Source organism: Salvia miltiorrhiza, chromosome 6 (assembly GCF_028751815.1).
Source record: "Salvia miltiorrhiza cultivar Shanhuang (shh) chromosome 6, IMPLAD_Smil_shh, whole genome shotgun sequence".
NCBI classification, from domain to species: domain Eukaryota; kingdom Viridiplantae; phylum Streptophyta; class Magnoliopsida; order Lamiales; family Lamiaceae; genus Salvia; species Salvia miltiorrhiza.
Genome location: NC_080392.1, coordinates 39426755 through 39498843, shown reverse-complemented (window position 1 = coordinate 39498843; position 72089 = coordinate 39426755). Strand labels below are relative to the sequence as shown.

At 38.0% G+C, this 72089-nt stretch overlaps 1 protein-coding gene and 2 long non-coding RNA genes across 3 annotated transcripts; 2 read left to right on the top strand and 1 right to left on the bottom strand.

Annotated features, from left to right (window-relative positions):
- The first annotated feature begins 17704 nt into the window (after positions 1 to 17704).
- Positions 17705 to 25910, top strand: LOC130989376 (CRM-domain containing factor CFM2, chloroplastic). Its single transcript, XM_057913337.1, has 14 exons — positions 17705 to 18455; positions 19850 to 20375; positions 21001 to 21131; positions 21324 to 21635; positions 21722 to 21878; positions 21985 to 22277; positions 23206 to 23265; positions 23348 to 23404; positions 23495 to 23596; positions 23906 to 24142; positions 24247 to 24478; positions 24967 to 25097; positions 25187 to 25438; positions 25691 to 25910. Exons 1-13 carry the CDS (start codon positions 17748 to 17750, stop codon positions 25406 to 25408), a joined length of 3168 nt encoding a protein of 1055 aa, XP_057769320.1. The 5' UTR covers positions 17705 to 17747; the 3' UTR covers positions 25409 to 25438; positions 25691 to 25910.
- Positions 25911 to 39367: 13457 nt separating this feature from the next.
- LOC130989458 (uncharacterized) lies at positions 39368 to 42522 on the bottom strand. Its single transcript, XR_009090603.1, has 3 exons — positions 42249 to 42522; positions 40409 to 40540; positions 39368 to 39623 (listed from the first exon to the last, which is right to left on the bottom strand). It is a non-coding gene; the product is annotated as an uncharacterized LOC130989458 (long non-coding RNA).
- Positions 42523 to 43623: 1101 nt separating this feature from the next.
- Positions 43624 to 56198, top strand: LOC130989472 (uncharacterized). The gene is made up of 2 exons (XR_009090622.1): positions 43624 to 44590; positions 55842 to 56198. It is a non-coding gene; the product is annotated as an uncharacterized LOC130989472 (long non-coding RNA).
- Positions 56199 to 72089: the final 15891 nt, after the last annotated feature.

Sequence of the window (72089 nt, the reverse complement as noted above, 5' to 3'; positions counted from 1 at the left end):
TTAATCACATGCTTTGGATCAAACACACGCTTTCTTAATTGCGAGACGCAATACGTATTGTACACATCCACAATGTTTGGTGGCAGAGCCAACTTATAGGCTACAAAGGCCTAACTTAACTAGGATCTCAAAGGTCCTATATAGCGGGGATGTTACTTACCCCTATTTCTAAAACGCATACTCCTGAGGGAAAACTTGAGGAAAACTCGATCCCCAACATTAAATTCTGACTTTGATCGGCGTAAGACTTTATACATCTTGCTTCCTTAATTCTTTGCTTGATATGGTCGACTTTCTCGACCAGCCTTGATACTAGTTTCGGATCTAACACTGGTGCAGTAGTCAGCCTAGTCTTGAGTTCCTTAAAACTTGGTTTACAAGCTTCGGACCAACATGCTTAGTCCCTTTTCTCAAAAGCTGAGTCATTGGCCTAGCCAATTTCGAGAATCCTTCGATGAAACTTCTGTAATAACCTGCTAAACTGAGGAAACTTCTGATCTCATTGACGTTTGATGGTGCCTTCCATTCCTTGACTGCTTCGATCTTGGCGGGGTCTACTTTGATTCATTTAGTCAACACTATGTGACCGAGAAACATAACTTCCTTTAACCCAAATTCACACTTGTTGAATTTGGTAAACCATCTCTCATTGGGTAGGGTTTTGGGTACGTTGCGTAAGTGCTCTTCATGTTGTTCTTTGGTCTTAGAGTGTATGAGGATGTCGTCAATGCACACTAAGACGAACTATCAAGATACTAGTGGAAAACTTTGTTCATTAGGTCCATGAAAACGGCTGGGGCATTCGTTAATCCAAAAGGCATCACGGTGAACTCGTAAAATCCGTAACGCGTTCGAAACGCTGTCTTTGGGATGTCTTATTTTTTCATCCTGAGTTGGTGGTAACCAGATCTTAGGGAAATCCTGGAAAACACACCGGCTCCTCTCAACTGATCAAACAGGTCGTCTATCCTCAGAAGAGGATATATATTCTTATGAGCTTGCTTCAACTTCTTATAATCAATACACATCCTTAGTGTATCATCTTTTTTTTTTTGACATCTTGAATTAGTGCTTCCCATAGTGACATACTATGTTGCATGAAACTAGGTCTGGTGAAAATTTGGTAATTCCTTGGGAAAAATATCTTTGTACTCTCAAATCAGTTGAACTTCTTTAATTGTTTCCTTCGTCCTAAGTCTCCTTCTTAGATTGACTAAGGAATTCTAACATCAAACTTTTCTCATCATCTTGGTAACTTTCACTTCAAAGCTTAATGACATTCCTTCTGCCATGTAAACTCATTTTCTCATTATTGTCCACCATGTGGACCACATATTGACAGCTGGTTGAAAAACTTCATCATACTTACTATCTGCTCCAGTTCTTCGCTTGGGATTCCAAAAAATCGCTTTGATTAACAAATCTATTGTAACAACTATATAGTGCGAGTCTATATATTGGGATGATGCTCTTCCTCGAGATCAAAAATCTTAATTGACAATCACCGAGATCTTAGTCATGTGGGCTGGCCAGACCCAACAAAACGAATCACTCAGTCAAATGGGATCTTCGCCCCCAATCATGTCAACTTCTTATTCATGTAAGGCTCTAGTCAAACTTCTAACTTAACATACTTACTAATAAGTACTTCATCATTAGTCACTGATACCATGAAGGTCCATTCTATGCCGTTCTAGCAAAGCTATCACGACTAACATCATAATCATAAGCAACATAAGTTCTTATGTGAAAAACTTAATCTCACCGCTATTGAAATAGCTCAAGTGAATCCTTAGTCTTAAGGCATTGCCTCTATGTTGTAACATATCTATGTTAAACATTTCTATTTTACCATTCCTTACTTAAATCGATCAAGTGGTGCTATCACGACTAACATTCTCAAGGCATTCTTTGGTGGTACTCAAACGGTTTGTAAGAGGACTCATCATTCTAATCGTATAGGCAGCTAGCCTAAAACGACAACATAAAGCTTTCTCATTCATACATACATACATACATACATACATACATACTTCTGTTTCTTTTAAAACCTTAACATATATGGACATTTAAAGTCCCTTTCTTGAAAACTTTGCTTGTGCCGGAAAGATTCAAGGAATCTAACTCGACCATACATACATTGATTCGTTAAGGGCTCGGGTAGTCCCAAACACGAAACTATCGTTAAGGGTTCGGGTAGTCCCAAACACGACATACATACATACATTGGTTATATGAGTCAAAGGCTCAAAATAACAATATGAAAGCGATAAGCAATTCATATAACATCATTCATTAAAAGCGCACACTTTTTCTTGGAAACATTCATAACATCTGAAATATATATATATGTATATTTTTGAAACTATTATCGTACCTTGGTTGCGGCAGTGTGACGGCGAGCTGAGGGCTACTGACATTATTAGAAGTCTAGAGATACTATTATAGACTCGACATCAAAAAAAAACTTTATGGTTATCAGAGACATGGAAGAAAACTTATGCTCTGATACCACTCTGTCACACCCCAATTCTTGAATGAATAAATATAATCGAGGTACAACTAATTCATAGAAATAAACAAGGAACAACCTTGTAAAACCCGAATAAGACAAGTCGGGCTAGTCCCCTTTGGATCACAAGCTTTGTTTCATGCTTCTGACAACCAACATTCATTAGCATAAATCTAGGAGTTTAGAGTCTAAACTTAATCAGGGATATCATTTGAAATTTAATATGAAAGCCTTAAGTTAGGGAAAACAAAAGACTAGATATTATTGAGTGCTACAACGGAAGTCTTAATAGGAAGTTGAACCCTAGCCTCAGCTCCGCCCCGTCAGCACCAGCCAGCCAACCTGAAAACATTTGAAAGTATTTTTGGGCTAAGTACTAAAGTACTCAGTGGGCATGCATTTTCATAAACATTTCATATTTTCGTAAAGACAGTTTATCCAATCATACTTGACATGACTTAGAAGGTTTTAAATAACTTCTAAACATGTTAAAATAATTTTCATTTGTGCGCACATGTCACACTCCCTTTCTGTTACTCGCTGTGATCCCGGACCTCTAGCCACCGACGGATCCGTTTCTCCCATTTACTTGAACTGAGGGCGTAACCCAGACAAGTTTACTTTTGACCTCGGGACGCTACCCAGGCAGGCCCTTACATTACATGCTTCGGAACACATCCAGCAAGCACCCTTATAACGCCTCTTAGTTAGTGCCCGAATGGAGATCAACCCACCGAGTCAGCTAACGGTGTACACAATTCTCAAATAACGTGTTAGGCTATAAGAGAACCTCAATTAATTCGTTGTGGCGAGCCTTAAACAGAGCAGAGTGCACATAAATATTTTATTGGATAAACAGTTTGCATTTCATTAAATAAACAATTTGCATTTCATTGAAACATTTAGAGCTTAATAACTCAATCATACTTTATACATTTGGAAAGTAAGCCCACCTGCTTAGGCAAAGCCTGTCGTTTAACTTAACTCTGAATCGGAATAGCAGTGCTAATCCTCCTGACGTTCAAAGCCTACAAGAAATCTATTCTTAATAGGTCTCATAATCTAAACTCAAGTCATGGTGTAGTGCTCATCATCCTATGATTCACTTAGCCGGGTTTTCAAAATTTAAAGAATAAATACTTGAAAACAATTCTCTTGAGTTAAGAAGACCAATAATATTCTTACTCGTCTTTCTTTTGAAATCGGAGTTTTAAATAACCAATTAAAACATGATGCAATGCATGACTCCAGAAACTGAACACGAACAGCAGCCTTAAGTTCATGCAACTCTAACATTTACACTTCAAAACTTCATCATGCTCACCAACCATCCTAGAACACAAACACATCAAAACCCTTAACATGCATCATCTTCAACCTCAAACTTTGGCAGCCAAGATCTTCATAAAAACATGCTATTTTCATGCTTGGAAGACTATGAATTTAAAGCACAACAATCCTAGCATGCTCCTAAGCACAAACAACAAGTTACAACAATCAAATGGAAATCGAAGGATGAAGAACAAAGAAGAACAAAAGCAGGCTGCCCAACTGGGTTCCCTAGCTACGGTTCGAACCGATCTTAACTATTTCATTAAACATGCTCGACATATACCCAAGAACAACAAACTGAAAATTCACGACGATCCGACGTCGTTTCAAAATAAAGTCGAGAATCGACGTTTTTCGACGTCGACGAAAATCGAAAAGAAAACCATGGAATTGTAGGTAGAGATGTTACCTACGTGAATCTATGATCGAAAAGGTGCTTGGCGCTCTCCTCGTTGCTCAAATCGGAGCTCAAAAGTTTGACCAAAGCTTTAATGGTGGTGTGTGTTCTTGGTGTTTGTGTGTGAGAGAGAAAAGGTGATTGGAGTGAATGGGGTGGCTGCCAACAGCCGTGAGTTGTAGATATAGGGAGTGTTAGGCGGTTGGGGGGGTGGTTTTGGTGGGGTAGGGTTAGATCTTTTAAGATATTATCCCACTTAGTCGTTAAATATCCCGTTTCGTCTCGTTTTAACGACTAATTACCCACATTCTTCGTTACTCGCCCTCTCGACCTCTACTCAATTTCATTAAACTCGTAATTCTATATAAATATAGAAAACGTAAGCTCGTTCTCGAAATTCTGATAAACGAGATCTACACGTTTATCGAGAAATTCCGGTTTTACTATTCACTCGTCGTCCAAAAATAAAAACTTTCATTTTTGGACTCATATCGAAAAACTAAGAATATTTCTCGACGACGTGCACGTAAGATTTTTGAAAGTCGACAAAAAGACGAAATAGCAGTATTTTACTATTCATCATCAAAAAGTCTAAAATTTCAAAAACGATTAAACGGACTCAGATTTAAATTCCGAGTTCATCGTTCTCATTCAAATAATTATTTCTAATTATTCAAATACTCAAACTCAAGCAATTAAAAGCTTAGGGCCCAAATAAAATTAAAGCTCACTCATAAAAATGCTTGAATGCTTAATTAAATAAATATGCAAAGCATATAAATCATTTCTGGCGTGAATCATCTTAAACCTAAGTTCAAAATTATTCTAAACTTAGCTCGAGGAAACGGGGTATTACAGATACGACGTAGAGACTTCCTTGCCTGATTCCTCTCAGCGCCACCTTCTTCTGGTTGTTTCTCACAGTGAATTCATCTTTCTTGATCTTCACTGCGAATCCGCTATCACAAAATTGACTTACAGATAACAAATTATGTTTTAGTTCAGAAACATAGCTAACATTACTGATACTGGCGTTATCCATGTCGAGTACACCATAGCCTTTAGTTTCTCCTATTGAGTTATCTCTGAATGCAACTTTTAATACAGTTTTCTCAACGTATTGAGTGAGATATTCTTTGTAGCCTGTCATGTGCTTCGAGCAGCCGTTGTCCAGGTACCATGTTCTGATTGAAGCTTTAACTTCTTCTTTTTTTCTTCCTATTTTTGCCCTACAAGGAAGAGTTAATTTAGGTACCCAATCAATGTTTGGGTCCTTCAATGTCAGTTCGAGTTCCTTTTGGAACCCATATCTGATTTAGAACTAGTTTTGGCGCTGATCTTTTGCGGTTGGCTGGTTGTCTGACTGAAGTGGCTGGTGCTTCAGTTGGCTCATGAGCTTTCTTCGATTGAGATTTCTTCTTTGGAGCCTTCTTTTTGTAGAAGCATTGTCTGGTGAAGTGTTGAGGTCTCCTTTGCTCCATTGTGTATCTCCTTTGAGACACAGGAGTTAACCTTGATTGATGGAGTCTTGACTGATGCTGTGGAGCATGAGATTGATGATGTCCAGTTGCACACTGTTGTGAATAAAATCGAGCTCGTCTGGACTGGTCATTGTTTTGTCTCCATGGTTGTTGCTCTCTTCGGAACTGAACTGGTTTCAGTTTCTAATTGTTCCTGTTGTTCTTCTCCCTGGGCTGATGAGGAAGACTCTGTTTCTTTGCTCCGCTGGCATGCTGTTGTTTTAGTCCGGATGTTCCTTCCCCATACTTTGACTGAAATCTGCTCTCCAGTCTTCTTAATAGGATGAACCGATTGGGGGCCTCATTGGCTCGTCTATAGCTTTGTGGAGGAGGAACATTTCTTCTTGCCATCAGTTTTCTCTTCCGAATTTCCTCTATGTCATGATCCCTAGATTCTTCCGAAGTGTTGTCTTCAGATGTATCAGTCACCTCCTGGATCATGATATTCTTTTCTTTATCGACAGGAACCACCTTTCCCCCGATACTTTTCACAAGAGCTTTTGATGGAAAGTTGGTCATCATAGGAGATTTCATCATACAGTCCTTGACTGTTTCTTATAGTTTGTGATTGAGCCTCTTGATTTCATGAGATGCTCTAGAGCATATTGACTGAAGAAGTCTTCTAGTTTGAGTTCCATTGGTTCCTTTGACTGCTTCTTGCTTTCCTTTGCTGAAACTTTCAGCGCTGCTCCTTTTGAGACTGATGGAGCAACTTCGTCTGATCCTCTAGCTTTCTTTGTTTCCGGATTTATCTAGATGTCGAACTCATTTGCCACGAGATCCAAGAAAAGCTTGTTCGTTGGGAGTTGGTTGAATCACGGCTTGTTCTAATGAGCAACTGCATAGATCTGCCAATCTCCTCGCGGAAGTGCTCGTAGAATCTTCAGGTTGATCTCTCGTTGAGTGTATTTGTCCTTTGAGATGGATTGGGCTTCGTTCAGGATCTGATTGAATCTGAGTTCCATCTCGTCGACTGATTCATTTTTTAACATGAGGAAAGAGTCGAATTTTTGACAAGCTATTGACAACTTGTTCTCATTTATCTCCTCTGATCCGATGTACATTCCTTCTAGAATGTCCCACATCTTCTTTGCAATCCTGCATTTGATGATCTTGGTGACGTGCTTGTCTGGGACTGCGCCGGAGATGATGCTTTTGGCGAGGTTGTCGAGCTCATCTTGCTTCATTTCTTCTGTGGTGAAGTCAGCCTTTGATTTGATCTGGACTTCATCAAAAGGATCTCTGGTTAGGTCCAGAGGAACCCTTTTGATCACCTCCGTGATGATGATGGGTCCTTTGGTGATGACTTTCCACATTCGGCAATGTTGAGCGGTGAGGAAGCTCTCAAGTCGAAACTTCCATATGTCGTATTTTTCAATACTAAACATAGGTAGAGAGGATACTCTGCTGTGGTTAGTTTCCATAGTACAAGAAGACAGTAAACAACATATAAGAAAAACAGTAAGCACTTTTTGAAAATGAAAGAGTTTTTGAGACCTTTGGAGAATAGGATCTAGTTCAGTAGAACTTGGTCAAAGAAAAATTGTTCTTGCAAACAACCTGCTCTGATACAAATTGTTAGGTCCGGAGGGTCTTGAATAGGTGTATTGGGAGGGGGAGAAATTAGGGGTGAGCATTCGGGCGGGTTGGGTTGAAACCGAACCGAAATACCCAACCCGAAACCCAAACCGCCTAAAAAAATTCGAACCAAACCAAACCGTTTGACTGGTCAAAACCGAACCAAACCGAACCGTAAATTTTCGGTTCGGTTCGGTTCGGTTTAACCAAAACCGTTTTTTTTTTTTTAAGCTATAAGCAAAAATTAAAGTACTATGAATAAGCAAAAATTACCACACAGGGGCGTAGCCAGGGGGTAGCCCCCTCCCCCCCCCAAATTTTGAATTTTTTTTAATTTTTTTAATATGTCTAAAAATGTTGTTGTTATTATTATTATTATTATTATTATTATTATTTATTATTATATTTGTATTTTAGTAAAAAATGTCTAAAATGTATTGAATGCCCCCAAAAAAATTTTTAGTAAATGTTTTGAACTATATTATCTATGAAAATGTTGTTATTATTATTATTATTATATTTGTATTTTAGTAAAAAATGTCTAAAATGTATTGAATGCCCCCAAAAAAAATTTAGTAAATGTTTTGAACTATTATTAAATAGAGGTTTTTTATAAAAATAAAAAGAAAAAAGCCTTTGAAAGCACAGTAATGCAGACTAGAGGCACGAGACTCGGAAAGGAGCTCGTCAAACAGGAAACAAAGCAATAAGCGATTTAAAAACCATTCAAAAAATCGTCCACCTCCATTTCGTCCGACCAACGGCCTGTGGCGATATTATTCATAACACGCAAACTAGCACTTCCGCTATGATCAATGACGAAGTCCGTCGGCTTCTGACCCATTTCCTCCGCATTTCTGAGGCGACTTTTTTTGCTATCTTCCTGATTCTGTGGAACGCGCGGACGTTCCATACCTTTTGGAGGACCTCCCCGTCGCTTAGGCGGTGCTTGCTCAACAAGCATTTGCATTCCTTGGCTAACCTGCGCCTCTAACCGACTGATACGACTATCAATATCTTCTGGAGCAGTAGTGTGCGAGTCTTTGCTTTGGCCACCTAAATCACCATCCAGTTTTTTAGCCTGGTGACCAACCAACTCTCCAGCTTGCTCAGAATTGCGAGCTTCATCCAAATCAGCAGCAGCCGTAACAATCTCAGTCGGATCCCCAGCCGGCGTCTCCATCTCAATTTCCTCGTCCACCTCGTCCTCACTACCAGTCGTCTTATGAAGCTCCTGATCAACCGAAACCAACACCGCTGCCTCCGGCTCGTATAACGCTCTCTCCTCAGAGCCATGATCGTCAACCCTCTTGGAATCCAGAACTGGTTAATGCCAGCCATCTCATGGCCTTCATTCTGGAAATAATGCTGCTGCACCCCCGTCGCCAAATGGCCAAAACTAGAATTGTTCTGCTGTTCCCCCGTTGTTTGCACGATTGGGACAACAACCTTCTTGCCCTGCTCCACAATGTGCCATTGTTTATGAGTCACCACACCAGACTGATTGTTAGGAGCAGCCGTCAGATTTTCCTGAATAGCTACCGGCTCCACACGTCGCTTTTTTCGACATGTTTCTTGAGAATGCCCAGTTATTTTGCAACGACGACAGTAAAGAGGCAAATTTTCAAAGACAAATTCAACATGGAATGATGTATCCTCACCATCAATTAAAAGAGTAGAAGGTAGATTTTGCGACATATCGATTTCCACAAGGATTCTAGCGAATTGTCCGAAGTCACGTCGTGCCGACGCTCCATCGATCTTTAAGGGGTGACCCAAATATCTGCCAATTCCAGAAATAACCTGTGGGTTCCAGTATTCTATCGGCAGATAGTGTATGCGAACCCAAACGTCCGCCAAAGGGGAATTCTCTTTGAAAGGATCAAAATTTCGACTCCATTCTCGGAGTCAGAGGAGCCCTTTTGAGAGCTCCCAAATTGCCTTTCCCTTTGCTGTAGCCTTATCTTCAGCCGTAGTAAATCGGAGAGTGAAAAAACCTTTTCCCAAAGGAATTAGTTGCCAATCAGAGGCTAAACTCCATAATCTCTGAAGTTCCCACTTTAGTTCCATAGTTGATCTCGGTTTGTCTCCTTTTTGAAAAAACAAACGTCGTGTCAAAGCAAATTCAAAGGCCTTAATCTCCTTAAGATATAGATCCTTCGGTATTTTGAGGGAGAACTGATCGCCCTCCTTAGTAGGCCGTAGATCATGAAAAAAGTTAGCAGCCAAATCATGTATTTTCACCGGCTTCTTGCCAGTAGCCTCCGCATAAGAAACTCTATCGTCATTTTTAGGGGAGATGCTAACAATGTCGGAATAAGTGAGAATCTGGGTGGATTGCTTATCTGTCAGATTTGAAGAATTACCAGAAGATCGCATTCCGACGGCAACCGCGTCGAAATCAGTACCCGACCCCCTGGGAGGCAGACGCATACCATGGGAGAGATCAGGTTTAGTTCGAACAGCAAAGTTGGAAGAAACCGGGGGAAGGTTAAGACCCCCCTTGTCTCGACCGATGATCGGCGAACTGGTGGCCATCCGCCGGAAGGGTGAGCCGGAAGGGGCGGCGCGGTGCAGATGCAGGCGGCGATGCAGGCTCTGGGTGCGGTGGCCGTGAGATTGAGAGTCTTCCTTTGCGGTGGGCAGGTGACAGCTTCGCCGTTGCTGGGTGCGGTGGCCGTGAGATTGAGAGCTGGGAGCCGCGGTGCAGTCGCGCAGCTGAGGGTCGGCGAGAGACGGAAGTCGCGCAGCGAGATCCGAGATCTGGGGCTGGCGGCAGTGCGTCTCAACGGTTGTCGCTGCTCCTCCGGCGCGGTCGACCGGTGCAGATCTGGAATCGCCTCTCTCCTCTCTTCTGAGCACTTGGTAATGGTGATGGTGTCAGTAAATGTTTTGAACTATATTATCTATGAAAATGTTGTTGTTATTATTATTATTATTATATTTGTATTTTAGTAAAAAATGTCTAAAATGTATTGAATGCCCCCAAAAAAAAATTTAATTAGTAAATGTTTTGAACTATATTATCTATGAAAATGTTGTTATTATTATTATTATTATATTTGTATTTTAGTAAAAAATGTCTAAAATGTATTGAATGCCCCAAAAAAAAAAATTAGTAAATGTTTTGAACTATATTATCTATGAAAATGTTGTTATTATTATTATTATATTTGTATTTTAGTAAAAAATGTCTAAAATGTATTGAATGCCCCCAAAAAAAATTTTAATTAGTAAATGTTTTGAACTATATTATCTATGAAAATGTTGTTATTATTATTATTATTATTATATTTGTATTTTAGTAAAAAATGTCTAAAATGTATTGAATGCCCCCCAAAAAAATTTTAATTAGTAAATGTTTTGAACTATATTATCTATGAAAATGTTGTTATTATTATTATTATTATATTTGTATTTTAGTAAAAAATGTCTAAAATGTATTGAATGCCCCCCAAAAAAAATTTCCAGGGGCTACCGCCCCCGAACCCCTGTAACAGTTCAGCCCCTCCCCCCCCCCCAAAAAAAAAAATCTTGGCTCCGCCACTGTTACCACATCTAGATAAATCCATTTACTTCTACAATCAAGAGTTTGTAAAAATTAAAGAACAAGCGCATAATAAAAATCTTATGTACTTTTGAATTTAATGTAAAGTGTAAAATTATAAATTTAATTTTTAAATATTTATTAATTAATTATTTAAAAATAAATATTTATTAATTATATTTAAATCGGGCGGGTTCGGTTTATAAACCAAACCGTTTTTCTCAAACCGAACCTGAACCGTTTTCTGGCAGTTTAAAATATTTCAAACCAAACCGAACCGTTTTCTCTACATAAATCGAACCAAACCGCCCGGTTTGGTTCGGTTCGGTTCGGTTCGGCGGTTCCGGTTTGGTTTTGCTCAGCCCTAGGAGAAATGCACCTATAGGCTATTTTTGAAAATGAAACTTGAAACACAAACTGACACAACCTTTTTCAGTTAAAGGAGTTTTAGCAAAACAAGGTTGGCGACTGATACTGAATACTCTTCTGTAATGAGTTATCAGTTAAGTCAAAGACTTTAACTGATACACGTAAAACTTCAGTCAAGTTTGTTGAACAGAGAGATGTTATGAATCTTACTGACTATCCGAAGATTAATCAGTTAGACTAAAAACACACGCAACGGAAAACTTTTATTCCGAAATAGCCTGTGAGATTAATCACATTGTCAGAAATTAAGTTTCTCTTTGCAGTTAATCAGTTTTCAGTTGGAGAAGGTTAGTACATAAGTAAGAAGGTAAAAATTGAAAGCTGTAAACAACACAAAATTTTTTACGTGGTTCGAAAAACACTTCCTACATCCACGGTCAATTGATCAGACTAACAACTTCACTGGGCATGTGCTTACGGGCGCACAACAAACCTGGGCGTGTGCTTATGGGTGCACAACAAACTTGGACAACTGAAGATCCTATCTTCAGTACCAACACACCTGTTTGGATTTCTCACTCTTAGCGCACATTGGGCACTAAGATCTCTTCGGAGACAAAGCATTGGTCTGAACTCCTTACAACTTAAACTCTCGATTCGGTCGATTGAAAAGATATTCAAAAACTTGCCAACTAGATTAGAAAGAACAGGTTCTCTGTAATCAGTTATACCTAGGCTTTGGATATACAATATTTGCCTAAGTTCTAAGAGAATATATGTAATCAGCAATGACTGATTTTTGGCTTTGTGATTCTCTTCTTCGATTCAAACTTTGGAATGGCTTTGAATGCTGAGTAACAAATTCGGCAGCGTTTCAGCTTATGTAGTTGAATTGGTGAAGATTGAAGTGATCATCGAGCTCTATTTATAGGAGATGTCATGATAAGATCTGTTGGCTGAAATGGTCTTCAAGAATTCTTCCGTTAGAGAGTAATTTGAACTTGGGCTGAGGCTTCAACCTCGAGGTTCCTTTGTTTGGTGAGAACGGCTATTAAAGAGCATGAGATATGACATCTCTGTAAAGGTAATCACCAGAAAGGAAGGGCCTCTGCAGAGAAAGGACGATCCTGAGATCTCTGCATTTAATGTGACTGTACTTCTGGAGTGTGTGGCTTCCTTTAAACTTTAGAGGTTCAGTCCGAGGAAGAATGTTAAACTAATACTTGACTTTAGTATCAGTTTTTTGAATCCACGTGGCTCGCATTAAGTAATCAGTCGTAACTGATTCTTGGACTGGTTAGTCAAATATCAGTATTTGAATTTGCCTTAATCGTCACATTAGTCGGCAACTTCAGTCTTCAGTCCTCCAGCTTCAGTCTTCAGAACAACAACTAAACTAGAAAAAGAACTCTAACACTTGAGTTCGAACAGTTCTAGTCTATTACAAGTGAAACCTATTGATTTTGGTATCATGAAAACTAGGATTAAGATATTTCATTAAGTTCCCAACAATGCGAGTGTCGTTGTAGCTGATAAGTCTTTCTTGATAAAAACATATGGGGAAGACTACTCTTGTCATAGGACAATGAAGGAGAGTGTAAGTGGGTAACATAGCCCCGAGAGCAGAGCACAGAAATTGTGCAAGGCATGTCTACATGAATTGGAAGAAATAGAACAAATGGGCTACACTCGAAAATATTTTTTGGAGGGCTGTGAGATGCACTGCAGTAGAAGACTATGAACTAGTGCTTGAGGAGATGAAGAAGGAGAGTGTAAGTACGTGCAAACCAAGACTTCATTGAAAGAGATGTGCAGAAATTCGGTAAGCATTTTCTCTCATATGATGCTTGCAGTGACATGATTGACAATAACATCTCTGAGATATTTAATGGTTACATCCTAAATGCTAGAGGCATGCATGTCATTCATATGTGTGATGAAATTAGGAGTGCTTTGATGGTTAGGCAAGTAAAGAAGTTGCATGACATCTCTGGTGTGTAAGATAGATTATGTCCCATGATTAGAAAAAAATTTGAGAAGATAAGATATGTTAGTAGAAATTGTATCCCATATCCTGCCTTAAGAGAAAAATTTGAGGTTCATTTTGAAACTGAGAAGTTTGTAGTGACAATAGGCAGCAAGTCATGCACTTGTAGGTTGTGGGATCTTACTGGTATTCCATGTATACATGGAATATGTGCCATACAATACCTAAATGAAGATCCTGCCAATTATGTGAGTGAATATTATAATGTTGAGAGGTATTTGCTTGCTTACTATTTTGGTTTGGAACCAATCAATGGAGAAAAATTGTGGCCTGAGGTTGAGGGTTCAATCATTAAGCCACCTGTTGTCAAGAGAATGCCTGGAACGCCTAAAAAGAACAGGAAAAAGAATCATGACGAGAAAGATCCGAAAAATCCAAAGAGGTTGAAAAGGCATGGACATGTCATGACATGCCAAAATTGCAAACAACCAGGCCATAATTCAAGAGGTTGCAAATCTGAAAAAGTTATTGCATTACCTAAAGAGAAGGTATGGCTAATACTTTCTGATTTTACTATGGAGAAACTGATTTTGCTCCATAACAATACATTCTTCCACTTTGGAATTACTTAGGGAAAAAGAGGAAGGCCAAAAAAGCAACAAGCTACATCAACAGTTCAAGAATAAGGGAAAGACAAGGCTGTTAAAGTGCATCAAACTTCGACACAAAGCATCGTTGCAAGGGAAAAAAACTTTGCAAAGAAAGGAGCTGGAATTTATATCAATGAAGGCACTGGAAACGCATACTTTCATGTAAGTAGCCTATGTATCTTGCAAAATGAGTATAACATTTTATTGTATTATTACTTTCCTTTTCTCGTACTGTGATTTTTATGTTAGCCTAGTTGCATTACTGATATGTTGTGAGTTTCTTTGAAATGTTTTCTTTAGAATTACACTGATGCATGCCAGCTTACATTTCAATAGTTTAACTTGCTGTTACATCTTGGGGGTGGAACTAGAAGTTAATTCGTCCACTCCATTTTCTCTATTGAACTTGTTGATACATATTAGAGGTAGATTGAAATTGTTGTTACATATTAGAGGCATATTGAACTTGTTGTTACATATTAGAGGTAGATTTAGATTGATTTATTTGATATATTTAGGCGTTCTCAGTCTGATTTTAAAGTTTGATTCCTGATTTTATATTGCAGAACTATGGTCAAAAGAAGGTAGCTCATGTTAATCGTGGTGCACCACCTTCAAGAACAAGAACGACCGTGAGTTCAATCATTGAAGAAGTAGCAACACAAGAAAGTATAAATCAGAAATGAAGTCATTTTTTGTGAAGTAGCCTTTTTAGTGAACTTGAATTCGAATCATTACAAATCACCAATGAAGTTTACAACTCTTCTTTTTCGTTGGATGTGAATTGTGTAGTTGCAAGCATTTGTGACCTTTTGTGGTAATGAGCAGTAATGAAACATATTTTAAGCCAATTTTTGTCATTTAATTTCTATTTAAGTTTGAATTGCAATTATTATTAGGCATGAATAAAAAATGAAAACAAAAAACGATAACCCTAATTTTGTGATATGTATTTTTTGGCTTAATGTAAAAATTTAGGAGAAAATCGCAAAATATAACTTTAGGTGAAATTTGCAACTAAAGTATAAGTTCAAGTGAAAATTGCAACTTTTATCATAGTTCGTGTATTTTTTGTTCATTGTTCATTTAATTCAAAACTACGTCGTTTTAGATACCGAACGTCTGCGCCACGTAGGAATCTCCGATTGCCAACTAAGCTCTCATTTCGCCGAAAGTCAAACTCGGGTGAACATTGCAACAAAAATATAAGTTCATGTATATTTTTGCTGAATTGAAAGTTCAGGTGAAAATTACAACTTTTATCAAAGTTCGTGTATTTTTTGGCCATAATCCCTTTATTTTATTGGCAAAATATGCGCCGAGATGTTGAGGATTTCATTCGCGCTTGCGCTACTTGTCAACAAGTAAAGAACCTCACTGTTGCTCCTGGTGGCCTTCTTTAGCCGCTGTCGCTCCCTGCTTTATTGTGGAGTGACCTTAATACGGACTTTATTACACATCTTTCGCTTTCTCGTGGGTTCTCTGTTATTCTTGTGGTAGTCGATCGCCTTACTAAAGCTGCTCATTTTGGGCCATTGCCGAATGGTTTCACCGCCTCGAAGGTAGCCCATTTGTTTACCGATATGGTGGTTCGACTACATGGTTTTCCTTCATCCATCATTTCTGACCGAGACCCGGTCTTCCTCAGCCGATTTTGGGCCGAACTATTCAAGCTCAGCGGAACTTCACTCAAACACAGCTCTGCTTATCATCCTCAGACGGACAACCAATCTGAGGTTGTTAATCGATGTTTGAAGCAATACTTGCAGGCTATGACGTCGGATCGTCCGGAGCGGTGGCCGTAGTTTCTAGGTTGGGCAGAATTTCATTACTACCATTCTAGTATCAATATGTCCCATTTTTCAAGCTATGTATGGCCGCCTCCCTACCACCATTCCCCGTTACATTCCTAGCTCGACTGCGGTTGATGCCCTTGATGCTTTGCTGTTGGAACGCGACCAATTGCCCTCTGATTTGAAATCTGCTCTTTCATCAGCACAACATCGCATGCAGCTACAAGCTAACAAGCATCGTCGAGACATCTCTTTTTCTGTTGGTGATCTTGTGTGGGTTTGACTTCAACACTACCGTCAAGTTTCTGTTGCTCGTCGTCCTTCCCCGAAATTGGCCAAACAGTCTTTTGGGCCCAATCCTATCCTCGAGAAGATTGGTACACTCGCCTACCGTCTTGAGCTTCCTACAGGCTGTCGTATTCTTCCTGTCTTCCACGTTTCTCTACTCAAGCCTTTTGTTGGGTTTTCCACGACCCCCTTCATCCAGTGCTAATTGATTCTGTTGGATTTCCATCTTAGGTGCCGTTGGTTATCGTTTCCTCTCGCACTATCCTTCGTCGTGGTAATCACGAAGCTTAAGTTCTCGTTCAATGGTAGGGCCTTCCTCCTGATGCTACTACTTGGGAGCCGCTAGATTCCTTCCGGGCTTCTTTTCCGAATTTTCACCTTGAGGACAAGGTGGTTTTTGACGAGGGGAGAGTTGATATGACCATCGACACTGCCGACCATGCCCACACCGAGAGATATTGAGGTTGGCGAAGTAGAAGTTGAGGTACAAGTCGATCCGGAGCCGAGCCTTGTTGTGCGACGCCCGCATCGAGATATTCGCAGGCCCACTCGTTATAATGAATAGCTATCCTTGTTTATTTAATAGGCCCAATCTGTTAAAGTCCATTACATTAGCTTATTTGTTAAGGCCCATTACAGTAGCTTATGTTTCTTGTTCCCTAAGCCTTCGTATATAAAAGGCTAAGGTTCCCTTTTAGCTAGGTTATGCAGAAAATTATACTTGAGTCGGTTGTTCTTGCATGATCGCAAGGGTAGAAGGAGTTTCACGTTCTCTTTAACGTGATCGTTAATACATCTGTATTACCTTCGCCTCCAAAAATTGTGGACCAAAAAAGATGACACGAGTTTTAAGAAAAAAAGTGATAGTTGTGTTTGGATCTCACATATTTTTATAAATAGTGAGAGCAAAAGTTTTTGGGGTCATTTCCAAATAAGGGAAGACCACAATTTTCAAGGATGTCTAAATATATTAATAAAACCACAATTTTTGGGGACGGAGGGAGTACTATCTAATATGGTTAATTTTTTGGTTTCGGGTGCTGAAGCTCCTTCAGCACCCCTAAATCGACTAGTGGCATGTTCTTGATAACTCATAATGAAAGAATAATGAGATTTAAACTTCAAATTTTCTCTTTTCTTTAACAAATATATTTATGATCTTATTATCTCTTGGGAATTTTCTCTTTTCTAAAATGATCCGTTAATGAATTGATAACTAGTTTATGCTTCTGGTTTTAAATAGATAAATTTTGAATTGAGAATTAGATATTAACACAAAATGAGAATAGACGATTAAATATAGCTCAATTGGTAAGTTGTTTTTCATCCATTTAGTAAGTCGATGATTCGAGTCACCTAGTTGTCCATTTGGTTTGAAGGATTACATTAGATTAATTTTATGATATCTTATTCGATTTGGTGGAAACGACCTGATATTCAATTTTGGGACAATGCCACATATGAATAGTCTTGGCTTACCTTATGATAAAATTAATCTCGATTTAACTCAATCTCAAGTAATCTTGGGCTAAATTCAATATCAACAGTTGAACAACACATAGAAGGAGTAACAAGTGAGTGACCGTGAAACCAAAAAGATAAATAAAAAAACTAACATGGGTGTATGAAAGAAATTTCACAAATTTTATGGTTTTCTGAGAAGTGGTGAAAACTTAGAGGACTAAAATGTAAAACAACAAGAGAAAAAAGCCGTTAACTGATATGGAATTTATCACATAAAATTGTGATGAGGGAGGGAGAAGCTAACTGAAAAATGGAGGTTCCTCTTTGCAATTGCAATCGCCATTTTTCCTTTCTCCCCTCTAAAACCCTCTTAAAACCCGCGCTCCAATTTCCAATTTGTAGTTACTCAAATTTCCCGCTCAAACCCTTCCGCCGGCGAGTCTCTGTTTGCGCCGGCCGCGTGGTGGCTGACGCTCAAACTCTCCCGCAGTCCGCCATTCAGCGAATAGCCGAGAAGCTCCGAAGCCTTGGCTACGTTGAAGAAAGTAGCAGCGATGCTTCAGAGGAGCCCTCGATTTCCGGCGCAAATTCTCCGGGAGCAATTTTCGTCCCGTTGCCGGCGCGTCTGCCGAAGTATCGGGTCGGGCATACCCTCGACCCGAGCTGGAGCACGCCCGAGAATCCGGTTCCTGAGCCCGGGGCGGGGAGTGCGATACAGAGGTTTCATGAGCTGAGACGCGGGGTTTTGGAGAAGGAGAGAGAGAGGGTTACAAAACGTAGGGAGGAAAAGAGGGAGAGTGCACCGAGTTTGGCGGAGCTTACTTTGCCGGCGCCGGAGCTGAGGAGGCTGAGGAGCATTGGGATTGCGTTGAGGAAGAAGTTGAAGGTAGGGAAAGCTGGGATTACGGAAGGGATTGTGAACGGGATTCATGAACGATGGAGGCGCACCGAGGTGGTGAAGATCACGTGCGAGGATATATGCAGGCTCAACATGAAGAGGACTCATGAATTATTGGAGGTTTGGATACGTGTAGATTTTTATTTGCTTGAAACTTGAGGAGGTCACACTGTATGCTTAGTTGTTGGAATTTGAGTGTGTATCCAATTGAATGCTTTAGAAATAAGTAGCTTTTAGATGATTTACTGTTGCAAGCAAGCAATGGCAATGGTTAACAAAAGACAAGATGAATATGAAGATGAGATGTGGCAATTTATTCAGGATGTTTTAATTTGAGTAGGAGGTTTAAGTCCAAATAATATGCACTGTTTGTAAATGGGGATTGCTATTAATTAATGTTTGTAACTTGATTATTTTCTTGTTTGTTTCATTGCATTAGTTGGGAGTTTCTTTATATGGGATGTATTTGCTGTCGTCGCGAGTCTACGGGCCTCTTTTATTATGGCTATCTATAGGATATGGAACATCTTTTCTGTGTTCACCATCAGTGGTAGCTGATATATGTGTTGTTAATAGTTTCCACTTCCTGGCTAGGGGACATTTAATATGTAACATTTTTTGCTTACGATCGTATGGGCGGTATTCAATTCTCAAAGGGTCAACATTCAGTTAAGACTGAGGTTTCCTCATATATGTGGTGCTTTTTAGTTGTTAGGTCAACTTTTGGGACTTGGGTAGACAAATATCATGTCACGTGAACAAAACAAGTTCTTTGTTAATTTTCGGTGCTTCGATGATGCTTTCAGATTGTCTATAGTTACTTTTTCTGCTATCCATTGATCACCAATGCCGTTTTTGAATTCTACATCTTATTCTCTAGGACGTTGTATCATTTGCAGTCCTTTCTAAGGAGAACTGAGGCATTAGGGGCCAAGTACAAGTTAACGTGGTTGAGATTTAACAAAAACTTTGTGATCTCCATCCTAAACTGGAAAATTGAAATATTCAAGTATTAATTTTAGACTTTTCCAACTGGCTGTCAGGGAATCTAACAATCAGCATTAATCTGAAAATAATTTGAACATCATTTGAGCATGAATAACTTATCATGTGGGTAAGCAGGGATGACTGAGCTGTTGGTGCAACTGAACAGGGGAGATTTAATGTTCTAGAGACTGATATAGTTCAAATGAGTGCAGATAGTTTCTTTCCACAGTATCAAAGTACTGTGGCTTAAAAAATTGATTGCCTTTAATCTTGTATTGTTCAGTAAAGACATTAACCTTTTCTTTTCCCCTTCTTTTTCAAGTTCCAAGCTTTTCTAAAATTTATCTGGTTATTTGAAGTTTCATAATTCAGGTCCGATGTGACATTTAGATTATTAATATTGAACTTTCTTGTTACGAAGAATGCTTGCCCCTGTATGGAAATTATTCATTTGGTAGTTTTGTCCATTTTGGTAATCTCACTCTAATATGTTTATTTGATCCAAATAAAATGGTATTATTTTTCAGAAAAAAACTGGAGGTCTGGTTGTTTGGCGGTCTGGGAGTAATATAATCTTGTTCAGAGGAACTGATTACAAATATCCATACTTTGTAGCTGATAGATTGTCAAATGACTCTTCCACTGAAGAATCTCCTGAAATAGACAAGGATCAAAGAATACTCAGTACAAGGGGTATACAGTCACCAGTCACTAATGCTCTGGATTCTTCTGGTCTGAACTCTGATGCACAAATCTCCCATCCACCCCTAATACAGGGTGTGGGTTTGCCAAATAGAGTCCGGTTCCAACTCTCTGGGGAAGCACAGATTACTGAGGAAGCTGATGCATTGCTAGAAGGACTTGGTCCACGGTTCAGTGATTGGTGGGGTTGTGATCCTTTGCCTGTTGATGCTGATCTTTTGCCCGCAGTTATACCTGGTTACAGGAGACCTTTCCGTCTACTTCCATATGGAGTTAAACCTAAGTTGACAAATGATGAAATGACTACATTACGTAGACTTGGCCGGCCTTTGCCTATCCATTTTGCTTTGGGTTAGTCATCTTTTTACTTCCGCTGAGTTACACTTACACTATCACATTACAATGACATCATAGGCACTTGATCCGCCTTTATCATGCCAGTTTGTATTAGGTCAGATGTTCTTGTTTTTTTCCCTATTATTATATAGCTGATGATGGTTGGTTTTAATCACATTTGACCTAAAATTCGATTACTTGATTATACATGCCATGAAACTTAGCAGGTGTAGGTAGTTATTCATAACTCTTTGGTACTAAGTGCTCGTTTGGTTCAAGTAGAGGAATGGAAAGGGAATGGAATCAAATAAAAGAGTGGAATGGTAACAATAACTATTACTTTTATTGAGTGTTTGGTTTAACAATGAAAAAGAATCATTAGTAAGGGATTTCCTTTCTTTTGTTTCCCCTCTATTTTGAGGGGTAACAAATTGGGTGATTGGGTTACCCTCAAGTAAGGGTAATGGTTAACTCATTACCCAAATCAAACAACAAGTAATTGATTCACTTAATTGATTCCCTTTCCAACCTCTAAAAACACCCAACCAAACGTGCGCTAAGAATTATAAGTCAAGTGACACTGGTATTTTAGTTTTCCTTTCTAGCTGCATCGCAACTTGTTTGATGGTTTGTTCCTCAGGGAGAAATAGGAAACTTCAAGGTTTAGCTGCTGCCATTCTTAAACTCTGGGAGAAATGTGAAATTGCAAAAATTGCCATCAAGAGAGGAGTTCAGAATACGAATAGTGAACTGATGGCTGAAGAAATAAAGGTTTGTGTTACTGTCTAATCGCTTCTATACATGCCCATCATAATAGTAGATTTTAAATTCATATCTTCCATTGCAAGTCTTCAGCCTTGCTGGTGTTCAGAACTCATGTGGCGAGACCGTGATCTTTTTTCACTCTTGGTATTGTTTAAAACTTGTCATAGACATCATGCACTTCAATATAAACTCTTGCAGTGGTGGACTGGGGGAAGCTTACTTTCAAGAGATAGAGAATTCATTGTTCTCTACAGAGGAAAGGATTTCTTGCCAGCTGCAGTGTCTTCAGCCATTGAAGAACGTAGGAAACATGAATTCGATCTCTCAAAAGCCAGGGTAGGCAACTTATCAATTGGGAATGAACAAGGATGTGAAAGTACAGTTAACGAACATGCTGTTGAAGCTGAGCAAGACGAAGAAAACGACCGAAAATTTCAGGAACGCATTGAAATGAGGAAGGCGAGATCTGCAGAGGCAGCTATGGAGAGAACAAGCACCAAGTTGTCCATGGTAGGCATTGATCGGCACAAGTAGTCACCTAAATCTTTTGGTATCTTTCGGTTGGTTGTGTAATGTTGGCTTTTGATTGATTGCAGGCCTTAGAAAAAAAAGCCCGGGCGGAAAAGCTTTTAGCTGAGCTCGACGAAGAACAGACTCTTCAACCACCTCCATTAGACAAAGAGGGTATAACTGAAGAAGAAAGGTATATGCTCAGAAAAGTGGGTTTGAGGATGAAACCTTTCCTACTATTGGGTGAGTATTTACAGTGAAGGAACCTTTTAAGGGAACAATGTCGTATATTAACCAATTCTAAATATGAGTTTATATTAGCTTGTAATTGTTTCTCTTTATATTTCAGGCAGGAGAGGAGTATTTGATGGAACAGTAGAGAACATGCATCTGCACTGGAAATACAGGGAACTGGTTAAGGTATGTATTGGCAAAAGGAGCATTGAAGAGATTCATGAAGTAGCTCGTATATTAGAAGCTGAAAGTGGTGGAATATTAGTAGCTGTTGAGCCAGTCAGTAAAGGTTATGCCATCATCGTATATCGTGGAAAAAACTATAAACGCCCTGCTTCGTTGAGGCCTCGGTCACTTCTGAGCAAAAGAGAAGCAATGAAACGTTCATTAGAGGCACAACGCCGTCAGGTATGGTCTGCATATGCCTAAATAAGACGCAAGCTCAGATGTGGTTCTTTTCTTTTTGTGAGTCTGATTGAGTCGAGTACAAATACAGAGAATAAGGGTATGAGGTATGCTGGAAATTTATCTAGTGCAAGACTAAGATATGTTTCCCTCATTTTCGAGGATATCAAGAATATGCTATTGCTTTTCGTATGTTTTATCATATGTTTATTTCTGCAATATTTTTCTGTACTCCCAAGTTCGAGTCGAGTACCAGTATGGAGAAGAGATTCTTTGTGTTAATGGGACCAAATTGATGCCATGTAATAATAGAGAGATCTGATAAACCTCGTGCTTTGACGAAGGAAATATAGAATATGTGATAGACCTTGGCTGATTAAGTTTATCTTTATTTCTTCTTATCTTGTTAAGTCATTTATTATGTTTGGGTCAATAATTATTATGAGTCCTTAAGCCCGTCCAGTATGTTGCATGGGCTTAGTAAGTTAGGGTTTCCTTTTCTATTATTTATAGTGAGTATCGTAGCAGTAGGGTTTATGCTGGGATTAAGTTTGTAAACAGCGTGTTTGCTGTAGGCCTCCGTTGTGGAGGAGTTCCTCTCGTTCAGTAAATTATATTGTTAGCGTCATCTCCACCTTTACTCTATCAATATGCTACAAGTGTGTTTCTCTAATCTCATGAAAACTAGCCTTAGCGCTCAATTCATAATCTTGGTGCACATATAGAGTAGTTTTAGACTATTCTTTAATTGTTTTTCATGTCATATGCGGGTGTTTAGATGCTTTTCAAAATCCTATGTCAAATTGTTTGTTGTTCTGTCCTATTTGATCTCTTTCCTCATTTCTGCTCTTCTATCTTCCCTTGTCTTTTCTTGAAAGCTCAAGCAAGTAATCTTTGCTATGGTCTTACTCTTCATATCTGTCTTATGCAGTCCTTGAAACTACATGTTCTGAAGCTCAACAGGCATATTGATGCCTTGAAGCTCAAAATGGTATATTTCCTCCATATCTACTTATTTCTCTTATGAATTAATCTATTGAATATGATAGTTATTTAAAAGCTGTATGTGCCAGGACAAAGATGTAGATATAACTGATATGCAGTTGATGAAAGATTTGAAACCTGGAGCTGTAAGTTATGTTTTGAGTTTTCAGCTGCTTGCGTTTCATTTATTTTATTAATTACCCTATTTAGTCTTATTTTTATATTACCGTCATCAGGTTGACCAGGAGAATAATGAATCTTGCTCGGACGATGACAATTTCTCAGAGAGAGACTCTGACAGTGATAGCCAGTCTTTCTTTGAAGATCCTGCTGATGAGGTAAAATTGAGTTAACTGCGGTTGAAATACTACAATGTCATGCTGGTCACGTAAATTATGGGCGTGCCTGTAAGAGTGATTGGCAAATGAAAACCAACTATATCTGGTTTATAATGATCTATTAGTTGATACTCATGATACAGTGGGTTAGACATAAGGATACTCCCTTCACCATATGTTTAATTTCATACCTTCATTGCATTGATCGTTTACTTCTTAACCCATAGGATCCAGACTTTAGTTTCCCTTCTCTTGAATAAAACATACTTCACCAAACTCACTCCTAATATCCTTTCCTTTTTTCTTAAGGCTAGAGAAACCGGTGGAAATGATGCAACTTTTACAGCACCAGAGGATTCCGTGCACTCGACAAACGAGACTTTGGAGTTTAGTCGACCAAACTTACCAGGAGATGACTCTGTAGGGCCTGCAGCGAAAAATAATTATTTGTTCGAAAAGGTAGAGCCAGAGCTTCGTCATAAATCATCACCTAAGGGAAACAGAGGTTTTGCAAACATAAAGCAGCAAATTGGAAATGTTGGAAGGGTAAATTCTAAAGACACTGCATCTCTATTTTTTTGTTTTCATGTTTTTATGAGTGAATGTTTTCTACACAATTTCTAATTTGATGCATGCTGTGACAATTTTAGCCACAAGATAGAACACGCACTTCAACCACCAATTATGTTCCGTCTCATGGTCAAGGTGGGAGATATAACACCAGCAGTAACCGGAATGCTGAACTCAGAACCACAGTTCAGAAAACCATTCCTCAGAGGCCACCATCGGTGCCTTCTAGGGCTCTCCAGCTTTCAAACAAAGAGAGGCTTCTTCTAAGGAAGCAGGCCCTAAAGATAAAACGAGCACCATTGCTCGCTGTTGGTAATCCTTATACTCTCATTTTTCTCCATGCTGTTCATCTGTTCAACTATATTGTGCTTGTGTAACTATTCTCTAGAAATTAGTTTGTATGATCATTGTATGGAAGGGTTCTAATTATTCTGCTATGTGAGAACTAAAGCTTCAAATGGCCATGTGTATCGCCTTACGAAAATCTAACAGAACACTAAGACCATTAGTCACGTCTCTGTTGGTTTAGTGATGTGGCTTTCAGTTTGCTGCTTGCATGAACTGAAGTTCAGCTTTTGCTTGATTTTATTATTATTCGAGGGAGAGATAGCAAGAGACCACCGAAGTGGCATCAATTACTTTAGCTGGTTCGCATGTAAAAAATTTCTTGAACCAGAAATCGAAAGTTCTAGACCATGATTTCAGCTTCTTTTCTACTTTAATATTCTACTCTTATTATTAGACAAAAGTAGCCTGTGCTAAGAAACTTGTTTATGCCTAGTTTACCAATGTTATGTCAGGCAAGAGTAATGTCATTGCCGGAGTTGCTAAATCGATAAAGGAGCACTTCCAAAAGCATCCTCTCGCCATAGTGAGTATCAAAGGCAGAGCCAAGGGGACATCAGCGCGGGAGGTGATATACAATCTCGAGGTCTGTATCTGTATGTTGGGATTTAACGAGTTCATTATTTGATTGAGATTGTGAACTGAGCAGCTTCTCTCCTTGCCTTAACCTTCCAGCAAGCAACGGGTGCCATTCTCGTTTCTCATGAACCTAGCAAAGTGATACTCTACAGAGGCTGGGGATCAGGAATAGAACCTGAACCTGATCAAGTGCGTGGAGAGGTAAAGGCTCGCCCACTCGTATCTCCCGAGCTCATGTCAGCAATAAGACTCGAGTGCGGTTTGACATCTTCCATCCGAGAACAAGCAGTTTCAGACAACATTCCCAGCGACAACTAAGAGTTTCAGACATCGTTACACACTCATCAGGTAACTAACTCTCCACCATATTCTGCGTTCTGGGGCTTAAGCTAGAATATAACCTTTCTCGAAATGATGTTTATGCAATGAGTGAATGAATCCAATATCCCTCCTACGATTATCCACTGAGAATCTTTGTTCTGAACTTGTTGAGAAAAAACTTTTCAGAAACAGTCAGAGAATTCTGAAAATTTGATCAACCCGCGTGATCTTAGCCTTTTGTCATTTATTACTCTTTGCATATTCTTTTTGATAATTCAGGAATCTGTACAGACAGAGCATTACTCTGTCTCTATGTGTCTGTGGAACTGAAAGCCCCCACCATGTGAAGATGTATAAAGCTTCCGGCATTAAACATTTACAGTGTACATGGATTCGTGCTTGCTTTTAGGCTGTATCAGAATATATATATATATATATATATATATATATTTATATATATATATATATATGTAAAATCAAGGTAATTCTTTCGCCTCTATTGTGATTTTGCATGCGCAGGTCGCTCTTTTTGGATGTCTACATATATAGATATAATGAGAATGATATCTTTCGTGAGAAATATACATGAATAAATCAATAAAATCGATGAAATGTAACACATGAACAATTGCATTCAATTAATGTGGATGTGGTTGTTCATGTGTTACATTTGTTTTTTCATGAATTTCATAGATTTATTCATGTGTAATTCATGTGGTACACGATCAGTTTAATATGTTTGAATCTCATCTCATCAATCAAGAAACTCAATTCCATAATACAAATGATCTATTCTCGTCTCTTATTTCGAAATTATCAAAAGGAAAAGAAAGGAACTAGCATCTCACTTAAAACACTAGAGGGAGGGCTTCCTCTTCTTTCTTTTTTTTCCTTGGAAGAAAAGAGCTACTCCCTCCGTTTTAATTCAATCAGCGACAAGGCATGGGCACTGATGTTAAGAAACGGATAGTTTATAATAAAATTGGAGAAAGAAAATAATTTTTTTTGGATGAAATATTTGACAAAAAAGTAGAGAGAATTTTTTGTTTAAATGAAAAGAGATAGTATAATTATGCGTGAGTCACAATGATATATGTAAATAATGAGTTATGTGAAGTTATTTGTTATGTATTTTTTACTTTTCATTTTAGAAAGTGATCTATTGAAATGAGACGTCCAAGACCTATTGGATTGAAACAAAGGGAGTATTAAGAAAGGTGACTACACTTTGAGCAGCAAGTGACCATTACCCAATTTTACATCACCATTCTTGTAGGTGTTGCAGCTGCTGGCATTCATTGCCTTCCCAGTTCCCACTTGTTCTTGCCCTGATGTATTTCTCACTTTGACTATGTTGTAAAAATATGTTACTTATCAGTTAGTGAGATTTGATGTAAGAATTTAAGAACTACTATGATGTAACATGTAATCAATCAAAGTAACAATTGTATTTCACCCAGTAGAGGCTTGGCTCCCAATTTACCCTTTAGAGCACCTTGGGTATTTCCTTCACCACTATTTGGGAGCTGACAAATGGTCTCTGCACATGCAACCAGAAAATAAGCCTTTTATGCAATAAAATGGACATGTTGGATGCTCAACGTTTATGGCGACGACATTATTAATATAAATTGTGTTGTAACACCATGAACTATGAAATAAAACACCATTGTCGATTTTGTTGCAAGAGATGACATGTAACTTTTGAGATACTCCTCTGTCTCTCAATAATAACGTCCCAAAAACTGGGGCGCGGAAATTAAGAAAATGTAGATAGTAAATAAAGTAAATTATTTATTTTTTTTGGATTGAGACATTATAAATGGAACGTCCCAAAAAAAATTGGGACGTTAGTATTGGGACGAAGGGAGTATTTTTTATACATAAAGCAAGAATTAGCCCACTCATCTCTTTCTTGAATAACAACCCAAAGATTGATGGCCTCAACATCCATTTCTTTGCATAACTCTACTAGTTTTTCTGAATATATACCTCAAGGTCCTCAACCTTCATTGGTTCGCGCTTGATCGTCTAATGCATTTTTGGATAATAGGGAGCAATCAGAATTAGGTAACATAAATTGGTGTTATTGATTCTTGTCTAACAATCGGTTGTGACATTCGTCTAACGCCTTTTGTTTGAAAAATGACTTCTAGACTACCTTCTTCTCTAAAAGTAACTTCATACAATCAACCTTTATTGTTTATTTGCCCGGGATCTTGAACATAAGACACTCGCATTGTATAAATCTCTTGAATCCTTCTCGCTCGACAAATCTAAATGAAAGTTCGTCGAGGATGATCATCTCACATAATTTCATCCTAATACCATCTTGATCGAAACTCCAACTTGTCAACTGCCCTGTTCCATCAGTTCCAAGTTGCAGGTTGAGGGTTGTTTGACTAAGTGATGCTTCATGCCTTTTCAAACATGAAGTTGAATGATTCTTCAAACCAGTAATGTCGTTTATCCTCGAATCGGATGCAAATAGTGTGCCACACTAATCGGAGGCACGATGCGGCGAGGTCGGGCGCTGGCTCTTGTCAAAGTGGGGGAAGGCGCGACATCGGCGAGGCGAGGCACGTCGACGTCGGGTGGAGGAGCAACGAGGGCTGCCGAAGAACGGAGCGTGCGGCTGGGAGTGAAATTTAGGGTTGGGCCTAGGAGTTCAGAGTTCTTCCTTAGTTTAGTTTCAATTTTAGTTTTTAAAGTTATTAATAATGTCCTAGTTACTATATTGGGACGTCTCATACCTTTTTTTAGTAAAAAATTAATTATTTAAAATATTATTAATGCTGGCCCAACTCACTTTATACATCAACTCACTTAAACTTATTTTTAAATATCTTCCACCAACTTACTTTATACACCAACTCACTTTATACAATAGCTACACTTTTTTTTTTTTTGCTAATGAGACATTACTAATGGAATGAAATGAGTATTATATAAATAAAAAATATTTCATTTTTCGGGTATACCGATAATCGATCAGATATACCCGATAACTGTCAATGCGTGTGTTATAAATTCGATACCCGAACTCAAACTGTGCGATGCGGCGATAACCAGAATAACCGACAAGTATGATATCAATTCGGGTATATTCAAATAACCAAAATGGTTTTACCATCCCTAGTAGATATGAAAAATAACATGTCATCATCCGGCGCAAATGCCCCCAATTCAAGTGGGAAGAGCTCTGATTAAATTAATACAAATTGTAAAGATTGAGATATAATAATAATAATAATAATAATAATAATAATAATAATAATAATAATAATAATAATAATAATAATAATAATAATAATAATAATAATGCCAATGACGCATAATTCACGTGACAAAGTTGAGGCACTCAAAGACTCTCATTTATGAGAGGTCTTGAGTTCAATCTTATTTGATTATATATACCTCTTATACCTCTTACAAGTACCCATCGTTTCAGGGTTTAGTCATTTTTGTCCCAGAAAAAAATTTCGGCACCGGAATGCTGACGTGGAATGTCGGAATTCCACGTCACAATTCTTATGTGGCAAACTTTGCTGATGTGGCATTTATTTTTTTATTTAATTTTTTTATTTTATCCTATTGTATATAATTTTAATAAAAATGTCCCAACGTATTATAATTTTAACAAAAATGTCCCATCGTATTCAATTTCCTCATCTCAATTTAAAAAATCTGATATTTTTCTTGTTTATCATTTAGTGACAAACATACAACTTGAGATGCAATTGTTTCAAAATTTTCCATCAAAACATTTCAAGTGTCTAAACATAATTACATCAAAATGGCTAAAATTGAGTCTGACAATACTTCCTTCTTCCTTTATATTGAAATAGTGTAATTGATGTCAAAACACAAAATAAAATAAGAGTTTAAGGTGGTGTGGGATTTTCAACTTGACTTACTTGCATTCCCCGTGTGTTCCCTTCTCTGTCCTTCATTTAAATTTCTCTAATGAAGCCTCTATTATGTTGTACTCACTTACATATACATGCTTTTTAGGATCCTGGTACACGTCGTGTACATTTTGTTAGTGGATATGATGGGGCCGCAGCAGCTGTAAGACCTCCAAATAACATGAAGGACAGAGAAAGGAGCACATGGGGAATGCAAGAGAGTAAAGTTGAAAACCTCACACCACCTTAAACTCTTATTTTGTTTTGTGTTTTGGCGTCAATTAGACTATTTCAATATAAAGGAAGAATGGAGTGTTGTCAGACTCAATTTTAGCCATTTTGATGTAATTATGTTTAGACACTTGAAATGTTTTGATGGAAAATTTTGAAACAATTGCATCTCAAGTTGTATGTTTGTTGCTAAATGATAAACAAGAAAAATAACAGGTTTTCTAAATTGAGATGAGGAAATTGAATATAGGGGTGTGCAGCGGGTCGGACCCGGACCGACCCGTCGGATTTGCAGACCCGAAAATTTCAAAAAAATAGACCGATCCGGACCGAAACATTCGTGCGGGCCGACCCGGGACCGGACCAAACCCGAGCAACGGGTCCGGTTTGGTCCGGGTCAGACCCGATGATAACCTACTTTTTTTTTCTGTTTTTGTACCTATTTATCACCTACAAATTCCAGATTCACCCACAATCAATTCAATTCGCTTAATTTCTAAAAGAAGCAGCAGGTAATAATTCTTTGAAAACCAAAACATAACTGTGAAAATATTGAAAGCTTCGACATTTTTTTTTCCCATTCTCCTCAAAACAAGAAAAAATGACCATTAATAGATTTAATTGCGTGAAAAAATGTGGTTTACAATTTTCACAGTTTTTATGTTCCAAACTAAATCCAAGATGGTTTTTCTTAAGCTAAAACAATGTTTTCTTTTGCAATCTACAGAATTTAGAAGTCATTAAAATTCATGCAATTGTAACTTTGTATAAGTAAATGGACAGCTTGAAGCCAGCAGTTCAATCAATAAAGCACAGCACAAATCCAATAATATTTATTATAAATATTAAATTTATAAGAGACCGGGTCGATTTTGGGTTCGGCGGGTTCGACCGGGTTTCGACTCGGACCGACCCGGAAAATATTCGGTCCTAGAAAATGGGCCCAACCCGACCCGAACACATACAGTGGTCCGGTCCGGTCCGGACCAAACCCGTCAGTCCGGGCGGGTTCGGCGAGTCCGAGTTGGGTTTGCACACCCCTAACTGAATATGATGGGACATTTTTGTTAAAACTATAATACGTTGGGAATTTTTGTTAAAATTATAATACGATGGGGCAAAATAAAAAAATAAATGCCACATCAACAAAGTTTGCCACGTAAGAATTGTGACGTGGAATTCCGGCATTCCAAGCCAGCACTCCGGTGTCGAAATTTTTTTTTGGGACAAAAATAACTAAACTATGAAACGATGGGTACTTGTATGCACTTATCTTTAGGTTGGGACATCTTTGTTAAAACGCTAATACGATAGGATAAAATCGAAAATTTATCCTAAAATAAATAAATAAATAAATAAATAATAATAATTCCGGACCCCCATTGTTTATGGTTTCGTTTGACAACGCATAAAGTTGCCCCTTTCGAACATTGTCAGACCTACTAAGTCAGATGTTATAAATGATCATATTTGTTACTACCTATTTTTTGTAGATCACTTCAGCAGTGAAGTGAAACGAACGCATGATGATAATTTCATTGAATGCTACGAATCTTGTTAATTGTCACCATCTAAATCGAATTCTTTATAGTACAATATTTTTCCATAACCAGTTTTACATATATGGCGATTAAGTATTTCATCTCGTTCCTAGTGTACTAGTATAACTATAAACTACTCCTTTCGTCTGGTATATTTTGGCACATTTTCTTTTTAGTTTGTTTCATTTATAATGGCATTTTTTTAAAATAGTATATGATCTTTACCATCTCTACATACATAAAATAAAGGGTTAAATAGCAAAAACAACCTCAAGGTTGACCCGCATTTTGCAATAACATTCCCAACGAATCTCGTAAGTGGCATGGAACACCTTATCGTAATATTTTTAAAAAAAATTCGTCCACGCTAATGACGTCCGTTTGCTGTTCGTTAACTATTTTTTTTTAATTTTAAATTAAAACGGGCCCCACTTTCTATATTGTTGACTGGGTCGGCGCTGAGACCCCTGTTCTATTTTGTGTGCGAGTAACGGGGTCAAGATGACGGCAGCCGCGGTGGTTCGTCGCCGGCGACGGAGCGGCGGCGATAGACCTGCCGTTTGTCTCCGATCTTCTAGAGAATCAAAGAAAGAGGGAGGAGAGAGTTATGATTGTATATATGTGTGTGTGTGTGTGTGTGTATATATATATATATATATATATATATATAATTTACAGGATTAAAAAGGGAAAAGAGAACTAGGGTTATACCTGGAGCAGACAAGCGGCATCAGCGGCAGAGCCGCGGTGGCTCATCCTCGTCGTCGTCGATTGGCACGGCGGAGGCGAAGACGCCGTCCACTCCGTTCAGCCAATTCGAAAAAAGAAAAATGAAGATTTTCAGATTTTAAAATAAGAAAAAGAAAGATGGAGAATGAAGAAAACAGAAGGAAAGGGGTTAGGGCGTACCTGACAAGGCGGCGGCGATGGTGCCTCCGGCAGTTTCGTCGGGGAAGGAGTGGCAGACGGCGTGGTGGCGGCCGCCTGTTTATCGAGCGAGAGAGAGAGAGGGGTTAAGAGAGAGAGAGAGAGAGATCGGGAGAGGTGAGAGAGAGATCAGAGAAGATATGTGAGGGAGAGGAGAGAGATAGTTAGCACCCCGTCGGGCTGCGCCACCATCGACGACGATGACAGAGTGCCGAGAGAGACAGTGCGTGCGTGTGTGTGTGGCTGAGTAAATGTGTTTTAGTGTGTGTGTGCTAAAACTGTAAGTCGGCCCATTTTTATTAAAATTTAATATATATATATATATATATATATATATTTAATGGTCAGTAAACGGACATCATTAGCGTGGACGGAAAATTTTAAAAAATATTATGATAAGGTGTTCCATGCCACTTACGATTCGTTGGGGATGTTGTTGTAAAATGCGGGTCAACCTTGATGTTGTTTTTGCTATTTAACCCTAAAATAAATTATCCTTACCCACTTTACACTTTTAATCATTTATTCTTAATCTCCGTGCCCAAAGCAAATTTGCCAAGATAATTAAGCGGGACAGAGGAAATATAAAACATGATACTCACTCTGTCTCAATTAACTTGATTTTTATTCATTTTTTAGTCATCCCAACCAACTTGATATATTTCCTTGTACGAACACTTTAATCATTTTTTTCACTTTATTACCTATCATACTTTTTCATACAATACAACTCTAATCATTTTTTTCACTTTATTATTTACCACACTTAAAATATTAAACACATATTAGTTTTTTAAATCTCGTGCCTAAAAGTTTTATCTCAAGTTAGTCGGGACATGGAAAGTATGTTTTACATAGTATCATCGTCCTCATAAAATGTATATATCTAATTTGTTATTTTTGTCCATCTACATAGAATGTGTCCAGTCTATAGTTTTGGATTTCCACTCATAATAAGGTAGAACCCTTACTCCACTCACAACATATTCAACTATTTTATTAAAATTCGCGCCATTTAGAATATGATACATTTTATGAGACTTGAGGTAGTAATACATAGTCATATACTTTCTCCGTCCCGCGAAACACGAGTAGTTTCTTTTGGGCACGGGATTTGAGAAAATACTCCATCTGTCACTAAAAATTGTGACCCAATGAAAGTAGCACAGATTTTAAGAAAAAATATGGTAGTTGTGTTTGGGTGGAGATTGGGTCCCACAACTTTTTATAAATAGTGAGAGAGAAAGTTTGTGGGGTCATTTCTAAATAAGGAAATGTCACAATTTTCAGGGACATCCCGATATGCTAATAAAGTTACCATTTCCACGGACGAAAGGAGTAGTATTTAGTGTGTTAGGTGTAGTAGGTGAAAAAGTGCAAACATTTACCATATAAGAAAACATAACAAGTTTCGTGAGACGGCCTAAAAGAGAATACGACTCATGTTTCTTGGAGAAAGTATATTAGAAGCATAATTTATTTTATCTTATGTAAGAGAAATTTCGGTGCACCCGTCTTAATTAAATTCTAATTATACGAATAAATTTTAGTTTAAAATCAATAAATTACAATTAAATATTAGTGAATTCTAATTAAGATACACTATATTATACATAAAACTATAAATGAACAGAGCTACACGCAAGCTATTCGAGATTCGGCTCGAAAAAAGATCATCGAAGCTCGAGCCTAATTTTGAGCTCGATAATTTTATCGATTCGAGCTCGAGCCTGACAGCACTCGGCTCGTTGAGCTCGCAAACATATTCGGATTCGATTGTTTGCGAACATGTTTGCCAGCTTGTTCACGAACTTTCAATCGAGTTAGTGCACGAGCCTTAAATGAGTCGTGCTCGAGTAATATATTAATTAAGCAACTTTTCCTAAATTTTTAACAAGTTCGAGTTCGAACATCCTGTATACGAACATCTAACGAGCTTGAGTTCAAGTTCGAATTCGATATCATTGAATATCACATGAGTTGAACTCAAACTCAAATCAAGCTTGGGCCGAATTCGAACGCTCGAATATTAACGAATCGAGCTTGAGCCTGCTAATATTCGGCTTGACTCGGCTCATTTACAGTCCTAGTTATACATCAAAATATACACATTATTCTTTTGTTGACCGAAGACTGAATTTTGGTTAATGTCATTCTTTCATCTCAATTAATGTAAGCGCATTCATTCAAGTAAAAAAAAAATGTAAGTGCATTCATTTATGATTTAATTATTGTATATTTCACGTCCAGAATTAAAACTTTATGAAAAGAGAAGTTTATATTTTAAGGGTTAATTGCATATAATATCATGAACTTTGTCTGAAATTCATTTTTTTCGCGATCTTTAGAAATTCTATTTTTTATCAAATACTTTGACATTTGTTCAATTTCTCCATGATTTTTTATGATAATCGAAAAAATGACATAGCAGTGACGTGGATTTAATTTTACACGTAACACTGACGTAGAATATATATGAATTTTAAATTACACATATAATATTAAATCATAATAAAAAACCTTAATTTCTTTTAATTTCTCATTTTTTCGGGCAAAATAAAATCAAAAACTGCTTTTGGCGCTAGAAAAAAAACGATTGCTTTCCTTTTCACCACCTCTGTCGAAGGGTTCATCTCCAGACCAGTGTGGAAGTCTTCGTATCGAGGTCTTCCAAACCAGTGGCGCCAATTGCTCGCTGATTGTTGGCGCCGATTGTTTCATGTTTCCACTCTTCCAAACCAGTGCGCCGATTGTTGGCGCCGGTGTTCGTCGATTGGTGGCGCTGCTGAAACGAGAGTTTTAATGTTTAAACTGAAATGAGTGTTTTAATGTTGGCGCCGATGTTCGCCCATTGTCGGCTAGCCACATCAGCGCCACGTCGATTTCGATTTGAGGGTAAAAAAAAATAGTGGGAAAATTGAACAAATGTCAAAGTATTTGATAAAAAATGAAATTTTTAAAGATCGTGAGGAAAATGAATTTCGAAAAAGGTTCATGATATTATATATAATTAACCCAATTTTGAAAGTAGCTCCAAATTTTATATCATAAATTAAATTCAACCCAGTTATAATTAATCCAAACCAAACGTTAGCCTCAAATAATTGAAGATGTGACACACGTACACATCTAATATTATTACTATGTTGATTCAGGCTAGGAATTAAAGAATTTTAGTGCTACATTCTAGTGTGTGAGTATATTCATTAATGGCGAAGAAAATGACGTTACATGATTAGTTCTTTTCATGAGAAGATGTATGTTTATTTTTTGGATAAGTATCATCTTTATATGAAATATGATTAATCAACACTTGCGAGTACTTATTCAGAAAATATCATAACTTAAAAAAAATTAATGTATTTTAATATTTAAAGAAAAATAACTCGAAATTAGATCATGTTCATTGCCTAACATCCATATACAATTACACAACTAAAATACAAAACATTATATGAATAATTTTTGACACATTACGTCAACTGTTAGGTCCCGGAAGGTCTGGAATAGGTGTATGGGGGGAGGGGAAATATACTTATAGGCTATTTTTAAAGCAAAAACTTTAGAACAAGGGTTGTAGGCTGATACTGAATCTCTCTTCAGTAAAGAGATATCTGTTAAGTACATGACTTTAACCGATATGCGTTAGGCTTCAGTCTGGTTTGTAAAACAAAGGAGTGTTAAGAATCCTCCTAACTATCCAATGATATATCAGTCAGACAAATAACACTGGCAGCGGAAAACTTATCTTTTGAAATAGCCTTTGTGAATCAACACGTTGTCAAAATTTAGTTTGACTTTGCAATTAATCAGTTTCAGTTAACAAAAAGATTTTGCACAGATAAGAAAGTAAGAACTGAAAGCGATAAACGAAAAATGGATTTTTACGTGGTTCAGAATCCAATTCCTACGTCCACGGTCAGTTGATCACACTGACAAACACTCTGGGCTTGTGCTTACGGGTGCACAACAAACCTTAACAACTGAAAATCAAATTTCCAGTACCAGCACATTGGGTTGAATTTCTCGCTCACTCTTAGCTCGCTGAGACAAAACTATGCCTACTCTGCGACTGCTAAGATCTCACGGAGTCAGAACACTGGTCTAAACTCCTCTCGGCTCAAACACTCTTTTCGGACAATTGAAATGAGGTTCAAAAACTTGTCAACTAGATCGAAGATAACAGGCTCTCTGTAATCAGTTACTTAGGCTTTGGATATACAATATTTGCCTAAGGTTCTAAGTGAATATATGTAATCAGTAGTAGACTGATTTTGGCTTCGGGATTCTCTTCTTTGATTCAAACTTTTGGATGGCTTGATTGGCTGAGTGACGATTTCGGCAGCGTTTCAGCTTGTGCATTTGAATCGGTGAAGATTGAAGTGTTCCTCGAGCTCTATTTATAGGAGAGGTCTTGAATAGATCCGTTGGCGGAGATGGTCTTCAATAAATCATCCGTTGGAGAGAAATTCAAACTTGGCTGAGGCTTCAATCTTCGAGGTTCCTTTTTTAGTGATAAACGGTTACTCAGGTACAGGAGATACAACGTCTCTGAAAAGGTAATCACCAAAAAGGAATGCTCTGCAGAGAAAGGACGATCCTCTGAATCTCTGCATTTAATGCGGCTGTACTTGAGAGTGCGTTGCTTCCTTTTAACTCTGGAGGTTCAGTCTGAGGAAGAAGTTTAAGTGATACTTGACTTTAGTATCGGTCCGCTAAATCCACGTGGTCTGCATTAGTGAATCAGTCATAACTGATCCTTCGGTTGAGAAACGCATTTAGTCAAACATCAGTATTTGACTTTGCCTTTAAATGCGTCATCAGTTGAGTTCTTCAGTCTTCAGTCCTCCGGTCTTTAGTCTCCAGTCTTCAGAACACTAGCTAAACTAGAAAAAGAACTCCAGCACTTGAGTTCAATAAGTTCTAGTCTATTACAAAAAAAACTTAACGATTTTGGTATCATCAAAACTAGGACAATGATATTTTACTAAGTTCCCAACATCAACAAAATCGATCGATGTATCCATGAGCATCCAAAACTAATAATTTCACGAGAAAATTAATATGAAAGTATTTTTCACAATAGTTTTCTGCAAATGTTTCTCAATTGTGATTTATTAGTCACAATTAATATTTAATTAGAGTGCATGTTTCATTCGAGTGAGCTTCTTTATTTTATTAGGTAGTGTGTGCTATGTTTGATGAAAAATAGTGAAAAATATATTCTTTTATTATCTTTCCTTTCTCAGGCGACATAAAAAAAGATTCGGGCAGCTCATTTTCCCTTATTTTCATTCCAATTCATTATATATAACCGTGGAGTAATCATGTGATTTTATTTTCTCATATTTTCCTCTCTAAGTAACACGAGACACAAAAAAGTAGCGTAAATTTTTTCCACATTTTCTCATGATAAATATACAATAAAAGAGAAGAGCTCCGATTATGATGAAAAATGGTAGAAAGCATATATTTTCACTACTTTTTCGCACTTTTTAGATGTTCTGCATGATGTATAATTTTTCCTTCAGTTGAATGGAAAAAAGCAATTCATGACAATATTATTAGAGAAAAATTTTGAGATAGCCAAAATGAATCATGGAAATTAATTTATGTCCACTTTTTGAAAAAACTTAAATTCTGGCCATATTTTACAATTTCGGACATTTTTACCCTTAATGAGGCGGACCGGGTAGTGTTAGGCACTTATGGCACTATTAGTGCCATAAGTGCCAAGATTTTACCAGCTCTGGCGACCTTGCGAGTGTCAGCTCTGGCGACCTTGCACGTGATTGCCAGCTCTGGAGACGTATGTGAGTGATTGCTAGCTCTGTCGGTCTTGTAAGCTCTGCCGATTGAAATCTACTCTGGCGAGTGTTGTCAGCTCTGGCAATGGAAATCTACTCTGGCGAGTGTTATCAAATCTGGCAGTGGCGAGTGATTGTCAGCTCTGGTGAATTAACGTCAGCTCTGGCGAGTGTGAGGTTCGGCCGCAGTCTTTACGCACGTGTAATTTCTCCATTTTGCTAAATATTCCAATTTCCTAATAGTGTCATATAGTGCCATAAGTGCCATACGTGCAGCACAAATACAGAAACAACAACATCATTTAAACCCTAAATGGATAATCTAAACCTTAAATGGAACATCTAAACTCCAAATGAATAATCTAAACCCTAAATGAAATATCTAAACCCTAGGGGGAAGTGTTTAAAATGGCCTTTTTGGCACTTATGGCACTAATAGTGCCATATGTGCATCACAAATACAGATCAGATTAGATCAGATCTGCCGACGGCTACTGTTGCAGCGTAGATAAGATCTGCCGATGGAGGAGGCGGTGAGAGAGAGGAGGAGGAGAGGATAATCATCTCTCTAGTCTCTTCGTCGGCCCCGGCAAGAGAGAGATAGACGCGGAGAGGACAATCAGAGAGAGAATTCAGATACGTTGAGGGCGGTGAGAGAGAGGATGAGAGGATAATCGTCTTTCTAATCTCTTCATCGGTGCTCGCGAGAGAGAGATACAGGCGCAGAGGAAAATCACAGCGAGAGAGGTGGAGAATTGGCTTCATTCATCATCATCGCAACTTATGAAACAATAGGGCCGGCGAGATAGGTGGAGAATTGGCTGAATCACGTCGCAGGCGAGATAGAGGAAGAGAGAGAGAGAGAGAGAGAGAGAGAGAGAGAGAGAGAGAGAGAGAGAGAGAGATCACGTGTATGTGCTGCATCTGCATGGGTTAATCCCTAAATCCAGATCCGGGTCAAAGGAACACTACTAAAAAAATGCTCATACATAACGGTAATTTTTCGTTATGTATGTACCAAAAAAAGCGTCCTATATAGTGGAGTTATGTATGAGGGAACTCATACATAACGGTATTATACCGTTACCTATACTATATATACATAACGGTAAGTGAGGTATACATAACACATTGATTACCGTTGTATATGAATGTAATACATAACGGTAAAATTTGTTATAAAATGTGTTTTTTCGTTATGTATTGTAACTATACATAACAGTTTTCTATATTTTACATAACGATTAGTTACCGTTTTCATATGATAGCAAACGTAACAGTTTTTTACCGTTATAAAACTTATTTTTTCCGTTATAAAATATATTTTTTATATATTTTATTATCATTAAACATAATTTTTTTTGTATTTTACATAACGGTAATTTTTCGTTATGTATTTTCAAATGCACAATTCAAGCATTTTTTTTTCCTATTTTTATAATTTTCTAAATACAAATTATACAATATATACAAAATCATCAAATACTATAAATAGTACAATCCAAAATATATATTATATAAATAATTAATAACAATAGTACAATAGCTCTATCTAGAGTTAAAATAGAACAAAAATAACAAAAAATCTAATCAAATTCGTCCCTCACATACATTTTCATCCCTTCACCTCTGCTACTTGTGGTTTTCTCTTTGGACTTCTTCTTCCTCTTCCGGAGTGAAATCATTCTTGATGTTGAAAGTCTTCCTAATCTCCTTAAGAGTTTTCCCCTTGATCATGTCAGCAACTATTTGGCAAGTCAGATCCAGAAGGCTCTTGATATTTCAGGTAGCTAGCAGCCTGCAAAATAGTAGAAATTCGTATTCATCATATGCTCAACACTTCCAAAATCAAGTAAATGCACACTCATATCTCTTTTAATTTGGAAGGTGTAGCAAAGTGTTAATGAGGTTATGTGTGCAGTTAATCACCAAACAAGGATACGACTGATTCCTTCAATAGTCCATCTGAGCCGCACACTGAATCAGTACTTGAGATTGAGAATGGTAAGACGTAGATTTTCAAAAAGGTCTAAAATAATTTATTCGTCTCAAAAGTGAAATCATCAACAATTAGATTTACAAACTTTATCTACTGCAAGTCTGCAAACATGATTTCATAAAACTAAATTCCAAAAAATGAACAATTAATAAAAAATCCACTAACTCGAGAGCCTCATTGCCAGAATCAGTAGCTACAGAAACTAGAAACTCAAATTAGTAAAAGTCTATTATACAAGTGCCATTCTATGATTCTGCCACAATGATTCGCACAATGCTTGTCTTTTTCACAAGTCAATTGCCAAGATTAATTAAATCATTGACAGAATGTGGCATAATCTGTGTGCGTAATTCATTAAGCCCTCTATGCCAAAGTATGAGGGAAACATAGCTATATTGCAAGACATGATCATGGCCTTTATTCTAAACCTACACAACATACACCAGTGGGGATAGAGGAATGAGGGAAAACATCTTTTTAATGCATCACAAGAACCTCCCCTAATACCAATAACCATGAACAAAAATGAACTTTTCGAATTTAATGCAGAAGAAGAAACAGATCAAGATTGAAAATTTATTTACCTGAATGAAATTGGATTTTGTTGAAGAAATAACGCTCAGAGGGCATGTGAAGTTTGATATGAATTTTGCGACTGTGTCAGAATTTCAAGAAGGACCAATGCTCCTTTCCTCCTCCTCACTTCAAGCACCTCTCTTATGTAATTGTAAAAATCAAATATGCAATTTAGGGATAATACAGAATATACAGAATAATCATTCTATTCCCATCTCAATCTCATTCCATCGTACCAACCATGTTGTAAGAATTTCAAATGAGTTATTCTATCATGTTCATACTCTCCGGTTTGATTACTGCTTCACAACCCCATACTATTTCACACTTTTTAACATGCAGATAGAGATGGATCAATTCTTAATAAAAGGATCTTATTGACTCACCAAAGTTTGAGATCCAAGTCTTTCAATAACAGATTCCCAATCGAAAGTTACCGGTAGATAAGCTGACAGTAACACATTAACCTATCAATTCTGGACCCAATACAATTGCTAATACCAATTATTTTCCACCCACAATGCAAACACAAGCATAACAGGATAATGCCCATTAAGAAAACTGATGCACATGTACGAACTGAGATAACAGATTAATTAAAGGGTTAAGGTACAAATGCATCCCTAAACAAGACACCCCTAGAGCGTATTCCTCCTCATTCTCGATGTTGGCCCAAATAAACCCCCAGAGTCAATAAAAAGGGTACACTTAAACCCATCAAGTTAACAACCTTCTAACGCCGTTAACTTAATTTTTTTTTTAATTTTCTCGTGGAGCCCACCTTTTAAGCAGCAGTCGCTGCCTTCTTCCAATTTCTGTCGCCGCCGTGTTCGGTGCCACGCCAAAGAATGATTGTGATGTTTCCAGACATCACGCTTCCTCGCCGGTCGTTTCCCGTTCACGGACACTCTGTCTCCCAACGTTGGTGCGGTGGGACGAGACAGATGACCCTCCGGCATCCAAGCCCACCACCAGAAACACACGAATCATCTATCCTCCCACGCCGGACTCCACGAAGAAGGTTCAACGCAACCCAGCAAGAAGAACAACCACTTTTAAAAGAAAATTTCTAATTTCATCCACTGCCCGCCAGGAACCAGCTTCCCGAGCTCCTGCGTCTTCACCGTAATCTTCCGCCTCCTCTGCCTGGCCGCGATGCTCTGCGCGGATAAGCTGCCGCTCGCTTCTTTCTTGGCGTTCTCACGGATCCCTGTGCTGAAATCCACCGCAGGGAAGTCCACTGGCATAAGTGAGGTCATCGCAGAGAAGAGAAGGGAAGGGCGGCGTGCAGGGCGGTGCCGAAGGTTTTTGCGGAGAGGGTAAAGGGGTATACCCCCCATTCTCGACCTTGACCCAAATACACCCCAGAATCTATAAAAAAGATGCATTTAAACCCAGCAACTTAACGGCATTAGACGGCCGTTAACTTGCTGGGTTTAAATGTACCCTTTTTATTGACTCTGGGGGTTTATTTGGGCCAACATCGAGAATGAGGAGGGATACGCTCTAGGGGTGTCTTGTTTAAGGGGGCATTTGTACCTTAACCCTTAATTAAATCCAACAGCAGTTGTGCAATACCCTCTAATTTCACAAAACATAAACACTACTCGCATTAGGGAGTAATACGAAAAGCACACGTACCACAAATTAGGAAAGTTTAATCTCAGTGTTATTCTACAACAATGTCCCAATAAAAAGAAAATATTAACAAACAAAGATCAAACAGAACCCACCCCAACTCCCCCAATTATTTTTTAAGAAAAAAAGAAAAAATCAACCATATAGAACAGTTTACTCATCCTAGAATCACAACAGAAACCCACAGACACGTTGCCCTAAAATTCCTACCTCGCTCAGGGTGGTTCTTATGGATGCTCACGCTCAATTCAGCAGCGAAATCGCTCGGCAGAGACACCGCTAAGTGGCTGGACGATACTCGAGGCGGCGCTGTCGGAGACGCTGAGGCTAGAGCCGTGGGTTTCGCTGTTTGGCCAGTCGCGGTTTGCGTTGGGGAGCTCGGCTCCTACAATCGCAACGCCATGGTCGCCGGGCAAGGGGGCCGAGGGGCACACGGCTAGGGCGAGGGCAGCGGACTGCTAGGAGAAGGCCGAAGGGGAAGGAGGCGGAGGGGTAGGAGGGGGAGAAGGCACAAACCCTAGATAAAAACTAATTTGATAGATCTAGGGTTCAAATGCCAATTAAAAGAATTTATTTAGTTTTAAAAAAATGATAATTTTTTTAAAGAGATACTAAATTTAGTTTTAAAAAATTAAAAAAATTAAAAATTTTAAAAAAAAACTCATAGATAATAGTAGAGAATAACGGTTATAACTACCGTTATAAATCACGCTCATATATAACGATATTCTTAACGCTGAAACAACCGTTGGTGAATAGATGCTCATACATAAGGATTGGGCTAACGCTTCAGTAGCACTGTTATATATATCATAAATAGATAACACTATTACGTAACGCTTAATTTGATACTATTATAAATACATTTAGATAACAGTGCATACATAACAGAGGTCCATAAAACCGTTATGTATATTCAAAAGTGCGCTAATACATAACGATTTTTGACCAAAACCGTTATGTATATTCAAAAGTGCGCTCATACATAACAGTTTTTGACCAAAACCGTTATGTATGAACTGTTATCCCTATTTTGATTTTTAGTAGTGGAAGCTGTTGGTTCCATTGGGTTAAAGGGTAGATTAGGTATGACACATAAATGATGGCCAAATATTGTTATTTCTTATTTGGTGGACAAAATTTAAGTTTCAATCACCAATAGGGCCATCCTATTGTTTCATATTATTATGGGCATTGATGTTATAATATTTTTCATATTTTTCTCTTTAAGATGTGTTCTCTTTGGTTGTAAGGGTAAAAAAAATCTCTCTTGAAATTCCATCTTTTTTCCCCTCATTTTCTTCATAAAAGAATTTTACCTTTTCTTATTTCTTATTTCTCATTTTCAGTACAAGATATAGGATAATATTATCCCTTAATGGAGTAAAAAATAGAAATGAGAAAAGGTGAAATGTTCTTTTGTGGAAAATGAAAAGAAAAAAAATGAAAAAGTTTAAATAATTTTTTTTATTTCCTTATTTTCTCATGATAAATTTATAATTAAAATAGCACATCCTAACTTGAAATTAAAAAAAAAAATGCCGTGATAGAATTTTTCTAACTTTTCTTGTCCCTCATTCTCACGTAGTAAACACAACCCTTAAAATAAGTATTCTTGTGATTTGTGAATTTCAACATGAGATCGAAAGGCAAAGCCATAAAAGTTGAAAAGGTGGAGAAAATTCATACTCGAACAAGAAACCAAGGCAAACACAACGCGAATATTTTCACAAACTATTCAAGAAAATCAAGATTCAAACTAACAAAACCAAAAAAGTAAAAGAAAGAGAAAAAGGAAACTTTACCAAAAACATAGCAGGCTCGCAATGATGTCAACACAAAGCATTCTAAATGCAAAAGGGGGCCTCTCAGTTTCATCAATGTCAATAATAATACTTCCTCTCTCATCATTCCCATCTCTCTCATGAAAAAAAAAATTCAAAAAGAAAGCAAGAAAGGGACAGCACGAAAACCCTTGCACACTTGGTTTCTTTTAATATCTGTGATTCCATCGCCAAAACCCACAAATAATAATCATTTCATATCATGATCATGCTTCGCCCCCACCCCCCTCCCCTTCAAAACCGCCATGATTGTGCCCACATTCAATCTGCAGAGAAATCAAACCCATCATCATTAACTCCGAAGAAATTAAAAGCAGTCATACAAATGGGCTGCTGTCACCCATTTTCAACGCTGATGAAGAAGAAATCAAGACTATCGCACTCGTCTTTTCGTTTTCGTCGTGAAAAGGATTTCACTCTTTGAAGCTTTATTCGCATCAATCTTTCTTCTCTTCATGGGGGAATTGAGCATCACGGTCCGATCATATATATTATTGTAACTCTTTTCTTAATTTCTTGTTTTTTTTTTTGAGGAAAATTAGGGATATTTATTAGTGCTAGCTACTATGTATATAGATGTGTGTGGTTTGCGTTTTGTTGTTTGGCGGCGGCTGAGACAAAGGAATAGATTTTGAGACGAAGGCGAGAGTTGGAGTCTTTGTGGAGATGGCGCCGTTTGGAAATAATTTGGAATGAGGGTTTCTATCAGTAAGTTTTACAGATCTATATATAGTTGTATGATTTTCAGCTTTTTTATAAGATCTGAATGATTCTCTTCTTTCTTTCTATATATATATATATAGATGTATATGAAACTAGGGTTTTGAGTTTCTGATCTCGAGTTGTGAGTATATATGTTTTGATAAGAAAACTAATTCTTGTTTTCTTAATTACTACCTAGATAGCTTGTTTAAATTTTGAACATCTTGATATGTATACATTAATGGAACTGCTAATCAAGAACTCGTTGTCGGTTTGTGGTACCACCTAATTTATAGTGGGAGATGTTCTTCTATTGAAGAATATATGACGTGGTTTTGAGTACAATTGGCTGTACTGTGTAGTCGGATTGCACTCTCATTTAGACTCTGACCCGCACTCTGATTTGAACCCATATTTTAACTCGAACCTTATAAATAACACTATTTTAGATGCGGGCCAATCCGATCATACGGTACACTCGGTTGTACCCAAATTTTGTGATATATATAGAGATAGGTTCTAGTGAGATTGCTATTTTTCCTGAGACCGTGAGACTAATGAATAAGACAGTATATAGTGTTGAATAAGGCAGTATATAGTGTTGAATAACGATATTCAAAAGCGGTGTTGGAAGAAAATACATCTTTCGCTGGCAGGGCGAATTACTCTTGTCAAATCGGTGTTGCAATCCATCCCGGTCTATCAATTATCCCTCGCTTTCATACCTAAAGCGGTGATTAAGGAACTTAATTCACTGTTCTCCAAATTTCTGTGGGGAGGAGGTACACAGACGGGGGGTATCACCTGGTTTAAGTGGAATACCTTGTGCCTTAATAAGGATTCAGGAGGTCTGGGGTTTCGGAATATAGATTGGTTTAATCAGGTGCTGTTAAGTAAGTGGCTCTGGAGGTTTTTAGGGGAGGGGAAAGCTCTGTGGGTAAGGGTGATTAAATCGATTTATGGGGAGCTAGTGTGGGGGGAAGGGGGTGAATGTTCGGTGGCGGGAAGAGGTGGACAGAAAGGGTGGTGGCAGAAAATTGTGGATAAGGAAGGAGGAAGGAGAGATCGGTGGTTCATCAATAATTTGAGGCGAAGAATTGGGGATGGGCTGGAGACAAGCTTCTGGGAGGATGTGTGGGCGGTTGACAAACCCCTTAAGTTTGTGTTTCCGAGATTGTATAATTTGAGTTTGAACAAGAAAAGGCTGGTCGGTGAAAGCGGGTGTTGGGAGGGAGGGTCGGGGTGTGGAGGGTGGAGTGGAGGAGGGAGTTAAGGGAGAGGGAAAAAGGGTTTGCGGAGGATCTCCGGTTGGTGATTGTTGATTTTGCTCCTTGTGTAGATGTAACAGACGGATAGAATTGGAAGGCGACATCAGATGGATGCTTCACAATCAAGTCGGCATATGAAATTGTGGCAAAAATAAGACAGGAGCAACAAGTTTTACCTTTGGAGATGGCAAAGGTTTGGAAGGCCCCACCACCAAATAAAGCCAAGGTGACGGCATGGAGATGTCTTAGAAACAGATTGGCAACATGCGATAATCTGAGTAGAAGAAATGTCCAGATCAGCGTGGAGGAGAGATGGTGCAATGCATGTGTTTCTAATGAGGAAACGACGGAACACCTGTTCCTCCATTGCCCGAAAGCAGCGGCGGTGTGGGAACAGATCTTTCAATGGCTTGACATCAAAACGGCAAATCCGAGAGGTATATTTCAACACTTCATTTCTTTCATTGCGGCTGGAAAAAAGAAGAGAGAAAGAAGATTGCTTACAGCTTTGTGGGCTGGAACAGTGTGGTTGCTCTGGGAAAGCAGGAATGGTAGTCGTTTTCATGACAAGGCTTGGGATATTGATAGACTTGTATTACAGATTAAGGGGAGACTTTGGAGTTGGAATGAGGCCTACAAAATCGTGAAGTTAGGAATTCCTTTTACTTCTTGGTGTTCCAAAGACTTCAAACTTGTTTTGTTGTTTTGATTGGCATTCCTGATGCCTTGATTCATTTTATTTCAATAAAAGTTTTACTTTACTGATAAAAAAAAAAAAAAGAATAACGATATTCAAAAAATTAGTAAAATTTTCGCTCTCTCCAGGATTCGAACCCAGGTAAAAATTTCCCCCCTTCATATAAAATTCGAATCCAGGGAAAAAAATTTCCCCCTTCAGCTAAATATCAATCATATGATACACTAAATGAACGCCTACAAATCAATTCAACTATTTGAACGAATGAAAAACAATATAAAAATTTGATAGTATTATAGCCTTTATCCTTGAACATAATATTCGCATCTTTCATGACCTAATTAGGAGTTAATTGTTAAAATATGACCGCAAATTTTCAATTTTTTTAGAAAGAGGTATGTTACGGAAATTGAAAATGAGAACTATAGCTTCCATTTTTTTATATTTACACTCTTATTTTGGACTGTGATGGAAGCTACCGTCCTTATTTAGATGTGTTAAATAGGAGTGTAAATGTAAATCAGGGGCGGATCTAGAATTTGCCGATAGGGGGGGCTGACCTTGAAGGTAATAAGTGGGGGTTCGGGGGCGGTAGCCCTCGAGCCAAATTTTTTGGGCAATCCGTACAGTTCATTTTTATATTTAAGTAGAATTTTAATAGACTTAGGATTAGAATTCGATCACCTACTATAATAAATAATTATTCTCTTTCTATTGATTCAATAATATATACACTCAAAGCATATAAAAAGCTACAGCTATATGTTTTTAGAAAAAATAATCTAGCTTCTACAAGAATAAATTTATTTTTATTAGTATATTAAAATGTATTTTTATCTTTTTATAAGAGCTAGACTGGGCTAAGACTGAACTATAGATTAAATATATTAAATATATATAAGACAAAATTTTGGGCTTGCACTGGGCTGGAGCCCAGTGTAGCCACCATGTAGATCCGCCCATGATGTAAATAATGAAAGCTATAATCTTTATTTTCAAATTTCGTAATATATAGTTCTCAAATTCCGTAATATATAGTTCTCTTTGTGAAAAACACTAGAAGTTAATATCATGTTTTAATAATCAGCTCACCTAATTAGTGAGTCTATGATTTATGACTGAAATTAAATTAAGTTATTTACTTCGAGTTTCCGATCATGTATGTAGCTAAAGAAAGTTGTTACACTTATATATCTTGCTATGAATTTGTGAATTCTAGGAAGTTATATGTGATGTGGGTAATGAAGTAGAACATATATAATTGGTTTTTTGCCTTGGTAATAAATTTGGAACTAAGTGAAAAGTGATAACTTTGAAATTCTTGGGCAAGATAGGCTTCAGCAGCTTTTTGAGGGTGTGGACATAGTTGTTTTCTTTTTCTAATTTACGCATCCCAAATATAGGGTGATTCCACGTAAATTAGATAACTCGAATTCACCATCTATTAATTTAAAAATAAAAAAAATAAAAAAATTGATTGAAATTTTCTTTAATTTGTTTAGTTTAATTATGAATTTTATATTCTATCGTCTATTTTTGTCCCCTTCATTTTAGGTGTATAATTAGTTTGTCTCCCAAACCACTCTTGTTTACAAATTAATCATGTGACATGTATAATATATTCACTTGGGTGACCCTAATTTGGTTTTGAATTGGTTTTGGGTACAGACGGTTGTACCGTATAATCAGGTTGCACCATGACCCACATCCTGATTCGAATCTGCATCCTGACCCGAATCGTCTAAATGACACTATTTGGTTATACAAATGGCACTGCCTGTAATTGACATTATTCGGTTATACAAATGACACTGCGTATAAATTGCACTATAACATTGTAAATGGCACTGTGTATAATTGATACTATTCGATTATACAAATGACACTAACCGTGTAAATGACACTATTTCATTACACAAATGACGCTGTCTATAATTGACACTATTCGATTATACAAATGACACTATATCATTTTAAATTGTCATAGTGTCATTTGTATAATCGAATAGTGTCATTTACAATGTTATAGTGTCATTTGTATAACCGAATAGTTTCAATTATAGACAGTGTCATTTGTATAACTAAATAGTGTCAATTATAGGCAGTGTCATTTGTATAATCGAATAGTGTCATTTACACGGTTTGGGTTATGATACAGGCTCGGATCAGGATGCGAATCAGGGTGCAATCTGATTATACGGTATAATCAGTTGTACCCAAGTTTTTGTGTTTGGTTTTATTGGCATTCATGATAAAGAAAGAAACCATTAGGTCTCTATGGAATTCTTGACAAGAACAAGAGAAGTTAATAGTTCAGGTCTATTTATACATAATCATAATTAAATTCACTCAAATTTATTCTTTAATTTGTTGTTTATAAACACTTTAGTACTCGTACGTGCAACACATGGTTTATAGTGTGTATTTTATAAATGGGTAAATATCATAAAAACCCCTGAAGTATACCCGCTTTATCAAAAATACCCTGAAACTTTGAAAATATTCTCTAAACCCTCAAACTATTAGGTTTTTATCAAATATATCCCACATTTATTTTCCGGTCACCAAAAACGTGATGTGGCTCGCCGGATGCCACAATGTAATTTATATTCTATTTTTTTTTAAATGCAATAACAAAAACGACGTCGTTTCGTACCATATCATTTTAAAAAAATCAACTCTGAAATTTAAAATTCACTCCTATCGTGTTTGAAATTCACGCTAATAACCTAGAATTAGGGATAAACACCGTAGAATACGGTACGAAACGAAGTCGTTTTTTCCATATCATTTTAAAAAAAATAGAATATAAATTACATTATGGCATCCGGCGAGCCACATCACGTTTTTGGTAACCGAAAAATAAATGCGGGATATATTTGATAAAAACCTGATAGTTTGAGGGTTTAGAGAACATTTCGAAAATTCAGGGTATTTTTGATAAAGTGGGTATAGTTCAAGGGTTTTCATGATATTTACCCTTTATAAATCCATAAAATTCTGTTTTTTTTAAAGATAGTCTTTGAAACCTAATTTGGAATTATTATGCAGCAAAAAAAGTGAATATATATTAAATGACAAAATCTGAGAAACATTACCACTAATTTGGAATTAAAACATTGAATTAATTACTAATGTGACATGGTTTCTGCAAACCAAAAAAAGGCATCATCATTTTGTACTTACAAATTCACACACACACACACACACACACACACAGACATATATATATATAAATTATCCAAAAATTGTTTTAAAAGTCAACTAATTCTCAAAATAGCACAGAAATACAATGGTACGAAGACGGGTATGTCGAGCATCCCATCTTTGATATTAAAAAAAAAAAAAAATGTATCTGCACGCTTTGTAACAAGGAGAAAAATGGACGTTTTCGTTTGATAAAATTGATTGACATTTGTGAATGGGACAATAAAATCTGGCTCTTGTTTGTTTGGAAGCCATTTTCTTTGAATACCAATTAAATGTGGACTTCTTTGCTTTTCTGTCTATCCAATTTCTGGAATTGATAAAGGTGTATACTGATTGTCGATTTCGTGAAAAATGTCTTGTTGTTTTTGGTAGAGTTATTTATTTTATTTTAATTTTGACTTCTTCATTTACTTGTATATAATTAATCCTATATAACATGTAATGAAGATTGAATAGAATCAGTATAAATTTGTGTGGATGAAGTCAAGTATGAAAAAAAATAGTTAAGATTGTTGTGGAATTGTTCTTTCCAAGTTTGGGGTAATTGTTGTGCCGAAGTTTAATTAAGAGGTCGTAAGTTCCTCGCCTGAAGCAGTCTTGCCACGTTCTTCAGTACATAATTATATATAATGTTTGGACTTCAAGGTTTCATGGTCTTTATATATATATATAGAGGAGAAACACATTGCATTTGACATTGATACACAGCAGGAGCGGATTCAGGATTTGTCGATGGGGAGGGCTGAACTTGAATGTATTGTATGGGGGTTCGGGGGCAGTATCCGAGCCAAAATTTTCGAGTAATCCGTATAAATTTTTTTTATGTTTAAGTAGAATTTTAATGAACTTAGGATTAGAATTCGATCACCGACTATAATAAATAATTATAGATCTGCAAAGCGGGATGAAAGGAGCCCAGATCCACTTACCCTAGTCCACCACAGGAAAACTAGGGCGCAGATGATCCAAAGCAAGAGACGAGGTAACCTCTCCAAAGTACGAGTGAGTCCAGGCTCGTCGATGCCCGACACCAGAAATAGGGACCGACATAATGTCAAAGAAGATGTCTGGAAAGGCCACCAGAAAATCTAAGTGAAGTGCTAGGAGCCCTCATAAAAATAATCAGAAATTGGCTGCTGTAGATGCCGAAGAGCAGCACTGGGGATCCCAATCTTATCAATAAGCCTATAACCCAACCAATTGTCAACCCAGAAAATGACCGAGGAACTAGAGCCAATGCTGCAGAAAGTGTCAGAGATCAAATCCGAAATAGTCTGTCTAGTGCCCAACCAGATAGAAGAAGAAAACCAAGGAGAACGAGGCCGAAGACAGAGATCAAGGTAACACTGTCTAAAAAGACGAAAAGCCATAGAATCTTTAGAGATAATCTGCCAACCCACACGAAGCAGAAACCCCTTATTGATGTGAGTGAAGGATTTGACATTCAGACCCCCTTGAGACTTGGGAGCGCAGACTTTGTTCCAGGACACAAAGGAGTGAGGCTTAGAAGTAGTGCAACTCGTCCAAATGAAAGAACAACAAGCCCTATCAAGATCATGTAAGAGCTTCACAGGCCACTTGTAGATCAACTTACTGTGCACCGCCGCGCTTTGAATGACCGAAGAGACAAGACAGATCCGACTAGCTATAGATAACCGCATCCTCTGCCACTTAGGAAAATGGGCAATGATACGATCCCGGATGCAGACCATACGAGCAGCCGAAACCCGTCCCGCAAAGATAGGGACCCCAAGATAGATAAAAGGAAGAGACCCAATGGAAAAATCCAAAGCCCTCTTGAGACGACGACACAACTGGACGGGAATGCCTCTGCCAAAGTAAACCGTGGACTTGGCCTTATTGCATATATGCCCAGAAATAGCAGCGTAGATCTGAATGATAGAATCAATCATAATGCAACTACGCCTATCCGCCTTATAAAAGAGCAAGACGTCATCAGCATACAAAAGATGAGACAGGAAAAGGGAAGACTGAGACATCCTCATGCGAGAAATAAAATCCCTCTCCGCCGCGTCTAAAAGAAGACGACTTATCACCTCCTCAGCAATTCCAAACAAAATCGATAAAAGAGGGTCCCCCTGTCTCACACCTCGAGAGCACCCAAAATAGGCATGTTGTTCCCCATTTAGGAGAACGGAAATCCGAGCTGACTGAAAGATGGTCTGAATCCACTGCTTAAACAAGCAGGGAAAACCAAAACAATCAAGAACCGTGTCCACAAAGTCTCAGTTAAGCATGTCAAAAGCCTTTCTGATGTCAACCTTAAGAGCCAGATTCCGCCCGCGAAGAGATCGTTCGATGCAATTGACCCCCTCCAAAGATAAAAGAATGCACTCATGAATAGAGCGCCCAGAAATAAACCCAAACTGATGCTCGGAGACAATAGAGGCAGCCACCAAGTTGAGGCGAGAGGCAAGGATCTTGGTAATAATCTTGAAGAAGTAATTACCCAAGATAATAGGCCAAAAATCAGATATAGCTAAAGTATCCGATTTCTTGGGAATGAGACAAAGCAGATTAGCATTGAGGCCATTGGGGATGTAACCATGAGTAAAGAAATGAGAAACAACAGCAATCAAATCCTCCCCAACCACCTCCCAAGCACTCTGAAAGAAAGCCCCAGAGAAACCATCAGGACCCGGCGCACTGTCCTTATCCATCGAGAAGCCCATGTCCCTAATCTCCACAGTAGACGGGTGAGCAATAAGCATATCAGCAGAGGCTGTAGAAACCAAAGCAGGGATGTACTGGAAAATCCAGGATCTGTCCAACGGATCCGAAGGCGGCTCAGCAAATAAGTTATTATAGAAATCGACAACATGGGCAGCCATCGTGGAATGATCATCAGAAAGCACACCATTAATGCTGAGATGCTTAATCTTGTGGGAAGAACGCCACCACTAAATCATAGAATGAAAAAACCTAGTATTACGGTATTCATCCAACAACCAAGTGATTCTGCTCTGTTGTCTAAGATGCTCCGACTTACGCATCAGTAACGTCCCGATCTTAGTCTGCAGATCCACCTCCTGATCAAAGATCACATCCGAGTAACCGTTCTCATCAATACTCTGCAGAAGAATGCTAAGATCATGCTGCATCTCAGCCAGAGCAATGTTATAATTGCCAAAAGTCTCCCTATTCCAAGTCTTGAGGGCAGGCCTAAGACGCTTCAACTTCTTCATAACCCGGACCATGGGACAAATGATGTCCAAAGGGAGGGACCAAGAAACTGTAACCTGGTCCAGAAACCCATCGTGACCACACCATATGGTGAGAAAGTGAAACCGCCGGCCAGAGAAAATGACATCAGAATCCAAACAGCAAAGGAGAATCGGAGAATGATCAGACTCCAACCTGGGAAGCACCAGCACTAAGGAAGAAGTCCAAAAGTCACTGAAGTCCTGAGAAAACAAAGCCCTATCCAAGACAAACTCGACAGGCGCGGGGAAACACCTGCGATCAGTCCAAGTAAAAAATAGGCCAAAAGACTTGGGCTGAATAAGACTGTGCTCATCAATGAACTCTCTGAACTCTCTGCAGGGAGTAGTGGTCGGGACCCGCCTGCCCCGGCGCTCATGAGCCCCCAAAATAGAATTGAAATCAACAGTCATAAGAAAGTTCCCCATCACATAAGGACCAACAGAAAACCAAAGATTCTGGCGCACAATATAATCTCAATCCGCATGCGTAAAAGCCACAGTGAAAGCCGAACTCATAAAGGAGAACTTAATGATAACCACCTGAACAGAAGACAACACAACAGTCGGAGCAATAGAGATATCCGCAAAAATCCAACTATTAGACCGTCTGCTACCACGACTGTTTTGGTGAACCGGAACAAAGCCCAAAGAGAGCCAATAAGAGGCAGAAATGTTGGTAAAATGAGACTTGGGCTCTATAATACCAAGAAGACACGGCTTATAAGTAACAAAGTAATGACGAAGAAGAGGCATAACATTGTTATTCATACCTCTAATGTTCCAAGCAAGAACATTCATCGGGAAATGTCGGAATGTTCATCCCCCTTGGGAAGATCCTCATCATCTACCATAGCACCCCATTTTCGAGTAAAAACCCCAGACATGATCTTCGCAGCATCAGAAGAGGAACTGGAAACAACAAAGTTCTGGAGAACAGCACCACTAGCCTGGGCTTCCACGACACGGTCAAGGGACTCAGTCGGGGACCTATCATCCGTTTCAAGAGCAACTTTCTTAGCGGCGATCTCTTGCCGAAGGGACTCAATATCAAGGTGTTGCGTTGGATCATATTCAAAAGTAACCAAACCATTATTTGGGGATTGAATGAAGGAGATATAGCGAGAGAGGGCCACACCATCATTCCTAAAGTTAGTGTATTGTATTGGCTCAGGATAAGACAGTAAAGCAAGCATCCCTGAGTCAACACTCGCCACAGTGGAACCAAGAACAGTCTCCAAAGGCTTGAGCTGCTGAGCAACCACCCGGTCAGAATGAGGTTGAGGCCGAGGAGGATGAGTCGTCACATGATCCGTAGGCCTAGCAATCTTCTGAGGTTGCTCTCTAATCGGACCGGCAATCTTGTAAATAACTTACTGCTTAGCATTAGACTGCCGTGAGACTGTCGCAGAGTGCACCGTTGACCCTTTGTCCACCGGAATAGTATTAAGCTTCGTCGGGATTATCTCCACACCATTCCCAACCGAGGAATCAAGAATATCCAAGGATTCAAGCACAACAAAAGGGTTAGATCTAACTAAACCAGATTCAGAAGCCCCTTGCAAGAGAAGAGTTACGTCCCCAGATGATTGTTGATCAGGATTCGGGAGCTCTTCTTCAGAAACGACAATCGTAAGAAAAGTAGAGGATTTAGCCTCAAATTGTTTCCAGTCAGATTTATGTTGATTCCGGTTATCAACCTTAGAACCTTTGCCCTAGTCGGTCTCCTGAATAGAGTCTTTGTCCACTTTAGACCACCTGCAAGAGTGTAGCATGGCCAACAACACAACAAGAATGACAATAATAAGTCAGGTCCTCATAGCCAAACTCAAGCACAAAAACACGATCACCACATTTCACATCAAAATAATAAGGCATAGCCTTAGAAACATCCATCTCAACAAAAACTCTAGCAAAATGACCCACAGAAGCATGAGCAGATATACAATCAATAATCAGAGGAGCTCATACATGTCTAGCAATGCACTTCCGGGTGCCAATACTCATGAGGTAAGTTAAAAATACGAATCCATACCTAGGCCAAAGAAGATGACGCCTTGTAAGGATCAAAGTTTGGGACCCAGGCTTGCAAATGCAGAATGCCAGTGCGCAACCTCCAAGTAGTTTTTGCGAAAGCTATCGCCATATCTCCCGGAGAAGAGAATTTGAGAGTAAAGTAGCATTTTCCAGGAGGAATAATCTGCCAAGATAGCTCCAACTTCCATAACTGCTGCAACTCGGCGTAAAGATCACTCGCAAAACGAGGACGATCACCCCTGCGAAGAATAATCCGGCCATGCAGAGCGTGATTGAAAGAACGTACTTGCCGCTGATGGAACGCTTGTCGTTTACCAAAGTCGGTTTCAGGACCACAAAATCCTGAGCAGGGACGTCAGCCGGCCGCCTTTCCCCTCCCCCCCCCATCCGCTTGATCATTTCCGCAAACAACCTGTTGGGCTGCTTGGACGACAATGGCCCCTTATCGGTATGCCTTATTCTGATATTCCTATTCGCCGGAGGAGGAGTAGAAGTTTGACTGGCAGTAGCCGATGGATGGAGTACTAATGCAGCGGAGTCGGAGCCAGTCGAACCCCAATCGTGATCCCTAGGCAACGGAAGCGACGTAGGAATACTCATAGACGCCTTACTGATAACATTCATGTTTCCATGATTTTTAATGTTCATATGATGTTAATTTTATAGGAAATTGAGTGTTAGATAGTTGTTTTGTGCTTAAATTATTTTATCTTGTGAAATATGATACTTGCCCGTACTTTGATGAATTTTATAGAAAGATGTAGTTCGAATTTGGACTATTGGTCTTAATGAAAGTTGTATATCATCGCGATACGAGTTCGTAGGCGCAAACAGTTCGTAAATCTGAGTTCGGACGAGGAAGATATGGCCGAAACAAGAAAGTCGCGCGCAGAAGTGAATAGTGCCCGCCGGGAATTTCTGAATTTTCGAGATTTTGCGGGATTTTCGGATTTTCTCAGTATTTTCGAGTTCTACACTGTATTTATCTCATGTGCCTATATATAGGTCCTCTTTTGACCTATTTAGGGTTCCCAACTTTATCTTTCAGTCCCCAACTTTAGTTTTTCAGTTGTGTAGCTTTAGATTTTCATTGCTTTCCAATTTTTAGAGCTTGGATTGGATTTCCACATGATTGAATATTCAAGATCGTTCTTTCAGTTTTATACAATTCAGTTTTTTAATATTGCGTTCTTTTAATTATGTTTATGTTTTCTTTTAATATGTCTAGCTAAGTTCTTTATCTGATTCTAGGGTTTGTAATTAATTAGTTAATTAGATTCATGTGATTTATTTGTTTGTACCTATTTACCTTCCAGTTTATGATTCATAATTCCTGGTGCTTGAATTATTGTGAATTATCTGATCAATAGTTTGCATGTGTAGCTATTCCGTTTGAGACCTAGAGGAGATAACTGTTTAGCGGATTCAGGAATGTATGATATGATCTTAACCTTGAGACCTAGCGGAGATAGGTGGATCATAGGGAGCTATTCTTAGGAGCTATTGGGAGTTAGTAGATTTTCTTGAGACCTAGCGGAGATAGAGAATTTACTAATCTACGATCGTTGCTGCTCTTGCGAGAGTAATTGATTAATTAAGTGATCTCTCATCATAACTGGATTAAAATTGGTTAATATGATTAATAGATTTATTATGTGGATTTAGTTAATGAACTTACTACCCTATGATCAATTGTCTTTATTATTTGATTTTTTCTATGTGAATTTTATTTGCTGTTGTTTGAGTTTAGTTTTGATTAAACCTTCTTCATATTCGTTTGTCTGTCTACTGTTATAGTTTGTTTAGGGAATAGCTAGAGTTATTTCGTTGTGTCAGTCCCTGAGGATACGATACTCGATTGCTTTTTATATTCTACAATTACACGTGTCAGTTGCGGTTTAGTTGCTAAATAACTTAGTGATCACTTACCCGAATTAGGGTTCCCACCCGGCAACAAGGAAAAAGTGGCAAAAGTATTCCTTGCCTCAACCCTAGAAGAATTAAGGTTAGAAGACGGCAAGCACGGCGGCTGCAGATTCGGGCAGAGGGTAGGCGTCGTGTAAAGACACGCCGAGTCAAACGTTGGCGTCTTAAAAGAGTTCCCGACGGTAGTAATGCCAGATGGAGAAGTATACTCGTTCAAGGCTGTCACCGATCGAGAATTGCTACAAACCCTAGGTAAACAGAAAGAAACCGCCGCCTGTTCAGGGAACATGGCGTTCATGAGATCAAGATCGCGGCTGCCATGTTTGGCGGAGAGGGAAAGCGGTGCAGGGCAGGAAGTCGAGGACAGCTGCGGCGGACGATCAAAATTAGAGGAGATTTTTGGAAACGCTGGTGAAGGAGATGCTGAAGCCATTGCCAGTCCGAAGAAACCCAAAGCCGGACGGCGAGAGAGATCGGCCGGTGAAACTACGGCAAGGTGGAGGAGAAGATCATCCCAGCGGCCAGGGTTTTTCGTCTAGGGTTTCCAAAATCTGAGAATATTACATAAAACTAAATCTTCCTGCATCAAACACTGGAAAAAATCTTGGAGCTTGCATCTCATCTCTATTCACACCGCATTTTCGAGCTAAAATTTCTCCATTTTTGAAGCCAACATGCTCGGCCAACTTATAAACACATCAAATCGTCATAATTTCCAACAAAAATTCTTTAATTTTTTTTTGTTATCCTTGAAACGTGAAAAGCAGAAAAAGTTTTTAAAGGAAATAGGAATACAAACAAACAAGAATTAATTTGCGGCTATGGTTACTGAGTTACAAAATTCTTACAATGTTTTCATGCCAGCAAGCAGTCAAGATGCGTCAACAAATCCTTGTAAAAATTCGATCGGCTTCTGTGATAGTCTATCCAAATATGAGAGGGAAGGCTAGGGCACGGTAGCGGCAGCCTTAGGACTGTCCTGTCACCGGTAAGCTGAGAGAATGTCAGCTGCGATTTGGGGATCTACGGTTTCAGGCGACGGTGGTGACCTCCGTGGCGCTGTGAGCAGCAGACAGAGATGGCGTCTTGGTGCTGGATCTAGAGGTGCTGGTTATGGTGGCAATGGATTTGGGGAGTAAGGTGTGGCGCGGTCGCGCGAACGCGCGTGGCTTTATGTTGAAGAGCTCCGCCTCGGCAGAGGAGGCGCGACGGCGTTCGTAAGAAGGGAGAAGATGGAGAGAAGGCGGAGGGTGTGGGTGTGGGAAATGTTGATTTCACTAAGAAGAAGAACACGGCAAATCGAAAACTGAGGAACGAAGAGAGAGAAGAGAGGGAAAAATAAATAAAAAAAATGAAGAACCGATAAATGAAAAAAAAAAAAAAAAAAAAGATAGCTTATACTTCATGGATATCATTATTTATGTGGGCCCATGTGATTTACAATGTAAAAGTGTGTAAATATATGTGGATCCATATGATTTGTAGTGTAAAAGTGTGTAAAGATATATGGGTCCATGTGATTTGTAATGTAAAATTATTACTCCCTCCGTCTCATTACAAATGTCTTACTTTCTGTTAAACCAAATTAAAAGCAAAATCGACAATGAGATTTACGTGGTTCGGGAAGAACCCCTACATCCACGGGAAAGTTAGCCAATATTATTGATGATTCTGTAACGAGAAAGAGATTACAATTCACACAAACTCACCAACACTCAATTGGATCTAAAACTCAAGAAACTTGCTACAAAGATTTCTCTCAGTAACTCTCTTCTCTCTCAACTGCTCGATGATGAAGAACAGCTGCTAACCCCAGCTTTAAGTGTTGAAGATGATATATCTAACTCATGATCTGGACCGTTGATGATAGACGCACCAGATCAGTCCTTGAGCAGTAAAACAGTAACATATAACAGCCACGTAAGAAAGAATAAAATATGACTTGTTTTTGCTACTTAGTCCATTTACTCTTTCTAATATCAAAAACAGACCTCAACTCCTAAGCATGCAGCCATATATATAACAAATCTCCACCTTGGCAAATGCTCAACAATAATAGTAACAGGCTTCCTTTCCAAACTGCCCCATCACAGGGCTTCCTATCACTTTAATGAGTAAGAACATTAACCAACTGTAAGCAATATCTAAACTTAGCAGTTGGAAGAGATTTTGTGAGCATGTCTACTGCATTATGCTCTGTTGATACCTTCTTGATAACAACTGTACCTTTCTCAACTTCATCTCTTACAAAATGAAGTCTTACATCGATGTGTTTACTTCTCTCGTGGAATACTTGATGTTTTGCTAGATGTAATGCTGACTGACTATCACAATTGATAACCACCTTTTCTTGCTTGATACCAAAATCTTCCAGAATCCCTTTGAGCCACATACTTTCCTTTACTGCTTCGGTTAAAGCAATATACTCTGACTCTGTTGTTGATAGAGCAACGACAGATTGCAAACTTGATTTCCAACTTATTGCAGTGCCAAATAAATTGAAAATATAACCTGTTTGTGACTTCCTTGTATCAAGGTTTGAAGCATAGTCTGCATCACAGTACCCAATCAATGGATCTTCTTCTGTATTAGTACTTCCTTTGAACATAATCCCATGATTAACAGTTCCTCTTAGATATCTAAGTATCCATTTCACAGCTAACCAATGATCTTTACCCGGCTCTGACATGTACCTGCTCACTACACTCATAGCATGTGCCACATCAGGCCTAGTACATACCATCATATACATGATACTTCCAACAATGTTGGAATATGGTATCCGCTTCATCTCCTGTACTTCAGCCTCTGTCTTTGGCCTTTGATCTGCTGTAAGTTTAAAATGTTGAGCTAATGGTGTAGAAACCTCTTTTGTGTTTATCATCCTGTACTTCTTTAAAATCTTTGCCACATAATCACTTTGTACTAACCATAGCTCCCTGTTCTGTCTGTTCCTTTTAATATCCATGCCCAAAATCCTTTTGGCACTCCCTAGGTCCTTCATATCAAAACTAGACCTCAGTTCAGTTTTGACCAATTCAATTTCAGACTTCTCTGGACCAGCTAATAACATATCATCAACGTATAAGAGTAGATAAACAAGGGCCACGCCATTCCTTCTTTTGATATACACACAACTATCATGATTTGACTTGTCAAAACCGAATTTCTGCATGTGTCCATCAAATTTTCTATACCACTGCCTGCTACTTTGCTTTAAACCATATAAACTCTTCTTGAGTAAGCAAACTTTGTTTTCATCTCCAGGCTTTATAAAACCTTTAGGTTGCTCCATATAAATTGTCTCCTCTAACTCACCATGTAGGAAAGCTGTTTTAACATCTAGTTGTTCCAGTTCCCAATCAAACTGAGCAACAAGAGGTAATAAAATCCTAATAGAACTGTGTTTCACAATCGGGGAGACGACTTCATTGTAGTCAATCCCTTCCTTTTGAGTAAAACCCTTGGCAACCAGCCTGGCTTTAAACCTGACACTATCTTTATCAGTTGCTTCAATTTTCTTCTTAAAAATCCATTTACATCCTACAGCTTTCTGATAAGATCTCTCAACTAATACCCAAGTCTTGTTTCTCAATAAAGATTCAATCTCTTCTTTCATGGCAATGAACCATTTTCCCTTTTCTTTCCCAGCTATAGCTTCTTCATAGGTTGCTGGTTCAGAATGTTCAATATCCTCAGCAATGCATAAACAATAATGAATCATATCTGACTCTCCAAATCTGGTTGGTGGTTTAATGACCCTCCTCTGTCTATCTCTGGCAAGTTTATAATCTGTGAGTTCATCAGAATCAGTCTCTTCATTTCTCTCATCTGATCTCTCTTCTGTCTGAGTGCTGCTGCTCTCAAGTTCTGATAAGTCTTGATTCTGCCCTTGCTCCACCTTGATCCTTGTATTACCAGTACTCTGAATCTCATGTGATCCTTCTACAAGATCTTTGTTGAGATAAGGCAGATCACTTTCTATAAACACCACATCTCTACTTATGACTATCTTTTGGTTTCCCTTTTCTATACACCATAATCTATAGCCCTTTACACCCTTTTGATAGCCTAGCATGACACACTTTATTGCTCTAGCATCTAGTTTTCCTTGTTTTATATGAGCGTAAGCCTTGCACCCAAAAACCTTGAGGCTAGAATAGTCTCCCTTACTACCATACCACTTATGATCTGGAGTTAAGAAACCTATGGCAGATGATGGGCTTTTGTTAATAAAAACAGCTGCTGTAGAAGCTGCTTCCCCCCAAAATCTTTTGGGCAAACCTGAACTTATTAACATACACCTAACCCTCTCTAATATGGTTCTATTCAACCTTTCTGCCACCCCATTCTGTTGAGGATTCATAGGTACTGTCCTATGTCTCTTAATCCCTTTTGATGTGCAAAATGACTGGAACTCTTGTGATAAGAATTCTAACCCATTATCCGTTCTAAGACATTTAAGTGTGGTGCCTTTTTCAACTTCTACTTCAGTGCACCATTCTTTAAATTTCTTAAAAGCTTCAGTTTTATCTTTTAACACAAACAACCATAATTTTCTAGAGAAATCATCTATAATGCTCATAAACCATTTGCCTCCACCTATGGATGTAGTTTGTGTAGGTCCCCATAGGTCACTGTGAGCATAGTCTAAAGGAGCCTCAGACGTATGTTTTCCCACCTTAAAGGGAGCCTTTTTGCTTTTAGACAAAATACACTGTTCACAGGTTTCTAGACTTCTAGAGCCCTCTACTTTTATCAAACCTTGTTTTACCAACTCCTTTAGGCCATTTTCACTAACATGAGCAAGTCTCATGTGCCATAAACCCATATCATTTGAAACAACAGCAGCATTAGAAACACCATACACCACAGAAGCAATAAGATAATAAAGCTGATTTTTTTTTTTCTTATGCCTTTCATGATAACTTTGGATCCTTTGTAGACATATATATATATCCATTCTCAGAATGAAAGATGTAATTCTTAGATTCTAGCATGCCCAAAGAAATAAGATTTCTTTTAATCTCAGGAATATATCTCACTTCAGTCAAAATCTTAAAGGAACCATCATGCATTTTCATTTTTATATTTCCAATACCTTTAACTTTACATACCTGGTTGTTTCCGAGTAGAACAGAGCCTTTTTCATCTTCTTGTATGTCTGTGAACCACTCTTTGTGTGGTGTCATGTGGAAGCTGCAGGCTGAATCCATGATCCAAGCCCCTTCCACATTTCCTTCCATAACATTCAGCATTTCAGCTTGGTCTAGATCCTCTGCAACATCTGTTGAGTCAAATTTCTGGCCTTCTTTAGACTGTTTCTTCTTGAAAGAATAGCAGTCCTTCATTAAATGTCCTGGTTTGTGGCATCAATGACACTTTCTTGTTTCCTTCTGATCTCCATCTTTTCCTTTCGGTTGAGGAGCTTGTTTCTTGGGCTGGTTTTCTTGTTTCTTTGATTTCTTTGACTTGAACTTCTTTACGTTCAAGCTTTCTCCTGCTGGATCCATAGAGCCGCCATTGATTTGCTTTTGCAACTGCTTTGCCTTAAGAGCATTCTGAACCTCCTCAAGCGTAATAGAATTTTCACGCCCATAAAGCATAGCATCTTTAAGTTGATCGTAGCTCTTTGGTAGCGCATTCAAGAGCACTATCGCCTTATCTTCATCTTCTATTTGGACGTCGATGTTCTCTAAGTCATCAATAGACTTATTGAATTCATCGAGCTGCTCTGCAATCCCCTTATCTTCAACGATCTTGTATGAATATAGGCGCTGTTTCATGTATAGACGATTAGCTAGTGATTTCGTCATATACAAACTCTCTAATTTCTCCAAGATACCAGCAGCAGTCGTTTCTTTCGCTACTTCACGCAGAACTTTATCTGTGAGGTAGAGAACAACCGCACTATGCGCTTTCTCCAATATCTCAGCCCTTTTGATCGTCGTCGCCTCCGCGGATTTGCTATCCGCTTCTGCATCTTTCTTCGGTGACGGTCTCAGAGCATCGGCGAGTCCCTGTTGGATCAGCATCGCCTTCATTTTGATTCGCCAAAGTGCGAAATCATTTTTCCCAGAGAATTTCTCCGCATCGAATCTCGTTGTCGTCATCGTGGATTCGTTTCCAAATCTCGATCAATCAGCGTAGGAAGAAGTTCCCACAGACGGCGCCAATTTGTTAAACCAAATTAAAAGCAAAATCGACAATGAGATTTACGTGGTTCGGGAAGAACCCCTACATCCACGGGAAAGTTAGCCAATATTATTGATGATTCTGTAACGAGAAAGAGATTACAATTCACACAAACTCACCAACACTCAATTGGATCTAAAACTCAAGAAACTTGCTACAAAGATTTCTCTCAGTAACTCTCTTCTCTCTCAACTGCTCGATGATGAAGAACAGCTGTTAACCCCAGCTTTAAGTGTTGAAGATGATATATCTAACTCATGATCTGGACCGTTGATGATAGACGCACCAGATCAGTCCTTGAGCAGTAAAACAGTAACATATAACAGCCACGTATGAAAGAATAAAATATGACTTGTTTTTGCTACTTAGTCCATTTACTCTTTCTAATATCAAAAACAGACCTCAACTCCTAAGCATGCAGCCATATATATAACACTTTCTATAATGAGATACAAATGTGATGAAGCATGAAATCAACACCTAACTAGAAAGCAATAATCAAGATATGGATTTAAGTGGTTCGGTCATTAAGACCTACATCCACGGGAGCTTCTTCGTCGTTTTTACTATACTTTGAGAGAGTTACATTTTGCAAGTGAGGAATGAAGAATAAGATAGTCCCCCTAACTCATTACTTAAGCTTCTATATATAAGCATGGAAATAAACCCTAAAGCGTTTAAGCCCACCCCTTAGATAATTGGGCCTAAAGCCCCTTAGTGCCTTAGTACATTTAACTTTAGCTTCTAACTTAAGCCTTCAGCGTTGGGAGCTTCATTATCTTGTGATTGTGCAGGCACTTCGAGTTCTCTAGACTGCGCAGGTGCTTCGAATTCCTTTTATGATCCCAATTCTTCGATTAAACCTGCGCTGGTTAGTTTATAATAATAATAATAATAATAATAATAATAATAATAATAATAATAATAATAATAATAATAATAATAATAATAATAATAATAATAATAATAATAATAATTAGGCATAACGTTCCTATATTGTTAAGCACATCGCTGATGAGTATTTTAGCCATCATCAAAATGTCTCACTTTTTATAATGGGATGTCCCATTACAAATGTCTCATTATTTTTTTTTGCAATATATTCTCTCTGTACTTAATATTTAAACATTTTTCACCAACCCATTTTATCTATTTTCTACACGTTTCTTAATCTCTGTGCCCAAAAATATTAGGACATTTGTAATGGGATGAAGGGAATACTAAAAATAGAAACGAGTCATTTAACTTGGAATACGTGCCATTAATAATGGGACAAATAGAGTGTATTTTATAAATTGAGTGAGGGTCGGGCTAATCAATGGGTCAGGTCGTAGTACGTAGAACCCGTCTGATACATACATGCGATCTAACATGACAATTTGTGAAATATAAAAGCATAAAATAATTACCCCCAATTTCTCCTTCTTCTCGCATTACCCAATTCCGCCGTCGCCCTCATTCTGCTAATTTCCAGCCATTGCTAGCTCTCACCTCTTGCTCCCATTTTATGCATCACCACGCAATCTCTTGCTCCATGTCCTACCAGATTCAACCTTTTTTTTTACTAACAATTTTAATTCGTAAATTCAATGTCATAATTAATCGAAACTGCTTCTTTAATTGGGTGCGTTTATTCTGGTTGTATTATTTTTTTTAATCATATGTTTACTAGAGATGAAAATATCATACTACGATTTAAAAGATAGTATTGTCTAGTATTAAAATGATTGAAAATGAGTTGTCCGAGAAAATATTTTACCATGTCCGGAGAAAATTTTCAATCATAGTAAACATATGAAAATTGTGAAAAAAATTGTGAAAAACATGCCTCCGAGTAGCAGAGGAGGGTGAGTCAGGGATGAGAATTGGGAGTGGGATGAAGGGGTTTTGATTTTTTTTTTTCATTTAACTTTTGTAAATAAAATGTAAATTTTTAGATTTTAAATTATGCTGTCAAATTGAGTGAAGAAAAGAAAATTCATACTAGGATTTAACAGTCCTGATACAACAAATCAACCTTTGACATCTAAAAAGACTCGATTCAAATTCGACTCATTGCCATATCTAGTTTTAACATATTCAGTGAGAGGCTTTATAAGAAGCTCTAAGGAGGAGATCTATATCTTAAAGCCTCCACTCTCATTTTCATTTTATCTCATTTTAACTTTTCAATTTTAAAATTCAACATTTCATTAAATTAAATTTCAATATTAAATTAATTAAAATAAAATACAATACTTAAAATAAAATACAATAATTAAAATTAAAATTACAATAATTTAATTATGACCCAATCGGACCAAAACGAGCTCAAATGTGCTCCTTCAAATGAGCCCATACAGAAACGGCGCCGGAACAAGGAATCTGTGTAGACAGGATTTGAGGCAAAATAATCCTCGTAAAGTTGTTGTGTGTTGGCTTCACGATCCCAATGAATGTAAGCTTTCTTTGTTCATCGCTTTCGTCTAGGAGGGCTTTCCGGCGGACCAACGACATTTGTAATTTCATAAAATTGCGACACAAGTTGGACGAATTGGACAGTACGTTGCTTGTTGGAGCATAAGTCGAAGGAAGACTGGGAAGATGATGGTGACATTTTGTAGGATATATATGCTAGAAACAAGAAGATTGTTTGAAAATTGGGAAGAAAAATGATGTGTGAAATGAAGTAGAAATTAGGTGGTATTTATAGAAGAAAATAAGAATTAAAAAAATACAAAAGAGCCGTTCAACGACAATCTGCCAAAAGTTTTTTATTTTTTTTCCGAAAATTCAACCATTGCAGCCAATTATTATTATATATATTTTTAATTGGGCGTGTGCACTGTACGCGCCACACATAACACACCTCCACACTCGGCTCTCCCCAAACAGCCGTTTCAATCCCCTTCCAATGCGCCAGCACGAAGGGGGCTCTATGAGCTCGATTCGATCCGGCTCTAAGAGCTCCCACTGGAGGTGCTCTATAGTGTAATCATTTGTTGCAAAAACATACTTCATTGTTGATCATAGACTACTTAATTTACTAAACACTACTATATATAACTAAAGTTGTCAAAATTAGTCCAATTATATTTCAATCTAGAGTATGCCGGGTAATTCAATTCACAGCCCCATTTGACACTTTAATCTCTAATAATAATAATAATAATAATAATAATAATAATAATAATAATAATAATAATAATAATAATAATAATAATAATAATAATAATATAATTATTATTATTATTATTATTATTATTATTATTATTATTATTATCATAAATTTACTAATTTACCCTATAAACTATAGCTTTTAAATTAAATAAAATTATCTTTTCAACTAAATGAAATATGCGTGTATATCCCCCAATCAAGACACCAGCCCCCGTCTTGTTCTTTCAAAATCTACCCCAACCGCCGCATTATATTCCGGCGAAGGTCGTTGCCGCTTCGACCACCACCACTGGCGCCTTATCTTCTCTCTATCTAAACCTTTCTCTCTCGTGACCCAAAACACACACACACACACACAAAGAGACACTGTTTCACCCTTCTTCTTAAATTCACCGCTACCACCCCTTTCAGATTTTCGGCAAACAGCAACGGTCGAGCCGCCGCCCATAGCGTCCTCGTTGCTCGTTCTCTAACTCATGTTCCTCATCTTTCTTTGAAACCTTAGATCCCCAAATCTACCACCACCTCCTCCCTCAATTCCCAGTGACCGCCTCCACGTTTAATTTCGACGAAGGCCCCCGCCTTCATCCTCCCACAATCCGAACAAGAACAATGGTGAGCAAAGTCGTTGTCGGTGCTATCGGCCAACAACAACAACTAAAATATAGGACCAACTTTTGCAAGATATACAAATCTTATCTATATAGTTATATCAGGCACGCCAAGAAAAGAGCATTCAAAACATCAATTTTCTAGAAATTTAAATTTGTAGGCGATCAAAGTTGGCGTCGTCGTCCCAGATGATCCCAAGGCTGCGAATTCTTAGGAGGGAGATTTATTTGATGAGAAGATTGGGGTTAATGTAAAGAAGCTCCCTCACTACATCGTAGTGTGGTCGTTGGCAGTAGCCCAATCTATTGGTGAATGATAACACTCATGTTTCCATGGTTTTTAGTGTTCATATGATGTTAATTTTATAGGAAATTGAGTGTTAGATAGTTGTTTTGTGCTTAAATTGCTTTATCTTGTGAAATATGTTACTTGCTTGAACTTTGATGATTTTTACAGAAATATGGAGTTCAAATTTGGACTGTTTATCTTAATGAAAATTGTAGTTCGTCTCGATACGAGTTCGTAGGCGCAAACGGTTCGCAAATTTGAGTTCGGACGAGGAAGATATGGCCGTAACAAGAAAGTCGCGCGCAGCAGTGAATAGTGCCCGACGGGAATTTCCGAATTTTCGGGATTTTGCGAAATTTTCGGATTTTATCAGTATTTTCGAGTCCTACACTGTATTTATCCCCTGTGCCTATATATAGGTCATCTTTTGACCTATTTAGGGTTCCTTTTTCAGTTCCCAGACTTAATATTTCAGTTTTCTAGCTTTAGAATTTATTGCTTTCCAGTTTTCAAGGCTTGGATCAAGATTGAAGATTCAAGCTGCTACAATCATTCTTATTCAGTTTTTATATAATTCAATTCTTCCAATTATGTTCTTTTTAATTATGTTTATGCTTTCTTTTATTATGTCTGGCTAGTTTCCTTTAGCTGATTATAGGGTTTGTAAATAGTTGATTGAATTTATGTGATTTATTTGTTAATACCTTTGTGCCTTCCAGTTTATGATTCATAATTCCTGGTGCTTAATTTCTTGTGAATTATTTGGCCAATAGTTTGCATGTTTAGCTATTCGGTTTGAGACCTAGCGGAGATAACTGTTTAGCGGATTCAGAAATGTATGATATGATTTTAACCTTGAGACCTAGCGGAGATAGGTGGATCATAGAGATAGTCTTAGGAGCTATTGGGAGTTAGTAGATTTTCTTGAGACCTAACGGAGATAGAGAATTTATTAATCTACGATCGTTGCATGCTTTAGCGAGAGTAATTGATTAATTAAGTGATCTCTCATCATAACTGGATTAAACTGGTACATAGGATTAATAGATTTATTGCGTAGATTTAGTTAATGAATTTACTACCCTAGGATCAGTTGTCTTTAATATTTGATTCTTCTACGTGCTTTTATTTGCTACTGTTTGAGTTTAGTTCTAGTTAAATCCTCCTTACTTTCTGTTGCTTGTCTACTGTTATAGTCTGTTTAGGAGATAGCTAGAGTTGTTTCGTTGTGTCAGTCCCTGTGGATACGATACTCGATTACTTATTGCTTGCTACAATTACCTGTGTTAGTTGCAGTCATTCTTGTTGCTAAGAAATTAGTGATCAGTGAAGCAAACCACCATTGATCTCTCGTGCTCTCTCATCTCAAAGGAAATTATGTGGGAGGAGGTGGATCCATTTTATTTTATCTACAAACCAAAACCAATGGCTAAGCATGTTCATGGAAAGTGTTGGGGTCCCGGAGGGTTGACTAACATGTGTATAGAGGGCGGGGGAATACACATGTGGGCTATTTTTCGCAAACAAAACAAACTTAACCAGATTTCAGTTCGAAATAGGTTGTAGACTGATACTAAATTGCTTCAGTAAAGTGACATCAGTCGAGCACTGGGCTTGACTGATATCCAAGTAAGGCTTCAGTCTAGTTTGTAAAACAGAGTAGAATTATTAATCTCTCTAACTATCTGATGAGTCGTCAGTAGGATTAATAACTCAGCAGCAGAATTTAAACTTAATGAGAATAACCTTTAGAAAAGGTTTGTCACTTGTAAAATCCTTAGTTACACTTTTCAGTTGAAAACAGCTTAGCACAAACAAAGGAATAACTGAAAGCAAATAAAGAACACAGGGATTTTAACGTGGTTCGCAAACATCTTTCCTACATCCACAGCCAGATTATTTGTCTGACAAACACTCTGGACTTATGCTTAAAGCTGCACAGAAAACCTACCAATCCACCCTGAATTGGATTTAAACTTAGCACGCCCTGACACTGTCGTGTCCAATCAGCTAATGCTAAGGTAATTGGAGACAGAACCTTTAATCTGAACTCCCTCTTGGCTTAACTGGTGCCAAGGTAACCGTCTTGTTTAGTTTTTTGCTACTAAACAACATGAAGGATGTAGCCCCATGTGGATCGTTTCTCAGATATCATAATTCACCATACAACAATTAATTCCTACCATGCTCCTATGAATTTAAGTGCTGCACAATGAAGTTAGAATCACTTACTTGTGAATTGGATGCAGAGGCTGTTGACAGCTGAATCGAATGACTCCAGTTATGTTCTTCTTAACTGTATCCCGCTCAATTCCCAACGTTGGATGGACAACAAACTATGAGAATTCCCACAGAGAATTCGACTACCTTGAAATCGGCGCCCCCTACTGCTCTCTCTTAAATCCTAATTTTTGTGTATCTTATTCTGAGAGCAGATAGCTGTATTTATAGACAAAACACAGTCCTAGGGCTCCAATAACAGTAGTGGGCGAAAAAATTACTCCTACTGGGCTCAGGAGACTTTGGGTCAGTCCAGGGATCAGATACAAGGAATAAAGATGGGCCTCTAATGAATTAATTCTTATGATCAGCCCAGATCATAATTAATTCATAAGTATTAATTCATTCCACTAGAGAATCAATACTGACTTACCCCTTTATTACTGATGATGAGTCGGGGCTTGTATTTAGACTTATTAAATTTTCGTATTTAAAATATCTGACATCCATTGATTAATTAAAGCTCTGACAGCTTATATTAATTAATCTCTTTGTAATCCTTAAGTAGTACCACTCAACCCTTATTATTGCGCTTAAACTTAATCAACCTGCAGGTTTTAACGCAATAAATCTTTTGGGCGCCTTAAGGGGATGTCATTATTCTATACCGGATACGCGTATAACCAAATATCATATATTAACCGCTATCACCCAAGATACAGAGTACTCAAGTTAATATATAACTCTCATCCATAGTAAATCAAAGTGATACACGAATCAACATATATATCTAAAATCTTATTAGTAATAAGATTTTATTAAGTCACTGAGATCTTGATTCTTCACTTATGTCAGATAGAAGAATACATCTCACTGTGATCCTATCAATACGTTATGATGTACCAGTATAGACAAACAGTCAAGACAAACTATTTCCATCTATGCTGCAGCCTAGACCAATGACTCGTCCTAGAGTCATCTTGGTTGTGATCTATTTATATTTCTTAAGTTTATTCCAATTATATGACCTTCTGTGATCCGTTAATCACCGTATAATCTACTTATATAGAGATAAAGGACATACATATGCAATCATGAACACAATCAGATAGGAGATAAAATAGTGAACACAGGAATCATTGTATACAAGCGTAAAACGTTCTTGCTTGCAGTATACAAATCCAACACAACAATCACTTGGCTTATCGGGTCCGAACTCCCTCTTAGTTTAACTGGTGTCAATGTAATCGTCCTGTTTAGTTTTCTAGTACTAAACAACAACCACTTAGCTTACCGGGTGCCAAGGGACCTAACTGTTTAGTTTACTGGTACTGAAAAACAACCACTTGGATTAACTGGTGCCAAGGAACCATCTGTTTAGTTTAATGGTACTATACAACCGCTGAGTTCGGTCTAAGTCTCGAACTCTATTACAAACGCTCTTTTCTAAAAAAGAAAAAGGTTATGTAATAACCAACTAGGATTACTGAGAACATGCTCTCAAGTAATCATCAACTAGGCTAAAGATATATCTATTGATTGCCTAGAGATTCTAAGAGAATTCTTGTAATCTGCCATTCTGATTGTATGATCTCTATTTACTCTCTTCTTTGATTCAATACTTGTGAAGATTAAGCTAGAACTGATCTTTCGATGTAGCTTTTACATTGATGATTGAATCGGATTTTCTCTCTTTTTTTTCCCATTTCCCCATTTTTCTTGGGGCATCCTCCTAAGCTATTTATAGACAACTTTAAGAAATAGATCCGTTGGTGGAGATCTCTTCTTTGAATCTTGCCGTTGTGAGATAATGTCTTAATCTGCTCAGGTTCTCTATCTTCATTTCTCTTTGATGGATGGAAAAATGGTCTTCTTGTCCTTTAGTACGGATGCTGCAGGATTTTACACAAGAGAGGAAGTTCCATCCTTTAAAGTCAATGTTTCTGACTTCTTCATTAAGAGCAGCATGTTTTGGAGGTTGTCCATGTGGTCTTCCTTTCTTCAGTTGAGGCAAATATCATGACTCGTGGATTCCTCAATTGCTTCTGATGCAGTTTCCTTCAGTTGGGATTTTTCAGTTGAGTCTGCATCTCTAGGTGTGTTCTAGACTTGTACATAGCCTTCAGTTGAGTTAACATCATTGCATTTCGATGTCCCGTTCGCTATTCAAGAGACTCAAGCAACTTAAGAGTATTAACACAACTTCTAACAGAGTGTGCCTTTCAATAGTTTTGGTATCATCAAAACATAAGAGTTGGATATATCTTTTCAATTCCCAACAGAAAGTTTGTAATTATATTGAATTACATATGCTTTATTATGTCCTAACTTTTTTTTTTTTGAAACTTGACTTAAACTCTCATTTATTTTTTGAATTTTAAATTTGATATAGAATTAAAGTTTTAATTTTGACATGTTACCAAGAATCCAACGTTAAAAAATTGATTCAGAGGGTGTTTGGCTGAGCTAATAAGCTTCTTAAAACAACTTATAAGCTGTTTAGGAGCTTATAAGCTCATTCAAAGTGTTTGGCAAAATAAACTCTAAACAGCTTATAAGCTCCAAAAATAAGCTCCCCAAAAAATAAGTTCCTCTACCCCCAACTTATCTTTTTATAATCTCTTATGCAACAATCCTTTTACAAATATTTTCAACAATAATTTATTATTTTC

Coding starts and splice junctions, on each gene's coding strand:
- LOC130989376 (XM_057913337.1), top strand. CDS start 17,748: ATGGAGGTTCCTCTTTGCAATTGCAATCGCCATTTTTCCTTTCTCCCC. Junction 21,879..21,984: donor GAAACCTTTCCTACTATTGG/GTGAGTATTTAC, acceptor TTTATATTTCAG/GCAGGAGAGGAGTATTTGAT. Junction 24,143..24,246: donor AAATTGGAAATGTTGGAAGG/GTAAATTCTAAA, acceptor TGACAATTTTAG/CCACAAGATAGAACACGCAC.